Genomic DNA, 72,089 nt, shown 5'->3' with positions numbered 1-72,089 from the left:
AAAGAACTTGAACTTTGATTGGGATGTAGCCGCAAACTTGAAGGTTGCACATTTGAATGAATTGGATGAGTTCCGATACCATGCTTATGCAAGTTCGTCCTTGTAAAAAGAAAAGATGAAATATCCTCATGACAAATACATTTGGAACAAAGAATTCAAGGTGGGTGATCTTGTATTGTTGTTCAACTCAAGGTTGAGGATGTTTCCCGGGAAGCTAAAATCCAAGTGGAGTGGTCCTTTTGAAATTGTTGGTGTGACACCTTTTGGTGCATTAGACTTAAAGAACAAAAACAATGAAGTATTCTGAGTCAATGGTCACCGGGTCAAGAATTATTTGGGTAAGGTTAGAGATTGCCACGTGGTGGTAGTCATTCATATCACTTGAGGGTATTTTGCATCGTGCCGCGACGTTAAATCAGGCGCTTCTGGGGAGGCAACCCATGTTCTTTTCCTTTTTCTTTTGTAGTTAGGTGTTATTTGTGTTCTAACTTGATTTGAAGTGTGCTATAGGAATGAGTGTGACTTACAATAAAGGTGGACAAAAGTATGGCTAAGTGTTCAAGATAGTGCGGACCACACTTTATTTGTGCGGATCGCACATTTCTATGTGCCATAGCAGAAGAGCATTGCGGCCGCACATTTATTTTGCGGACCGCAGATTTGAAATGTCAAAATACCAACTCTCTGAAGTTTGAGCTTGTCAATGTGGAGGTCGATCTGCGACCGCACGTGTAATCTGCTGCTGCACCTGAAAATGTGCGGACCACATATTGAGTTTTGAGACGAGGCCACCCAGGTGAAAGAGTGCGACCGCACTCGCCTTTTTTCCCCCTTCTCAAATAGTTGGTATAAATAGAACAGTAGACCTCATTTTACACGTTTCCTTCTCTGAAAAAAATATTGTTGCTCTGTTGATTTTCTTGGAAGATTTTAACTAGCCTCACCCATAACCACCTTGATCATCCACTCATTGTACTCACTCTATCTGGTATGCTTCAATTTCATGTTAAATTTTTGTGTTAGTATAATTTTTTTTATTTTTAGTTCTATTTAGGCCATCTGTACCCTAAGTAGAAAAGATTGGTCTATTCACAACTTTTGAAATCTGTGTCCGCACTTGAATTTGTGTGGTCCGCAGATGTTGAATTTTGGCAGCTCAGTGAAGAAGGAATCTGCGGTCGCAAGTTAAAATGTCTGGATCGCAGATTTCCCTCTATGGCCGAAGATTAGCCACTTCTCTGTCATCAGAGAGTCAACATATTTTAGAGTCAAAAGTGCGGCCGCAAGGTAAAATATGCGAACCGCACTTCCTTTTTGTGGCCGCACAATAGAATTATGCGGACCGCGACTCTCTTCTGCGGTCGCACATCAAAAATGTGGTACTGCAGATCCATTTACCTGCAGACATGTATTGCATGCATAACCCCACTGTGTCTAATTGTCGCTCCCTTGCCTACAATAGTCTTGAATGTGTTGAACAATGGATTGCAACTAACAATCTTCTTTTCTTTGATACAAATAATGGTTCGATCAAGAGGTCGAGACGACACTTCAAAAGGAAGAGGTGAATCTTAACGGGGTCGAGGTAGAAATACCTTACCCCTTGGCCAGCCTAAGATAATCAGGAAGAAAACCACAGCCGATACAGGGAGAGGTGCAGACCTCTCCGAGTCTAGCTCTTATGTCCCGTCTAGGGAGGTGTCAGAGGGCAACTCGGCCTCTGTTCAGGAGGAGCACACAGCCACATAGTCGAGGCAACATGGGAGATACCAGTTCAGGGGTGAGCCTTCTTCATCTCACAACACCTCCGAGGGCTCAGAGAGTGCTAGCCAGGCTTCTGAACCATAAGCTATACCAGTCCCAGAGGCACAGCCTATACATGAGATTCCTGATGATGGTAGATATGGAGATGGTAAAGCTACAGGTCTGGAGAGATCAAAGAAGAAGGAGGTCTGAGAGGATAGATTTGTTAGCTTGGCCGCCTTCACTAGTTTTCGTATGTGGTGGCCAGTGAGATCGTTGACCCTTGAGAGACAGTTTTTTTTGATAGATTTGGAGACATACAACCTGGCGATCTTAAGGCAATTCAGAGCACAAAAGGGTTGGATGTGTTCCACTGAGAGAGTGGAGGATGCCAAAGAATACTTCATCTGAGAGTTCTATGCCAATGTTGCCCATATAAATAAAGGGACGAAGGTGACCAAAGTGAGCAACCTCAAGGTGAGGTTTGATCAGCATACGCTAAACGCATATTTGGGCTTCGAGGATGTTGAGCCAAAGGAGTATTTGGAGAAAATGCACAATAAAGGAAGAAGTCTGACCATGGCTGGCTGAGATCTTAGCAACACCAGAGCCACCACCACCATGGATTATCGATAGGGTTCCCATTCAGCGGAGCACTTTGAGTTTTGAGGCAAATGGGTGACAGACTTTTGTTTATAGCAGATTGGATCCATGTCAGGGCGAGACTCACCTTCCTATTCCTCAGGAAGTTCTTGTGGCTTCCATCATGGCCGGGTACCCAATCAATTTGGGTGCTGTGATGTCGGCCAACATTTTCGTGATTGCACGGCAGGATAGCTCGGCATACCCTTATCCCAACACTATCATAGAGTACCTCACTAATGCAAAGGTAGAGCTAAGAGATTTTGACACCAAGGTGAAGTCGAAGAAGCCATCCGACTGGTATTCACTGATGGATGCGAGCAACCTAAAGAAGAAAGTCCAGCCTTCGACCACTACATGCCAGTCTGATGAGCCAACAGTGGTAGCCTTTGAGACAGCTGATCTTCCATCCACCTCTGTTGAGCCTTCTACCAATCTCACTTCTATGCCTCCGCCATCATCCTCAGCTCCTACCACAGCCCTTAGAGCAGCTCTAAAGCCAGTGCCCGTGCCCACAGTTCCACTATCTGCTCTGCGAGTCTACTAGACATTGGCGAATCTCAACAACTGGATGCAGATAGCTACTTCTAAGCTATCCGACTTGTCTAGTACTGTTGTAGAGTAGTCCACTACTCAGGAACCACATGCTCCTTCTGACATTGATGAGATGCTGAAGAAGATTCTAGAGAACCAGAAGACGATCATGGACATCTTAGTACAGCATAGGTCAGTTATTGAGGAGCTGGGAAAGGAAGTGAAGATTATGAGAAAGTCCCAAGCAAGCAATAAATCAGTGGACAAGCTCCGAAAGGAGGTGACTAGACTTGCCACAGCTGGAGACCTGCCTTTTGATATGTTGCTTGACCCGCACCAGTCCACCCCAGATCCTTCAGTACCATCTGTACCGGTAACACCAGCTGGCTAGTCTGAGGAGCCAGACCTTGCTGATGACACTAATGAGGTAGTACGTGCGATGTTTGACAACCCAGCCACGCCTAGATTTGATGATGATGAGATACATTTGGCTGATCCTGAGGGAGATGATATTGCTGGGGACACTGAGATGTCCAAGGATCCTTAGGGAGTTTTCTTCACCCTCTCTTCTTTTACTCTTATTTTGCTAAGCATTAGGGACAATGGTTACTTTTATTTGGGGTGGGGGGGGAGGGGGGAGGGGTGGAGTCACGTTGGATACATTGACACACTTGGGATACATTTGATCTGTAATAATTTGATGATTCTCTCTCTTTTCTTATTTATATTTATCTATCTTCTCTCTCTTTTCTTATGTATATTTATCTATCTTTAGTAGTTATTGCTCATTAGCTTCTTTATTTTTTCCATATTAGTTCTTGTTTTGTTAAGTAGCTTCTTTTTATGCTTTAGTAGATAATAAGCCTTTGGTTTTCTTAACGCCACGGTTCTTTCCAAAGGTAGTTGTTGTGTGAACCGGGTGACTCGTCCCAACTATGGATGGCATGACAACCTTCTTAAGGGAATGAGTCAGTTTTTTGTATTTAGGTAATAAATGCAGTAGAAGTAGTAGTAGCAGCAGTAGCAGCAGCAGCAGCAGCAGTAGTAGTAGTAGTAGTAGTAGTAGTAGTAGTAGTAGTAGTAGTAGTAGTAGTAGTAGTAGTAATGAATAAAAAGGCCTAATCAAGTCATTCTCGAAGAGTTAATCATGCTTTATTTGGTACCAACACACTTAACTACGTGCTTATGGTTGGAGACAAGGTTTCTGAAAGAAATAACTCTAGTTAGTGATTTTGTGACTCTTGAGTTGACTTTGGTGATCATCGAGTGATTTATTGGACCACAGTCATCTTTAAACTTGAATGTGGTTGTTGTAGGCTCTTGACTCTGTCTTCCTTTACAATCTAGTTGTGTGAGGGGTGACATAAATTTTTGCTAGTCCAAGTATCCATACGAATGGTCTAGAACTTGCCCCGAATGTGCTTCAAGGCGAACTCCTAAGTTTTGCTTGGTTTGAGAAGTGATTGTAGGCTTTCCTTGGCCCGTTTAAGCTTTTTATTGCCAACCAATGTCGTTATCCCTAGTCATCCCATTTGAGCCTCTAAATTTTCTCATTTGATAACCATGTTATAAGCCTTTACCTATTTTGTTGTGTCCCTCTCTTAGCACCCGGATTTTCCTTAACACTCTTGTGAAAGAAATGGCTTAAAGCATGAATTTGGGGGAGAGATGAGGAATTTGAAAAAGGTATCAAGGAACAAAAAGAGAAAATAAATGATCTTTGTAAAAAGAGAAGGCAAGAAAAGAAAAGAACAAAAAGAAAAATGCAAAAAGAGAATAAGTGGAAGGGTTGATGGATTAAAAAAGAGGTAATGATCCCTAACATGTGCATCAAAAGGGAGAAAAAGAATGAAATGAACAAGAAAGAGTGATGTCAAGTTTCTCTAGCCCTCAATGAAAAGAAAATGCCTCTAAGAGTTGGTAATTATGAGCTGAGAAATGAAATTGTAGAGTACTTAAGGAAAGGGGTAACCACTTACTCATATGGTATCCTACCCTAATCCAAAAGCCTTCATTACAACCCGAAAGAAGTCCTACATGATTTCGAACCGAGTGAGCTTACATTAGTGGTGATCTACGTGAGGGGAAAGCTTATGGTACTTGAAGCGGTACTTGTGACATTTTCTTGTGAGAGAAGAGTGAACCTTTCATGAATCCTAAGATTGAGTGCTTATTTTTTAAGTGAGATTGGAAAATGGAAGGTTGAGGAGGAAGAGTTTGGCGTCCACCATGACCTATACGATAGAACAAGAGTCCATGACGAGTAAAGACAATTCTTGAAGCTCAAATGTCACATTAGAACTATATGTGCATGAATATTTGACTTATCACCTTGTTGATAATGCATCAGTAGTGTGGGTAATTATTGGTCCCCAACTGATGTATAAATGGCTCACCATTCACTTGCTTAAATGACCTTTAGCTTTGAGGAGGTGGGAACTAATTTATTTGCTTGAGGACAAGAAAAATCTTAAGTTTGGGGGAGTTGATAAGTATGGATTTTGACCACTTATTAGCACGTTTTTGCTTCTATTTTAGTCCAAAAGTATTGATTTGCGTTCCCAACACTAATGAAAGTGTGCAAATTGCAGGAATGTTGGAAATTTGGGCTCCCGTGATGAAATTTGACTCAAAAAGGAGTGTTCCGACTCACAAGGCAAGAAGGAGCACAGGACATAAGAAGTGTGGTCCGTAGAGGTATTTCTGCGGCCGCAGAAGAAAGTGCAGACCGCAGAATTCCCTCTACAGCCGTAAAACAAGTGAAAAAGCCAGCAAACTTTAAGCTGATGTGGGGACGGCACATGAATTGTACGGCTACAAAACAAGGTCTGCACTGACAAATAATTCAAAGTTCAGAGAGTATGCAATTGACCAAGACTTGAAGCCTTGCCTGAAGAGCGGACTGCACAAGAATTGTGCGGCCATAGAGGATGCATTGCAGCCGCAAATCAAATTATGCAGCTGTAGAATCCTAGTCCCTGCAAGCTGAAGCAATCTGCGGACCGCACATGAAATTGTGTAGCCGCAGAACCTCCCGAGGAGCATTTTTGTCAGCGAATTTGGGCCACTATAAATAGATGAGAATCACATTTTTAGGTCAAGTTTCGAAGTTTGAGTTGTTGTAGCCGTTGTATTTTGCTATTTTAGGAAGTTTTTGACTATTTTGGGATTTAAACATCATATTTTATCATTTTAATCTTAGATTATGAGTTTAATTCGTATTTCTTCATTGTTTTCTTCATTTTTCACTATGAGTAGCTAGACTCTTACTAGGGTTGCAACCCAACCCTAGTGTGTAAACCTTATGGGCATTTAATTTAATACTTTTTTATGATTGGGTGTTGATTATTTAGCCTTGTTTATGCTTTAATTTTAGAATTAATGGTTTCAAACGTTGATTCATGCCTTTTTGACTTGGTCTTTACTTGAGAAAGAGGGACCTAGTCTAGAATAACTTGACTAACAAGAAATTGGGCTAATTAAGGGGTTTGATTAGCCTAATTAAAGGGTTTGAACTAGAGATAGTAAGAACCCGAGTTGATCTCATATAAACTCATATCAACTATTTAGCTTGATACCCATTTGGGCTCGAGAAAGCCAAATTGGGCAAAATCACTCTATGATCAAGAGGTATTTAGTGGGTAACTTAGAGTTGAGAGCTATAATACACCCCGATCAATAAAATAAGTATTAAAGTACTTAACTCATTAGGCAAACACCTAGGTTAAGGTCACATCCCTAGGCTTTTTAATCAATTAGAAAAACAACAAAAACAATCATTAGCTTTCTAGTTTCTTCTCGTTAGCATATAATTGTTAGAGTTAATTTAGAAGTAGAAATCAAAACCCTTTGTTTGGAAGTGCAATCTAGTTGTTCCATTTTATCTCGTCAAGTGTATACCCCAAACACCCATATTAAACTCCGTGTGGAAATCGACCCCGACTCTTGTTGGGTATTATTCTTCTAACGACCGTTTCCACTCATTATTGAGTACGGATTGGACGTGGATCAGTGAGATGTCTGCATATTTGAGACTTGAGCGTATTGATGATTGATGTGGGTCATAGAGCCACATTGACATGGATACTTATATCGGATTGCACGTCGCAACATTTATATTGATATTAAGGTGACGTGTATGCCAGGCCCCACATTGGGCTAAGCTGCACTGATTTGAGGTTACGCATGCACTAGGCCCCACTATTTGGGCTATGTGATTATGATTAGAGCTTGAGTAGGATCCGCCCCTACGGGGTCTGACATGCCAGCTTTGGGTGCAGACGCAGTGTTATATACATGTGCTCTATGATAGGTAGTTATGTCAGGCACCCGTACAGTGCTAAGTGTATTTTTTTTATGGAACCATGGTGATGAAGCGAGGAATTTGAGCCAGGCACCTGGAGTGTGCTAAGATTGTGTGTACTTGATGATTTTTTTGTGAAACTGAGTTCTTGACATGTAGTCATAGATATGTACCTCCCTCATGCTAGACAGTGGCATGACAATTGATTACTTGACATGCATATCTGACATGTAGGCATATAGACTTGCCTTCCTCATGCTAGACAGTGACATGACATCTGATCACTTGACATGTATATTTGACATGTAGGCATAGAGATGCATTTTTCTCATGCTAACTGGTAAATAAAAAGTCTTATCTGATATTGTAAATTGGGAAAAACATAGTTCTTTTGATAAACTCATATTTAATTGACTTCAGCGATAAGATTTAGACTTGGACTGTTATACTTGAAAAGCATGTCTACTTTCCCGTATCTGTGAACGAGCTAAGCATTGCATCTCCTAAGTTATATATACCTTTATTGTCTTCAGTATACTCTTATAAACTGTTATTGGCTATTGATATTGGTCACTGGCCTTCTTTCGTTCTCGTCACTACTTTCAACCTAAGGTTAGGTTTATTACTTATTGAGTACATTGGGTCGGTTGTACTCATACTACACTTCTGCACCTTGCGTGCAGATGCTGGAGCTGATGTTGCTGTGTATGGCAGGAGATGGCATTAAAGATGTACCTGCGTTCCGGATATAGCTGTCACTTGTCCTTGGTAGCTTTAGATTTGCAAATATGTTTATGTATATTTTGAATAGATGATGTATTTATTTCGTACCAACTTTGTAAATTCTAAGTCTAAGAAGCTCACGACTTGTACTACCACTCCTTGGGAGTTGTATAGAAATTCAGTTATTTTACTCATTTAATCTTACTATTCTCATATGAGTTGTGTTTAATATTACTTGGCTTACCTAGCGGGTTGGATTAGGTGTCATCGCGACTAGTTGGATTTTGGGTCGTGACAAAGAATAAATACGAAATCATGAAATACTAATTACTACCTCAAATAGAATATATGTGACCAATATCAGGTGTGAATGTCAAAGTTCAAATCACGAAATGCATATATGCATTGACTCCCTAATGAATATTAAGCACGATTCTACCAAGGCGAATGACCCGATCCCATAAGAATAGTGCTATATAATACTGCCGAGGTTTTACGGTCCGATCCATAAGTGTATCTCATAATGCTTCCGAGGGGAACGACCCGCTCCCATAAGAATATTTCATAATACTTCTAAGGTGAACGACCTGATCCTATAAGAATAATGAGACTTTTAACGGGTTACTAGCCCAACTCGCAAAGCTATGTACGAGTTTAATTAATCACAAAACTACCAATCAAATAAACACAACACGAGAATATGGCAGCAAGAGAAAGCATAACTATACCGATAATCAAGTATCCCGCCAGAACTTCGAGTAATAAGGCTCGATCGACTACGTAAGTTCTAGTCTCAAGCTCAATCATGAATTCAATTATTTAAACAGGCAAGATTTAATTCAAGTAGTATAGTTAAGTCATGATGTAAGTCTAAGTCTACCTGGACATAATCAATAATCTAGCTTACGCACAGACGCTTGTCATCTCGTATGTACTTAGATCCCATAGCTAGCAACACATAGTGAATAGAGTACCTACGGGGATAAATTCCCTCTTACAAGATTAGGAAAGAGACTTATGTTACTTTTAAGTCCAATAATCGGCCCCAACACCTCATTAACACTTCAAATCGATACCGAACAACTCAAAACTAGCCAAAAGAACGTTCAAACTAATTAAAATATACTCCAGAACTGATAATTTAACTATTAGAATCAATTCTCAACCCCACTCGGAAGGCCAACAAAATTCAACCCCGGGCCCACACACTCGGATTCCGAAAATTTTTGAAGATAAATATTACACATAGCATCATGAACTCAAATATATAATTTATTTTTAATTTCATGCCCAATTTTGTGGCCAATTCGCATTTTTACCAATTCTAGATTTTCCAACCAAAAACCTACAATTTTTATTAATTTTCATATTAACATCTACATATAGTCTATATATTTAGCTCACAATAAGTATGAATCACTTACCTTGTGATACTTGGTGAAAGGCTCTTCAAGAAGCCCCCAAATCGCCCAAACCAAGAGAGAATGAGATAAAATGAGCCTAAGTTCCGAAATGAAACCTATAATCTGCCCAGGCCACCTTCATCGTGATCGCGGAAGCACCATCGCAATCGCGAAGGCCACACTGCCACTGCCATGTCCTGCCTCTTCGCGTTCGCGGACACCGAGCCGCGTTCGCGAAGTCCACTACCCCCAAACCCTTCGTGTTCGCGGTCCTACCTACCGCGTTCGCAAAGGCCAAGTCCTGTTAACCTTCCTCCTTTCCTCCTTCGCGATTGCGTAGGCTCCCTCGCATTCGCAAAGAGGAATCATGTCCTCCATCGCTTTTGCATGGACTCCTTCGTATTTGCGAAGAGCAACAGTTGCCATTCTAAAATGTCTTCTTCGGAATCACGGGACCTCCTATGCGATCGTGAAGCATACCAGCACCCGCAAAATCTGCCAATTTCGAACATGCTTCGGGTGATCTGAAACTCACCCGAGCCACCCGGTACCCTGTCCGAATATACCAACAATTCCATAGACATAATCTGTACCTACTTGTGGCCTCGAAATGCATATAATAACATTATAACCAAGAATCGCACCCCAAACCAAACTAATCAATCTTTCTAACTTTTGTGTTCTTTCAAGTAACTCCGAACGAGATGAATCATACTTAGACAACTCGGAATGGAACTAAATTTCACTTACACGTCCAATATGACAATACAACCCTATACTCTAGCTCGAAATACCCAGCGGGATCCGATATCACCATATTTCACTCCTAGTCAAACTTAGCAAAAATTAAAACCTTCAAAATGCCAACTTCCAACAATAAGCATTGAATCGCTCCCAGATTACCCGAAATTTGATCTGAACAAACGCCCTAGTCCAAAATCATCATACGAACCTATTGGAACCTTCAAATTCTGATTCTAAGATTGCTTACTCAAAGTGTTGACTTAAGTCAAACTTGGTTGAGTTAAGTCAAACTTGGCCACCTTAGGCCGCTTCTATGGAACTAAGTGTTCCGAATGCAACCCGAACTCTTCTAAAATCGAACCAACCGACCCTGCAAGTCATAAAATAGAAAAGCACATAAGGAATGTCTTAAATAGGGGGATGGAGTTCTAGAAAATAAAACAACCGATCGGATCGTAACATTCTCCACCTTTTAAATAAATGTTCGTCCTCAAACGGGTTTAGAATCATACATGAAATGCTGAATAAGTGTGGATATCTGCTCTGCATGTCTTCCTCGGTCTCCCAAGTTGTCTCCTCGACTGGCTAACCTCTCCACTTAACCTTCAATGCTAAAATCTCTATAGACCTCAACTTGTGAACCTGACTCTCAACAATGGTAAATGCTCTTCCTCATAACTCAAGCTCTCATCTATCTGAACTGTGCTATAATCCAACAATTGGGACCTGACAATATGGTACTTTCGGAGCATAGACATGTGGAATACTACATGAACTCCCGATAGTCTAGGAGGCAAAGCAAGCCTATATGCAACCTCACCAACTTGCTCCAAAACCTCAAAAGGACTGAGGAACCTAGGACTCAACTTGATTCTCTTCCCGAATCTCATGATACTTTTCATCGGCGGGACCTTCAAAAGTACCTTATCGCCCACCATTAATGACAAATCACGTGTTTTTTAATCCGTGTAACTCCTCTGTTTGGATTCTGTTGTGCAATGACACTCCTGAATCAGCTTTACCTTATCCAAGGTATCTTTTACCATATCAGTACCATACAACCTAGCCTCAACGGGATCAAACCAACCAATGAGGGAACGATATCGTTGGTCGTACAAGGCCTCAAATAGAGCCATCTCAATACTAGACTGATAGTTGTTGTTATATACAAACTCGGCCAACGACAAGAATTGGTCCCACTACCCTCCGAAGTTAATCATACATGCCCTGAGCATATCCTTCAGAATTTGAACTGTCCGCTCCAACTGTCCTTCGGTCTGCGGATGAAAGGTTGTACTAAGCTCTACCCAGGTACCCAACTCACTATGTACTACTCTCCAAAAATGCGAAGTGAGCTGAGTGCATCGATATGAAATAACAAAAATAGGCATGATGTGCAACCAGACGATCTCCTGAATATAAATCTGGGCCAACCTCTCCAAAGTTTATGCAGTCATTACCGGAATAAAGTGTGCAGACTCGGTTAGTCTATCAGCAATGACCCAAATAACATCAAATTTCCTCAACGTCCGCGGCAAACCAACCACGAAATCCATAGTGTCGCGCTCACATTTTCACTCTGGTATAACCATCTGCTGAAGTAAATCACCTGTCCTCTGGTGCTCATACTTAACCTGCTGGCAATTCATACACCTCGATACATACTCAACTATGCCCTTCTTCATCTGTCGCTACTAGTAATGCAGCCCCAGCTTACAATACATCTTCATGGCACCTGGATGAATGGAATAATGTGAAATGTATTCCTCCTCTAGAATCAACTCCCTCAAGACATCAGCATTAGGAAAACATAAGCAACCCCAGAGTCGCATCATACTGATGTGCCTTAATCCACTCTAATAAAGAATATTGAGCCATAACATATGCTAGAACGAGGCTGGGCTCTAAAACATCCAACCTCACAAGTCGGTTAGCTAAGGATTGAATGTCCAAAGTCAATGGCCTCTCCTTTACTAGAATAAATGCCAAACTACCCATACTTTCAGCCTTTCTACTCAAGGAATCCGCGACCATATTCACCTTACCCGGATGATAAAGAATAATGATATCATAGTCCTTCAGTAAATCAAGCCACATGCGCTGCCTTAGATTAAGATCCTTATGCTATAACAGATATTGCAAACTGCGGTGATCGGTGTAGACCTCACACGACACTACATAAAGATAATGCCTCCAAATCTTAAGAGCATAAACTATCGCAGCCAACTCCAAGTTGTGCACAGGGTAATTCTTCCTGTGGGGCTTTAATCGATGAGAAGCATAAGCAATCACTTACCCCTCCTTCATTAATACACAACCCAACCCAATGCATGAAGTGTCATAATACACAGTGTACATCGCTGAACCAAAAGGCAAAACCAATACTGGTGTTTTAGTTAATGCAGTCTTGAGCTTCTAAAAGCTCGCCTCGCAAACATCGGATCACTTGAAATGAATACCTTTCTGATCAATCTAGTCAAATGAGCTGAAATAGATGAGAAGCCCTCAACAAACTGTCGATAATAACTTGTTAGCCCCAAGAAACTCCTGATCTCAGTAGTTGTGGTAGGACGAGGCCAACTCTGGACTGCCTCAATCTTCCTAGGATCCACCTTAATGCCCTCACCTGATACAATATGCCCCAAGAAAGCCACATAATCTAATCAGAACTCGCACTACCCTCAAATGTTGCTTGTGCTACTCCACGCTACGCGAGTAGATAATATGTCATCAATGAAGATAATAACAAATAATCCTATTTATGTCCTGAACACCCAATTCATCAAATCCATAAATGTTGCCAGGGTATTAGTCAAGCCGAATGACATCACTAGAAACTCATAGTGCTCATACCTAGTTCGAAAAGCCATCTTTTGAACATCTGAAGCATAAACCCTCAACTGATGATATCCAGATCTCAAGTCAATCTTCCAGAACACTCTAGCACCCCCAAGATGAACAAATAAGTCATCAATATATGGCAATGGATACTTGTTCTTGATGGTGACCTTGTTCAGCTGGCGGTAATAAATGCACACCCTCATACTTCATCATTCTTCTTCTTAAATAACACTGGTGCGCCCCAAGGCAACACACTTTGCCTGATAAATCCCTTCTCGAGAAACTCTTGAAGCTGCTCCTTCAACTCTCTTAACTCCACATGAGCCGTATGATAAGGCGGAATAGATATAAGCTGGGTGTCTGCGCAAAATCAATGCCAAAATTAATATCACGATCCGGTTGCATACCTGGTTAGTCAGCAGAAAATACATCCAAAAACTCCCACACCACAGGCACTGAATCAATCATGGGAGTCTCCACACCACTATCTCGAACAAAGGACAATAGGCCAAAAAACCCTTCTCAATCATATGTTGAGCCTTCAAAAAAGAAATAACATGACTGGATGCACTACTAGATGAACTTCTCCACTCCAACCTAGACAACTTTGGCATCGCCAAGGTAATAGTCTTGGCATGGCATGATGTGGATACAACTAATCCATGCCAAGGATAACCTCGAAGTAAATCATATAGAGCAATAGAATATTAACTCTAGTCTCATACACATAGAAAGTCACCACACAAGACCGGTAAACCTGATCCACAATAACATAATCAACTATCGGCATGGACACATACACAGGAACACCCAAAGACTCATTGAGATACATCCAGATAAGGATAAAAAATAGAAGATACATAGGAATAGTTAGACCCTAGATCAAATATCACTAATGCATCTCTACGACAGACGAAAATAATACATACGATCACGGCATCAGAGGCTACTGCCTCTAGCCTAGATGGAAAGGCATAGAATCTAACTGGAGCGCCACCTGACCGACCTCCACCTCTAGGGAAACCCATACCCACCTTCCCTCTGCCTTTGATCGGCCAGATAGGCGGTGCAGCACCTGGTGCGGTAATCATGGGATCATGGCCCTACTGCATTGCTTTGCCCTGAAGTCTGGGACAAAACCTCTTCACGTGACCAAGCTCCCCACACTCGAAATAACCTCTAGGTATGGTAAAGTGGTGACTCTGTATCTAGTCTTGATAGCCTGAGTGCCCACTAGAGGAACCCTTAATGACAGGTCAACGATAGGTACTCTCTGAAAGGGCGTTAAAGTAAGGTCGTGTTGGAGCACCCCGAACAGATTGTGGTGCTGAATACATGGGCCTGCTAGGATGGCCCCTCCCGAATTGATCTCTACCCCCATAATGGGTGCCACTGAACCCTCCAAAATCCCGAGTTCGTTTGTCCCTCGATGTGGCCTCTCTAATCTGACCTCGAATATGCTCGATCCTCCGAGCTATCTCCACAACCTGATGGAAATATGTCCCCGACTCTGCCACTCGGGACATAGTAACATATATCCCATAGTATAGGCCCGCAATAAACCTATGCACCCTCGTTGCCTCTGTAAGAAGTAATATGACTACATGACAAGATAGTTCAGTGAACCTAGCCTCATAATCGATCACAGACATTTGACCCTGCTGGAGTCGCTCGAACTGATCCCATAATGCCATTCTTTGGGGTAATGGAATATACTTCTCCAAGAAGCGGTGCGTGAACTGATCCCAAGTCAAGGGAGGTGAACCTACTGGCCTACCCAGAAGATAAGACCGCCACCATCTACGGGATTTCCCCTCTAGCTGAAAAGTGGTGAAGTCTATCCCATTGGACTCTACTAGTTCCAAATTATGCACCCTTTGCTTGCAATGGTCAATAAAATCATGTGGGTCCTCTGACGAATCACCACTAAAGTAGGGAGGACGAAGCCTAGTAAACATGTCCAGTCGCTTCTGCTCCTCGATGGTTGCAGTCGGTCTGGTCTCTGCTCTAGCCACTACAATCGGCTGAACTCCGCCTGCAGGTAGTACCTTTGGGGTCTGATAAGTAGCAGCAGCATGCCTTGGTGCATGAGCAGTATGGGTCTGATTTCCCCATCCATACTGAGATATGGTCAGGTCTACTGGAAATAGTCTGGTCCAAGTCATAGATTCCATAAGGTGCAACATGCAGCCCATGACCTCCTAGAACCCTGACGTGGTCATGAACTCTGTCGGGGCCTGCTCAACTATAGGTATCTCATACTGCTCCTCAATAATAGGATCCACCACCGGATCCATTGGTGGTGATTCTGGGGCTACTTTGGGATGCCCTCGTCCCCCAACTTGGGCTCTAGCCCTCCCTCGGCCTCTTCCTCTACCTCTGACGACCGGGGGTGCATCCCCTTTGCCACTGGCTGACGCCATCACATGCATTCTCACCATCTGTGAGAGAATAAGAGAAAGATTTAGACTTATAACAACATCGACAACACAATAGAAAATGAAGAAAGAGAAGTTTCCTAATATCCTATAGCTTCTCAAAGATAAGTACAGACGTCTCCGCAATGATCTGCAAGGCTCTATTAGGTCTGCTCATGACTCGTGAAATCTATGTGAACCTAGTGCTCTGATACCAAGCTGTCACGGCTTAATTTCCACCTTAGGCCGTGATGGCGTCCAATGTTGTTATTAGGCAAGCCAACAACAAATCATCATCATAATCGATTGTTCATAACACTTTTTAAATCAAGTAATGGAAATAAATAAGCGGAAAAAGATTTAGAAACCATGGTAAAATACCATCATCTTCACCGAGTTACGAAATATGAACAAAACATAAAGCTGAATGATATAACAGCAAATACAACTATGAAAATCTGCTAAAAATTCTTAAAACCCGGGGTCACAAGTGCACGAACATATAATGAAAAATACAAAACTACTACAACTACTGTCTGGAATGAAAGTAGACAGAATACAATAAATATAGGGGAATGAGACTACGGGTGTTGGGGGTCGAACCATAGAAAGCATCTTACCACCAAGTCTCCGAGCTAGTACGCCTACGCATCTGAGTGACCACCAGATGTACCTGTCTTAGTACCTACACCATTAGTGAAAAAGTGTAGTATGTGTACATAAATCAATGCGTACCTAGTAAGTATCTAGTCTAACCTCGAAGAAGTAGTGACGAGGGATCGACATCGACACTTACTAGTGGTCCAAATAATAGTGTACATAAAAGTATACAGGTATGAATCATAGCAAGTAGCAACAAAACAGATAAATACGAATAAAAATAGTGCCTCAAATGGAATATGTGTTTCTCAACAAAATAATAAATATGAAATCATCAAATACCAATCAGTGCCTCAAATGGAATATGTGTGACCAATATCAGGTGCGAATGTCAAAGCTCAAGTCAGGAAATTCATATATGTACTGACTCCCTAACGAATAATATGCATGATTCTGTCGAGGCGAACAACCCAATCCCATAAGAATAGTACTACATGATATTGTCGAGGTCATATTGGCCCGATCCATAAGTGTATCTCATAATACTACAGAGGTGAATGACCCGTTCCCATAAGAATATTTCATAATACTACCGAGGCGAACGACCCAATCCCATAAGAATATAATAAGTTTCAACGGGTCACTAGCCCAACTCGCGAAGATACGTGTGAGTTTAAGTAATCACGAAACTACCAATCAAATAAGCACAACACGAGGATATGGAGGCAAGAGAAAGCATAACTCTACCATAATCAAGTATCCCGCCAGAACTTAGAGAAATAAGGCTCGGTCAACTACGTAAGTTCCAGTCTCAATCATGAAGCCACGTATTTAAACAGGCAAGATTTAATTCAAGTAGTACAGTTGAGGCATGATGTAAGTCTAAGTCTACCGGGACATCATCAAGAATCTAGCTTACGCACGGAAGCACACAGAGAATGGAGTATCTACGGGGATAAATTTGCTCTTGCAAGATTAGACAAGAGACTAACATTGCTTTCAGGTTCAATAATCGGCCCCAACACCTCACTAACACCTCAAATCGATGTCGAGCAACACAAAACTATCCAAAAGAATGTGCAAACTAATCAAAATATACTCAAAAACTCACAATTTAACTATTAGAATCAATTCTCAACCCCACTAGGAAAATCAACAAAACTCAACCCTAGGCCCACACGCCTGGATTTCGGAAATTTTCTAAGATAAATATTACCCAATAGCATTATGAACTCAAATATATAATTTATTTTCAATTTCATGCCTAATTTCATGGTCAAATCCCATTTTTACTAATTCTAGGTTTCCAACCAATACCCCACGATTTGTACTAATTTCCATGTTGAAATCCACATATAATTTATGTACTTAGCTCACAATAAGTAGGAATCACTTACCTAGTGATATTCGATGAAAATGTCTCTTCAAGAAGTCCCCATATCGCCCAAATCAAGAGAGAATGAGATAAAATGAGCCTAAGTCCCGAAATAAAACTTATAATCTGCTCAGTCCTCCTTCATCGCGATCGCGGAAGCACCCTCACGATCGCGAAGGCCACACTGCCCCTGCCTAGTCCTGCCTCTTCGCGCTCGCGGACACAAGCCACGTTTTTGAAGTCCACTGCTACCCAACCCTTTGCGTTCTCGGTCCCACCTGCCACGTTCGTGAAGGCCAAGTCTTGCCAACATCCCTCCTTTCCTCTTTCGCGTTTGCGTAGGCTCGCTCGCGTTCGCGAAGAGGAGCCAAGTCCCCAATCGCGTTCGTGGGGCCTCCTTCGCGTTCGTGAAGAGCAACAGTTGCCCTTACAAAATTCCTTCTTCGCTATCGCGGGACCTCCTTCGCGAAACACACCAGCACCAGCAAAATCTGCCAATTTCGAACATGCTTCGGGTGGTCCGAAACTCACCCGAGTCACCCGGGACCCCGTCCGAACATACCAACAAGTCCATAAACATAATCCTGACCTACTCGAGGCCTCGAAATACATAAAATAACATCACAACCAAGAATTGCACCCCAAACCAAACTAATCAATCTTCCGAACTTCTGTCTTCTTTCAACTAACTCTGAATGCGGCGAATCATAGTTAGACAACGAGGAATGGAACCAAATTTCACATACAAGTCCAATATGACAATATGAACCTCGGAATAGAATACCCAACGGGATCCAATATCACCAAAGTCCACTTCCAGTCAAACTTAGCAAACTATAAAATCTTCAAAATGCCAACTTCCAACAATAAGCACTTAATCGCTTCCGGATCACTCGAAACTTGATCCGAACATACGCTCAAGTCCAAAATTACCATACGAACCTATTGGAACCTTCAAATTCTGATTCCGAGGTCATTTACTCAAAGTGTTGACTTAAGTTAAACTTTGCCACCTAAGGCTACTTTTATGGAATTAAGTGTTCTGAATGCAACTCGAACCCTTCTAATACCGAACCAACCATCCCGCAAGTCATAAAATAGAAAAACACATACAAAAAGTCTTAAATAGGAGAATGGGATTCTAAAAAATAAAACGACCGATCGGATTGTTACAATGTATGTGGCAAAATATGATTTTTGGTAAGATACTTTTAAAATCGTATAAATTACATAGTTTACGAAATTATTCCTATAATGGATGATTTAAGTTCAAATTGTCAAATGATAAAGTTACCCCGCCACATCTTCTTTTTGACAATTAAATTTTATAAACAAATCACTTTAATTTTTAGAGAAATAAAACCAAAAAAAACCAACAATGATTTAGCACCTTATCTTACCACTCCAACAAAGTCTTATGTCCAAAACTTCCGTTCTTGTTATTTCTGTCTCCTTTTCCCTTATTTTTTTTGGTTTATCTTTTTCTTTTCGAAATTTATTTTACTGCTTTTAGGTATCATGCGTTTAATTAAAACTAGAGAAAAAGTAAACCACGCAGAATTCTTAGACGTTTCATTTACCTTCATAACCTTTCTTTTATTTATTGACTGTGAATGTCAATTTTTCCAAAATTTTAGATATAATTCATGCCCAAATACAATTTTGCGCTGAAGTTCAACATAGTACCAGAAGATATTCACCATCTGGTGTTTACATTAAACCAATAAATAAAGACATATGTGCTTTAGCTTGTAACTCTCAAGGTTAAATTATTTGGTTTGATTTAAAAATAATGTTCAGGTTTTCCCAAAGTTGCGGCAAAAGAAGTCATCAAGCTTATGTATGTTTGGACTTTGGACAAAGCTTGGGTTCAGAAACTTGGCTCTCTTCAAAATCAAATTGTCTTAAATCAAGCCCTTGGACATTTGCATGATTACACGAAGCAATGTTTTGCCAACAAAAGCAAGTCTTTATGCAAATTATAGAAAAATCCACTCTGAGAATCTATAAGTAGGAAAGAATTAAACAGAAGTATCACACAACCCGAGTAAAGAACTATTACAAAGAAAGAAGGGGCAGGGGAGAGGGCATGTATACATAGTTATGCTGGATTCTTAAGATTTCAAGCTTCTGTGAATCTAGGAGTTGCATCTCATCTTACAAATATCACTCTATTTACTATAGAGTTTTACTTTTGTACACGGACAGTATATACTGCACACTGCGATAACTTGTCGTGGATTCACGCCTTAAATCGGACAACAATGCATGAGATATCATCTTTACTTTCTCTGGTCAACGCTTCGATGACTAATTGCTTGGCCGCTTTCTGTGGATCCTTAACCTTCTTCGCGATGTCAACTGCCTCTTGATTAGACATTACCTGGAGAATCATCAATTAAAGGAAGGAAAAAGGCGAAGTGCACTGTACAGAGTGCAAGAAGGAAAAGGGACCAAACTGAATGTTGGAGCAAAATGACACCTTCCATAAACCATCGCTTGCAAGGATGAGAAGATCTGTATTTCCATCAACATCGATGTTTTTTACATCAGGATCAGAACGCAGGTGTGATTTCAGGTTCTTGTCTCCAAAAGCACGAGAAACAGCCAGTTGACCATTCACTCTAGCAACATCTCCTGAGATAATATGCATTTTAATGAGCATGTCTCCAACATACGGTAATGGTAAGACACACTCCACGTCTACATCACATCTGCATAATCTAGCACCCCAAGGACAGGTATGTAACTTCTAAATCTAGATAATAGGTTTTTTGGAATGAAAATAGTTCACTGTTTCTGGAAGTAAAATTTGCAACAAGACCCTCAACTTCTTGCATGGAAAAAGATTTTTCTATATAAATTTTTCCCCACCAAATATAAAATTCTTGCCGAGATAAATGAAGGTTAATTTCATGGTAAGGTACTAATAGTCAACAACACATTCAGACACCTTATATATTAAATGTCGAATTGCCGGTCAACAACTATCTAAAAATGGTGTGTATAATTAGCTTAATGTATGGTAGACCACAGTAGCAATGGAGGTAAAACTATATATCAAGAAGAAGCACATCTTTGCAGCATGCTGTTAGTAAGACTGACAACTCTTATTAAATGAAAAATGACATGAAAACATGTGCTTGTGAGGATTTGACGCATAAAATTAAATTTACCTTGGTTAAACTCATCAATCATTTCTATAATTAACACAACTGTTTTCCAAATTCCCCAATAAACTAGTACTTCCTACTGCTGAGGACTGCTTCAAGATACCACAAGTGGAGTCCTTGCCAACAGGATATCTTGACCTAACTAGAGATATCATTAATGGGCTCGTAACTGTAGTATCAGTTGTAAGCCAACCAAGCTGGTTATAAACAAACCTCCAACTTGTTCATGCCCAAAATCAATCTCATCGTTAATGGAAAAGATGGTCGCAACACATGGATCCTAGCTTTTCAAACAGAAATGTTGAACTCTTCTCTGTTAAGCTTTTCCGGTGTTTGTGATCATAAAAAGCTTTACTTACAACAATAATACTACTATGCCTCAATCTCAAGCAAGTTGGGGTAGGCTATATGAATCCTCATTGACTATGTTGCTCCATTTAAACTCATCTCAAACTAATAGTATACAAGACAAAAAGTAATAGAAGTTCTCTATATTTTCTACTAACATATAAATCTCTGACATGACTAAAAGACTTCTAAAAGATATAGGATCTAAGTAAATGACTAAAGCACCATCCCAACTAAAAAGCTTTACAAGTTCTACAAAGTTAAAAAAAAAATATTTTCCATAAGATACAATTACACAAAATAAATACAACAATGAAGACACGTTGGACTCCTCGTTGCCCCCAAGAGACATGGGACAAATCTATCGCATAATTTAGCCAGGTGAGAGAAGTTAAAGTAATTCTCACAAGATTTAATTAGAATCAGAGCACATAATATCCCTAACAAAGGGTCTTGTCAACAGACAATATTAAGAATGATTGAAGAGGGGACATACAGGCCTGTGATGTTAGATGAGACGAGATGGGAAAATGATGGAATGAACCAAATATAGGACTTGAAGAAACTATTCATGTCTTCCATTCACAATTCGGTTACAAAACGAACTAAAAAGAGAAGTACTACATTAATAGTAATAAGTCATTAAATGTGGGATAAGCACCTGGCATTTTTGTGACAAAGCCACCTTTGTTTTCGATGCTGCTCCGCTCAGTGTGTGGTTCATGATCAACACTCATCTGCATCGCCTGCCCCCTCCTCGAAAGCACTGCTCTGGAATCTCCAACATTTGCTATCCATAGCTTTCGTCCATTTATAAGCATTGCAGTCACTGCAGTTGACCCTCCTTGTCCAAGATCAGGATTATGTGAAAGAATAGCCTCATCTGTTCTCTCATAAGCTTTTAAGATTGAGCTATGAGGGTCGGTCCAAAATTCCTCCTGGAAAATTCAAAAATATGTGGTAAGAGTAACTAAAAGCAACAAATAAAGGTTCGATGGAAGAAACAGAAAACACGAGCATCTGTCATAAGCAGTTAAATATGCTGAGAAAGCTTTTCTGAATCCACAAATCACCTCATTTATGATATTGGAAAACAAATGCTTCTGTAAATAGGAAGCCACATTATCTCCAGAATGCCCATCATAAATAGCAAAAAGTCCAAGTTCCCCTCCGCGCAACTGAGTGAATTTAGCAACATGATAATCCTCCATCGGATGATTTGCTTTCCCCTTAAGGAGGCTGAACCCATACTTTGCAGGCCCGTGATGGCTTCTTCCTTTGCCACATGATGACCGTCCTCCTGCAAGCTAAAGGCAAAAGGAAACTTCAATCTCCTATTGATATGAAGTCAACAATTGTAGAAATCGTGCATTCAAATTCCTAGAAAGAACCGACAGAATCTTATACTATAAAATACGCCAGTATAGAAACATCAGCAGTAATCCCTACAAGGGAGGGGAGGTAATAGCAAAAAATATTCACCATCTTGACTAAAAATGATTTCCTCCCCTCTACCAAAATTGACCTTTTGATGTTAAAATTGCTGACTTTTTGATTGAAACTAATTTCAGTTAACTCAATATTTGAAAAATAATTTGAACTAAAGATTATATTAATAATTTTAGTTATAATGGTTATTTTATTAATTGTTTATTAAACAATGTTAACCAGCATGATCAAAATCATATAATTTACCTCAAAAAATCAAATGGTGTCCAACAAATTTAGAAAATCCAGCCGCTTACAATTCAAATGTTTAAAGGAAGTATATGTCAAAAGTTGGGCGAACCTATAACATCCCTTTGATATTTGAATCATTTTTAAGCCGAATCCCCACACCTGTATTCGTAATCGAATCTTAAAATTTAGATCACGAAGGATCCAACCTCTAGATCCGCACCCGTGTCGGACACACGCACCCGAGTCCAAGCAACATAGTTGAATAAAACTATAGAAACCAAAGGAAAGCAGTGGCTTTCTCCGAGTATGTGACATAATCATCACTTCTACTGTCCCCCCATCCTAGGAATACACATATATAACCTTTGACAAATCTTCTTATTCGTCAACGACAACATTCAACCCACATAATTCAGCTAAAACCATAAAACAATATCATAGAAATGCACAAGCCCCAAAATTTAGTACTAAAACTATTATTATTTTGCACATAAAGAGAAGTCAATCTAAAAAAAACTACAGGATCATCAGCCTAACCTGAAATATAGCTGAAAAGTAAGCATGAAAGTCAATAGGAGAAAAGATAAGTATATAAAAAACAAAAGGTAAAAGAAGCTGCTTTTAAAGCCTGACCTGAGAGTTTCCAGAATTGAAGCAGCATAAACTATCCATATAAAAGTTATCCCTCTTCAGAGGCCTCCTATAGTAATAAACATCTACTTTTAAATTCTTGAAATTGACAACCTACAGCATCAGAGACAGAATCTTGATCATCAAAGAGGCAAACCCAATAATCAAAACATACCAAAGAATCAGTCTTTTTTCAAAGAATCATAAAAAAATTAGGAGAAACTTCGACTTATGGTACTTACCAAGAGCCCAAGGATTATGATAATAAATGTTGGTATGCCTACCAGTTGACTTTTGCGTTGACCAACTTTTATGATTATACAGAGAAAGAAATGAATTGTTGTGGGGATTTATGGAGTTTGTAAGGTTGTGTTTTTATGTCTGGATTGGATTCCCCGTGCAGGCAAGAATGGCTGACGACAGGCTTTGTGTTTGGGTTTGGGTTTGGGTTTGGCTTTCCCAAATTTGACTTTGTCTTGTGGATTATGTTTCTTTATTAATGTTTGTCCTATATACTTTTTTTTGGTCGTACATCATTGTTTCTCTAATTCACATAGGTATAATCAATTTCTTTTTAAATTTCAGAACCAAAAAACCCGACTAATCCCTAGCATCCTTTTCTTTTTTATAATTAAAAATTTTATTTACCTTGAAAAAATATTTACATGAAAAAAAAAAAACCCTTACAATTGGACATACCCTAACTGTACCTTCTAGTCTCCTACCTCTCCCACCACCCCTTTACAGAATATAAGCAAATGCGCTTTATTAAAAAAAATTTACCTATGGTCAATAATGAAACAATCTCATCCAACCCTACATCCACTATAAAAGTTTGGTGATTAGTGACTGTTTAAAAAGAGTTTAGTGATAATTAAAATCGCTATAAAAAAGGTAATTTGACAATTAGAATCGTTGAGAGATCATTTGGGAGAGATTATTTGGGCGAGGATTCCAACTGATCGCCGGATTAACCACCGCAAGCAATTTATACATCGAAGTCGCGGCAATTACCAACTGCTGCTAAAATATATTACATTTGTTTACAGCGAACATAGCTTATAGTATTAAAGTAGAGATTCAGTTAAATATACAAAGCAACTTAGAGGCCTCGAATGTGTCAAACCATGAGACAGCATTCACACAAATATACAGCGCTCTTCTAACAATCTCAGCTTCACTCAACATAGAAGAATTAAAGACAATCATTTCAACTAACCCCTCCAGCCACGAGCTTTTAAAGAGTTATTACAAGGCACCCATTGATCATGCCAACGCCGCAATATATTCAGTTTTTTCTATTATTTTGCTTGTATTTGTTTCAAACCGCTGAAAAAATCTAATTATTACTATTTCTTAATTATTTTTAATATTTTATAATTACGACTAGTTTATACCTGATTGAAATAGCATATATAATTTTTTTTAATCCATCAACACATTCACAAACATTAATAATAATTAATAACAAAGTCAGATCAATTTGCTTTAGGTTCGTTTTGTTTGACTATCGCTTTTACTTTTGTTTCCTTCCCCCATAACCTTTTTATTTTTCATATATTGCTTTTGGTTACCGATGATTATTGTGCTTACCTGAGCCAGGGTCTTTCCGAAACAGCCTCTCTATCTGTACAAGGTAGGGGTAAGGTCTGCCTACATACTACCCTCCCCGGACCCCACTTGTGAGAATATACTAGGTATATTGTTGTTGTTGAAAGTCAGATCAATCAATACTCTAAATTTTAAAATGTAAATCTTGTTCAAACATAAATTCATTATCGAATATCATTACAGAAAGTGTAATTCTAATCCTGCCAGAAAGTACTAAGGTATCAATTCACTTGTTCCTGAACAGAGAACTAGGCCGCAGCTGAAGTGCCTCGACCTTGTGGTTCGTGACTAGCAGATGATGAATGTTGTATTTCTACTGGTGACCTTAAGTCAGCAACCTGAAATTAAACAATAATAAAGCTAGTAAATTCACAGCAAGAACTAATCATGATTAGCAACACATTGTACCTTAATCTTAGGCAAGTTAGACCCTACAAAAAGATGATGGGAAGGAATTGGATTTTTGTTCAAAAAAATCTGTCACTGTGACATGCCAAATTTGCTCTGCAGAGAAATTAAGCAGAGAAGGTGTCTAGCAAATTAAACCATGTACGGTACAGTGTTTTAAGACTAGTGATTTAACTTTACACAAAGCAATGATGGAGACCAATGGTTATAAATATATGCGCTTACCAAATGAAGAAAGATGAGCACATATACTATCCAATTAGCTAATATAATGAATCATTTGGCATACCCTGCTCCGCACTCAAGCGACATTCTCCTCAAGAGAGTCCTCTATGCACAAGCAAAGCAAGATGCAAAACTATGAAGGCGGCGTTCAAAAGAATTGATGTATAGAATAACTAAATATTCACGTAGAATAATGTCATTCCCATCATCCTGAATAACTTTCATAATAGTTTAGCAAGTATGTTTTGACTTTTGTAAAAAGAAAACCTTGCGTAAACCGAGATTGCATAACCTGCCAGAAGAAACGGGAAAGAACAAACCATGAAAGGGAGACAATCAAATAAAATTGGGCTACCCGCAAACCTGGAAGCTTTCCCCTTTGTTCATTCGAGTTACATTTACAAGAGGCACTGATAATATTTCAGGCAGCTAGCCTCGATCAGTTTACACAAAGGAACTTTAATAGATCAAATGAAGTCTCTATTAACGTAAACACTGTGCGCTTTGGTGCCTAGACCTTTTCTCCCAGAGGCGGATCTAGGATTTTCGGAGGATGGGTGCACCGTAACTTTTTTTTTTTAAAATTAAACAAAAAGGTTTGTAGGGGATTTGATCCCGACCTTAGGCTATTGGAAATAAGAGACCAAAACCAGTGCACCACTTTGTCTCTTTTGACCATGGGTTCCAATATATATATATATATATATATATATATATATATATATATATATATATATATATTTTTGCCAAATTATGTACATCATATCTATACTTTAACCCGAGGACCACGGGTTCACGTGAACCATATTTTACACTGTGGATCCACCTCTGATATTACAGTAATTCTTCCACAGATCAAAACATGTATTTTATCATGTAAGCACCAGATATTGAACATGCCCTTAAATCTTAATGCACTCTCACAAAAAAACGAATAGATCTCAAAATAACACAAATGCAAACTGAAACTGAAAAAGCAAGTGCATCAAATCTCTATAGCTACCAATAATATCAAAAGTAAGCTCAGTCTGTAGACTGTCAACAAGAATAAAAGTATTTAGTACATAATCCAAGATGCCAACAAACAACCATGCACAACCTTATTTCTCTTCTCAGCAATGTCAAGAGAAATAAGGATCAGACTAATTTCTACAATTCTTCCAGAGATGCCTTGAAAACACTAAGCAAAAATTTATTCCCGTATTGCTCTATTCAAGTTATTTTACCTCTATGCTATTTTGACGGCCACCTTTGGAGTTTCATGTGATTGAAAATGGTAGAAGACAATTCAGTTGACAGGAACTTCAGGTTGACGTTTAAAAGAGGAAGAAAATTGTACTCAAGACCTAAAGAACATCATTCTGCTGGATATTCAATCTAGTTTGGTAATCCTCCCCCGCTATGAAAAGATAAAACAGAAGAGTTTGAAAGAAAAAAGGTTCAGATTAAATTTAAACTTTAGCAAGAATCCTGTTCGTCAGAGACCAATTTGGTATCTATCAGCAAAAATCACTGCTACAGTACGCATAGGGCTGGAAACTCCATATCTCATCAACCCATGACAGAACAAATATACAAGGAGTTTCGGCAGAAAGTTAATAGCATCCAGTAAATCACGAATGCAGCCAGACTGATCAATTGTTCATTACTCAAGAAGAACAGCCGAGAACTAAGCAGCCAAGGGTATGGCCTAGTGGTCAATGAAGTGATTGCAAACTTTGGAGATCGTAATTCAAATCCCAACAAAGGAAAAAAAATACGTTAGGTGATTTTTTTCCCCATCTACCTAACTCTTAGTGGGCAGACCTACCTAGTACTTGTGCTGGTTGGGAGGTACAATGTGCCCGGTGGAATAGTCGAAGTGTGCAACAAGTTTGCCGGACACCATTGTTGTGTGCCCCCCCCCCCCCCCCACAAAAAGAAAAAAGAAAAAAAAGAAAAGAGAGAATAGCCAATAACTAATCTGCTCTAGTAACTTCTTTTATACTGAAGTAAATCTTCTTAGTCTTACTCTGTAAGATGATGAAATTAAGTTAGTAGTTTCACTGGAGCTGATAATTTCTCAAGATCAATTAATTGAGAGTCTTCTTCCAATGGGTTCATTGTAATACAAACTTCAACACAGCATAAGTTCACATAACTCAAAAGTCTAAAGCAAAACTAGTGAACATTTACAAGGAATAACTTAAAGAGTTTAATCATCCAACAAGTCAAAACATGAGTTTACCTGATTGGCAATAGAGTTAGGAAAACCAAACGGCCTTTGACCCACAAAGTTTTGATAAAGATAAGACATCTGATCCTCCAAAACTTTAAATCTTGATTTACTCTTTTGCAATTCTGACTCCAACGCTTTAACCTTTGATTTACTCTCTTGTAACTCTAATTTCATTGCTTGCCATTCAGTATTTGATGGGACACCACTGGATGGAGACACTGGCGATCCTCCAGAACTACAAGTGGATCTGAAGAGCTGAGATGGGCATACACCAAATCCCATACCTCGAGCCCGTCCTGGGTGTTCTTTCCCCCAGACATTTATATAGGTATCTGCTTCAGAAGAAGTCCCATCTGCCTGCATATTTAATTGTTCCTGCATATATCATTAATAATGTAATCGTCCTTGCAAATTAACTAATATTATTCCAATGACTATAGAAACCCATAAATAAGATGTTGTACTTACACTCCTTTGCCTAGCCTCATCATTAACAAAAGACCCATCTTTTTTCTTGTGGGCAATAGAATACATTTGCCCTCTAGTATAAGGTCTCCCGGCTTTAATTTCCTAGCATTTTGTATCGAATTAGTAACATCATGAAATAACTTTTTTTATAAAATTATCAAAGGTCAACGAATAGATTAACTATACCAGTTCATGCATCGTTCTAGCTATTGACCTCGACCCAAGAATATGAGGAACAGTTTGTTTTTGTCGATTTACACGATTTTTACAAGAAATCTCCTGCATTATTAACAAAAACAAGAAAGTTTAAAAAAGTTGTACCTATTACTAGAACATTTTCAATGTATGCTTATTACCATAGTTTTCTCATTCAATCTATAGTTCAAGAAAAGTGCCCATTGGTCTTTACTGATCCCAGCCGGTGGCAAGTCAATATTGGCATCCTTACCAAGTGATGGGTCATAATTTTCATCAAATAACTTAATCCGCTTGTCCCTCCATTTCCTCCCAATATTTCCGAGTATATACTTCTTGTTCATCTCATCATTTACTTGAAATTTTGGCTTCAAGACAAACATAATAAAATAAAGGTTAGTAAATAAAACAAATAATAAATCATATCTAGTTAGTTAACTATATCTCATACTACCTTTATAGTGTTAGTCCAAACGTGTTCCTTGTATGGTTTTGGAATCTTAGGCCATTTCTCAAAACCAATGGGAAAATATTCAAAGTTGCTTGCAATTGAACCTAGAAATCCTCCCAAAAGGCCAGCTGACTCTCCAACTGGTTGGTTGCGATTATTCCACTCCAAGACAACCTTCTTTCCCATAGGAAGTACAAACATGTCTTGCACCCGCAAATTTGTTTCCTTTACAACTCCCTCCTCATCTAACATGCAAAGTCAATCAATCTATTATTAGTATCCAATATATTAGTCAATGAAACCAATTACACCAAAACTTTAAAATTTAAAACTATATACCAATCACATCAACTATCCAATACTTATTGGACTTTCTCTTGTAAGTGGACAGAGGATTTTCGGCTTCATCCTGAGTTTGTGAAAGACTTTGTCCTTCAGATTGATTTTGAGTATCACGTTGAATTTGAGTTGGCCTAGATCGACTCTTAGGAGGATACCTCTTTCTCTTAGGCATACCTGTAAAACCACAAGTTTAGTAATGCTGTTACAAACAAATGTCTTATTTCTCTAAGTACATGTTTTCGATGTTTTCTGTATGTCCAGTAAAAGGATTTCAGCCTAAACTTTTTTGAGACTGTAGAGAGAAAATAAAATTTTAGGTAGGAAGAATTCGGCATTTCCGTTAAAATTTTCCTTTTACAAATTTTCTTCGCATGTAACAAACAAATGGAAGTTCGCTGAAGAGAAAATAACTTGAAAATCACTAACCCAAAGGAAAATCTGTCAATAAACACATAAGAAACTGCTGCAATTTTTTAAATCCCCAATTTCAATACCTAGGTCAAAATCTTACTCATCACAAATTCTACAAATTATCTATGATTTGAGGCATGAAATTACCTTGAATGGAACAATAAATTGGAGAGTTTCGGTGGACTTGGTGCCTTTTCACAGCTTCAGCTTTTGCATCGGTGGGAGTTCCTCTCTTTCTCTCCTTTTTTTTTTTTTTTTTTTTAGTTGAGAGACATAAATGGAGAAGAAAAAATATTATTTTTAAATAAAAACATTATCAAAGGTCCTAAAAATGAATGTATTTATCAATCAAAGTTTTTCTTATGCGTTTTATTTTGAACTTACCCTGCCCCAATTTATGTGTCATATTCTTTTTAGTCGATATTAGAAAAATATCATACTTTCACATTTAGAAATAATTTAATATTAAATTTTTTATTTTTTAATGAGATCATTTATAACATACAAATATATATTGCTTATTTTAGACCGTAAGTTTCAAAAATTTTTTTTTTCTTATACTCTATGGCGAATCAAACACATTTACATAAATTTTATATAAATTAGGACGGAGGGAGTAATATTTAAAACTTCGACTCGGTTTTTTTAAGCGAATGGCTTAATAAAAATTTTAAAAAAATAATAATAATATCATATATTGATTTCACTTTCCAACTATTTGATCCCCAATTGATATCTATAACGGCTAAAAGATTTTATCACTTTTTTCTTGTATTTTATCTTTCTCACTTAGATTTCTTTTTGTATCTCACCTAATTTTGACTTTTAAATATCGATCACAAGAGACATTCATGAAAAGCCGTTTTATTTTAGGCAAGAAGATCCAATGTCTTCCTTTTTATTTGCACTAGCCATGGAGTATTTAGGTAAACTTTTGAATGAACTTGAGTCAGATAAAGAGTTAAAGTTTCATCCTAGATTTGCAACATTTGAGATCACTCATTTGAGCTTTGAAGATGATTTGTTACTCTTTGCCAAATGAGATTTAGCTGCAGTAATTGTCTCACACAACTGTTTCATCCAATTTTCAGATGCTTCAATTGTGCATACTATTTTAGGCAAGAGTTCAGTATTTTGGTGGGATGCTACAATGTGAAAGACAGAAGATCTTACAACACTTGGATTTTTCTTGTGGTGAACTTTCTTTCAAATAATACATATTCCATCAGCCAAGAACTTTCCACCTGACCCCATCCAGGAGAAGATCACTATGCGCAACACAACCCTCATTCCTGTAGAAAGCATCTACCCCAAGCCGTGGTCAAAATCATCGAGAACTCTTCGAAATCCATTAGCACAACACCAAGCCATCAGAACTCATACCTCTAACTCAACCAAGTCATGTAGGTCACCAAACCCAAGAGTATTGCCATAAAATACCGGTAAGGTCTCATCACATCATAAGATCCAAAAGAACCGATCATATCCGTTACCATGCTGATCCAATCTACCACCAAGCTGTCCTATTTCTCTGAGTTCCTTCCGAATTGACTTCAAGTTAACACTTCTCCTTGCAGTACAATACAATCCTTAACCCAAAGCTCGCTACAAGAGATCCTAGCATGAAACCTCATCGTCCTAAAGCCCATAAGCCACTGTATACCCTCTTAGGTACCCAAAAATACTACATTCGAGATACCCACTCTGAAGAGACCTTATGTGAATCTGACATTGTTTCCTTAACCTCTCTAATACTGAAATATAGAATCCATAATGACACAGAAATATCGCGAGTCTCGACACCATCCAATGTAAACTCAGATCTTAGCCATTTACAAATTCAGAAATTCCTCAAATGCCACATATGAAATTTGAACCCATTAATCCTTCTCGAGAGTCATCCACCATATTCTAATCTCAAATGTACGGTCCGAATGGGCCGAACGACCTGTGCTACATTAGCACATAAACACCCCAAAGAAGTAACCCCAACTTAACATAACTGAGCGACTCCCTTTTCTTTGCATATTACATCCATCACGAATAGAAAACCCAAATCATTTCAAGATTTCTATATATCCATAAAGTGTAATACATCATGCATCCAAAATATTTCTTACTCAAGTCATCCTCAAAACCAACCTATTCAAGTCATAACTGATCCACAACATGCCTCAGGCCGAAACTAATGTAGCACATAATCACGCAACTTGATCGTCGATAGTAGACTCCCTCACTTGGCTCAAAATCATAAAACACATCATCCGATAACCCACAATACCTTTATTCCCTAACTGTCATAATCCCACATTGTAATTCAGCCAAATCCTTAATGAATTCATGTAGCACTAATCATAAAATACCTCAAATCATCTGCTAAACCCATATTCATCCTTATGACAGTCAAGCCAACTTCCTCAAGCGATCTAAACTCAAATTGCAACACATATAACCCACTGATAGAAAGAAACTCTAAACAAAACATCATAAGAACCACATATCTGTAGACTACCCTTCAGGTGATAACCCACCTGCTTAGCCTCAAACTAGCATCCCTCCATGACCCCCATCACTGTCGCAACCACTATGCAATCGCTAAATCCTCCCGAACCTAAACCTGTCAACAAGACATAAGAATCTACTTCACTCCACAAATGAGCAACTGATAGATCCCTCAACACACTCATAACTTGAGACTGTACAACACATCAAGACAGAAATCAAACACCCATAATCCTTTTCACCTCTAAAGCAAACTCTTCTCGTCCCATCCAAATCATCTAAGCATAGTCCTCAATCACATAATATTCATCATATAGCCATCCAACCGCTCACCGAGTCATAAACCTCACTCCTAGGGATACTACAGTACATATAAGTGACTGGCCCAAAAACAAAATACAGATAACACATCTCACACCTCATCCATAAAAAACACAACTCGTCGAAGCGTAGCTGATACCGAGCAATCACATAACATACGAGTGAGTGGAAGGAATTCAAGAGATACGCTTTAAGCTGAATCAATGCCGCACGATAAGGAAAGAAAAATGGGAAATATTTCTATATGCCCTGTAGCCCCTCGAACTACAAAAGAACTCATCTTGTTGCAGTCTGAGCACCTAATAAACAAAAAATATAGCTAGAATCTCATTATGGACTGCAAAAACGTTGTCATATGGTGTAGGATACAATTAGTACAAATTATACTCTAGCATACAAGCATGCTGGGCTCAATCGTGTTGGGTTTAAGCTTGTTATAGCTTAAAATAGACCGAATGGGAAATGGAAGGAAAAATAAATTTTTTTTTAATTTTTCTTTTTGACAAAGGGACATTGTCCCATATTGGAGGAGGAAAAGAGTTTTGATGAGTATATATAGAATTGCACTTCTTCTAGTTCTTAAAGAGTTGAGAAGAAGGCAAGCCTTGCGCCGTTGTTGTCGCTTGGCTTCGGGTTCGGTCAATTGATTGATTAATTTTTTGGACTAAATTCATTTGTTAATATCAAGATATTAACACAATATTACTTTATCCAAATTAACTGTTTCTGTAATGTTAATTTTGAGTTGCAGCCTTACATGAAAAGTTGCAACTCTTCGGTATTACCCAATGTTTTGGCTATAAATACACGAACTTTTCCTCAGATTTTCCTTATGAAAATTCTTATTTCTCCTTCTTCCTTCTGCATAATTTTTTTTAACATAAAAGAAAACAGTAAGTATGATTTGCTACTGTTCTTTGAGTTCGTTAGCCACTGGGGTTTGAAGTACCACTACACCAGTGAGGGTAATCTATTCTATCCTGGGAGAAAATAATCCTAAACCTCGGGTACTAGGAGGTAATTAAGTTCCTTAAGAAAACACTATGAATTCATTTATGTTTTTGAATATAGAATACTAACAAGCTTAAGGAACTTAATATTTTTTTTTCTGTATTCATCTTATACTCTGTTTGTGAGAGACTAAATCCTAGTGATTTCTACTCTCATTTTGGAGAATAAAATCTTCGAAATTTCTACTCCTTGGTTGAGATTAAAGTTCTTGGGACTTTCTACTCAATTACGAGATTAAAATCTTTGTGATTTTCTACTTGTTGTGTATTCGGTTTGAAGATATAAAATCTTCACTGTAGTATTTAATCTGTTTCTGTTAAAGTTTATTCGGTTCGAAGATTTTAAATACTTCGTCGTTAATTAATTTTGTTTATGTTGTATGACTAACAGAAATGACAGAAACAGAACCCCTCCCCCCATCCCCCCGTGGTTGGTTCTACGAGTAATGTTGTTACTTCCAGTTGTTCTGTGTCACCACCGACTCCGGCGGAAAAGCTAGAAAAAATTTCCTGGATTGATTTCAAACTTTGGAAACAAAAGATGCTCTTCTATTTGCCTACTTTGAGTCTATAGAAGTTCTTCAAGGAGGACGTTCCGGTACCGCCGGAATCAACTCCTGGAAATGAATGTTTTATTGTGACTGAGGCATGGAAGCACTCAAATTTCTTATGCAAGAATTACATTCTTAGCGGACTGGAGGATGATCTTTACAACGTCTATAGTAATGTGAAAATTTCGAAAGAACTATGGGATGCGTTAGAAAAGAAGTATAAAACTGAGGATGCCAATTTGAAGAAGTTTGTTGCAGCCAAATTTTTGGACTATAAGATGGTAGACAGCAAGCATGTCATTACCCAAGTTCAAGAGTTGCAAGTTATAATTCATGATCTTCTTGCTAAAGGTATAATCTGAATTAATGCTTCTGTTGAAAGTATTAATTTTGTTACTAATTATGAATTTTTTATTGAAGGTTAGGTTATCAATAAGGCATTTCAAGTTACAGCAATGATTGAGAAGTTGCCTCCTTTATGGAGGGACTTTAAGAACTACTTGAAACACAAGCGCATAGAGATGAAACTCGAAAATCTCATCGTTCAATTGAGGATCGAAGAGGACAATAAAGCTGCAGAAAAGAAGACACGTGGAAACTCAACAATTATGGGAGCAAATATTGTTGAGACTGATCCAACTAATTCGAAAAAGAGGAAGAAGTCTTCTGGACCAAAGAACTATCCTAGGAAGAAGTAATTCAAGAAAAACTGCCACAACTGTGGCAAGCTTGGACACAAAGTTGTAGAATGTCGTGCTCCAAAGAAAGAGAAAAAAAAGGGTCAAGCAAATATGGTTGAAACAAATGATGATATTGATGGCTTGTGCGTTATGTTGTCTGAATGCAACTTAATGGAAAATCCTAAGGAGTGGTGAATTGATTCTGGAGCCACCCGCCATGTTTGTGCTGTTAAAGAAGCATTTGCTTCATATGCTCCCGCTAGACCCGACGAGACCATTTTTATGAAAAATTCTGCAACGACCAAAATTGAAAGTTATGGAAAGATATTCCTAAAGATGACCTCTGGCAAGGTGGTGACTCTGAACAACGTTTGCCATGTTCCTGAAATAAGGAAAAACTTAGTTTCTATTTCACTTCTCGTTAAGAACGGGTTTAAGTGTGTGTTTGTTTCAAATAAAGTTGTAATAAGTAAGAACGAGATGTACGTAGGAAAATGTTACCTTACTGAGGGCCTTTTCAAACTTAATATAATGGTTGTTGACAATAATAAAATCTCAGCTTCTTCTTACTTACTTGAGTCAAATGATTTATGGCATATATGTTTGGGACATGTCAATTATAAAACCTTGCGAATAATGATTAATTTAAAAGTATTGCCTAAGTTTGAATGCGACAATCAAAATGTCAAATATGTGTGGAATCTAAGAGCCTGTTTGGCCAAGCTACCAAAAACTACTTCTTTTGAAAAACGCTTTTGCTCAAAAGTGCTTTTTGCAAAATAGCATTTTGTGTTTGGCCAATTCATTTGAGTAGTATTTTTTGCAAGCTCATTGTGTTTGGTCAATTTTCAAAAAGTACTTTTAAGTATCAAATTATGAAAAGGACAGTAAATGTTCGGTTTGCAATTAGTATTATTTTTTTTAAAATGATTTAAATATTTTTTATAAAATAATTAATTAAAATATAAAACGTAAATTAAAATTTTAAATTAGAAACTCTAATCAATATAAAATATAGTTATTTCAAAGTAATAACGTTGAGTATCTAGTATTAATTATTATTTATATGATAATTTAAATATATCAAAATATATTATTTAATATAAATTAAAAATTTACTCTTAGGAATAGGATAAAGAGAATAAAAATATGATTGAAATAAAAAAGAGAAGAAATGTATGGTAGAAATAAAAAGGAAAAGGAATAAAAATGTTAAATTAATGAGGAATAATTTAAAAAATATCAATTTATTGTAAAGTTATTTTTGTCTATGACAAATTAATTTTCTACTTCTGCTTCTGCTTTTTGGAAGAAGCTAAAATTTGTAGCTTCTCTCCAAAAGCAGAAAAATTGCTTCTACTGTTGCTCAAAAGTATTTTTTTCGTCTTCGCCAAACACCTCAAATTTTTCGAAAAGTACTTTTTAAACCAAAAAGTACTTTTGGCCTCCCAGAAACTTGGCCAAACAGGCTCTAAGTATGTTAAACATCCTTATAAGTCAGTTGAAAGAAATTCAAATCCTTTAAACTTAATTCACACAGATATTTGCGACATGAAGTCAATACCATTTCGCGGTGGAAAGAAGTATTTCATAACTTTTATTGATGACAATACTCGATATTACTATGTTTACTTACTTAATAGTAAAGATGAAGCAATAGATGCATTCAAGCAATACAAAAATGAAGTTGAAACGTAACTTAACAAGAAAATCAAAATTATAAGAAGTGATAGGGGTAGTGAATACGAATCTCCTTTTGAAGAAATATATTTAGAATATGGAATTATTCATCAAACAACGGCCCCCTTACACACCCAATCCAATGGGATTGCGGAAAGAAAGAACTGTTCATTAAAGGAGATGATGAACGCTTTATTGATAAGTTCTGGGTTGCCACAAAACTTATGGGGGGAAAGGGGGAGCCATTCTTACGACTAATCGGATACTAAATAGAGTACCCCATAGCAAAACGTAATCCATTCTATATGAAAAATAGAAAGTAAGGAAGCCCAACTTAAATTATTTTAAAGTGTGGGGGTGTTTGGTAAAAGTGTAAGTTCCTAAACCCAAAAAGGTAAAGATAGGATTGAAAACTGTTGATTGTATTTTCATAGGATATGCGACCAATAGTAAAGCATATCGATTTCTGGTTCATAAATCAGAAAATTCGGACATTCATAATAATACGGTTATAGAATCAGATAATGCTGAATTCTTCGAAAATATATATCCGTATAAAAGGAATGCGAGTCGATTGGTGAAGGATCTAAACGACCTCGGGAAGAAATAAAAGAAAGTACGTTTAATCAGGAGGATCCAAAACGTAGTAAACGTCAAAGAACGTCTACTTCATTTGGACCAAAGTTTGTGAATTTTTTATTGGAAAATGAGCCTCGGATATTTAAAGAAACTATGTCTTCTTCGGAATTATTATTTTGGAAAGAGGCAGTCAATAGTGAAATAGAATCCATATTGAACAACCATACATGAGAATTGGTTGATCTTCCTCCTGAAAATAAATCGTTGGGTTCTAAATGGATTTTTAAGAGGAAAATGAAAGATGATGGCACTATTGATAAATATAAGGCAAGACTTGTGGTCAAAGGGTATAGACAACGAGAAGGTCTTGTCTATTTTGATACATATACTCCAGTTACAAGAATTACGTCCATATAAACTTTAGTAGCATTAGATACGGTATATGGTCTTGAAATTCATCAAATGGACGTTAAGACGGCCTTCTTAAATGGAGATTTGAGGAAGAAATCTACATGGAACAGCCCGAAGGGTTTGTTGTTCCAAGTAAAGAAAAGAAGGTATGTAGACTTATTAAGTCCCTTTACGGACTAAACACAAGCACCCAAATAATGACATGCGAAATTTGACCAAATAATGTTGTCAAATAGTTTTAAGATAAATGAATGTGATAAATGTGTGTACAATAAAAATGTTCTAAATCACATAGTCATTGTTTGCTTATATGTGGATGATATGCTGAAAATGAGTAATGACATTGCCAACATAAATGCGACTAAGCGTATGCTAACCACCAAGTTTGATATGAAAGACTTGGAGTTGCCGATTTAATTCTGGGTATTAAGATCCATAAGACTCCTCAAGGTCTGGCATTGTCGCCATCTCATTACATTAAAACAATACTTGAAAAATTCAAGCACTTAGATTTTAATGTTGCAAAGACTCCAATTGACGTGAATCTTGCACTTGCAAAGAACAAAGTCCAAAGCATATCACAATTGGATTATGCTCATGTGTTGGGATATTTAATGTATATCATGAATTGTACTCGACCAGATATATCGTGTGTTATAAGTAAATTGAGTCGATACACGAGTAATCCAGGTCAATCTCATTGGATGGCGATGAAATAAGTTTTGGGATATTTAAAACATACCCAAGACTTTGATTTGCACTACAGTAATTACCCTACGGTGATTGAGGGGTACTGTGATGCAAATTGGATTACCGGTTCAACTGATTCTAAATCCAAAAGTGGATATGTATTCACTATTGGTAGAGGAGCGGTATCTTGGAAGTCGTCCAAATAAACTTGTATTGCCCGCTCTACAATGGAGGCTGAGTTTATAGCCTTAGATAAAGCTCGTGAAGAAGTTAAATTGCTCCGAAATTTCTTGGAAGATATTCCATTTTGGCCCAAACTATTGGCCCCAATATGTATACATTGCGATAGTCAAGCGACAATTAGAAAGGCTGGGAACGTTATGTATAACGGTAAATCTCCTCATATACGACGAAGACATAAAACCGTTAGGCAATTACTCTCTAAAGGAATTATTACGATTGACTACGTAAAGTCAAGCGATAATATGTCGGATCCACTTACGAAAGGCCTAACTAGAGAGGTAGTTGAGAAATCATCGAAGGGAATGGAACTATGGCCGTGAACAAGTCATTGTGGCGGTAACTCTACCTAGAAGACTGGAGATCCCAACATCTAGGTTCAAGGAGATCAAACAAAGTCATTAATAACGGTTCAACATTGTCAACTACAATATTTTGGTCCATTCTCGTGATGAGACAATGTTCAATACCAAGGATAAAGCATTAAAGCTTTTAAATGGTTTCTAAATTTGATACGGGGTATATCAAATTGTGTATCTACGGGATGACACGTTTAGGAATCACCTATGTAAGTGTGAAGTGTTAGCCGCTTCAAGGAGAATTTTGTAAGGCCAGTTCTCTACGCACTTATGAAATCAAGTGGTGTTCATGGCTGAAACGAACACAATAATAGAACCAAAGATGGTTAAGGGTTGATTGTATAATGTATGGTTGTCTAGGTATACACCAAAGTTCGACAGTTCAAAGAAATCAAATCTACCGATTGACCGAGTATATATTTTCGTGATATAAACATTCCCCATTCATATGGGAGATTGTTGGGGTTTTAAGCTTGGTTTAGCTTAAAAGAGGGTGAATGAGAAATGGAGGAAAAAATAATAATTTGATTTTCCCTCATCTACAAAGAAACATTGTCCCATATTGGAGGAGGAAAGCTCATTTATTGAGTATATATATGATTACACTTCTTCTAACTCTTAAAGAGTTGAGAAGAAGGCAAGCCTCGCGCCGTCGCCGTCGTCGTTCGCTTGGCTTCGTCTTTGGCTACGACGAATTCAGATTCGGTCAAATGATCTGATTGATTGATTAAAAAATTTATTTTTCCTTCTTCCTTCTGCATTGTTTTAAGAGAAAGAAAGCAGTATGTGTGATTTGCTACTGTTCTTTGAGTTCGTTGGTCACTGGGGTTTGAAGTACCGCTACACCAGTGAGGGTAATTCGTTCTATCCTAGGAGAAAATAATCCTAAACCTCGGGTACTAGGAGAGGATTAAATTTCTTAAGGAAACACTGTGAATTTAGTGGGCTCGGATTAATTTCTAATCTTCTATATTTCTAATTTTATTTTAATTTTATATTTGAATATATTTTCGAATACAGATACTAACAACCATATCTAACAAAACTCACATATAAGGAATCTGTTATCTAGAAAACTTATTCCTACATGATTTTGGTTGTGAATCCTAATTAGACATAAATAAAATAAACTAGTAAATATCAAATTCTAGACGACGTAGGAATACTAATTAATCTTGATTTAATTTCCAACAGCCTCCAATATGAAGGAAAATATTTTATTGTTAATCTCTAAAAGCTCTCTACACCTATCACAAAATCTCCACACAATAAAATAAGTTATTAATATCCATATTTATAATAGTACGAAATATATTTCAACTAGAAACAGGAAAGTCTATTCCTATATTAATTCTAACTACAAATCCTATTTAGACATGAAATAAACTAGCAAATACCAAATCCTAAATAATTTTGGTATCATACTACAACTTTGAATTAGTTTTCTAACATTCTCCCATAATTCAAAGTTGTATCCGTCTCTCTTGTTTGTTGTGTTGTTTTGTTGGGGCACTTCTCTCCAACTTCCACTTTTATTGAAGCGCATGTCTCCAACTCCCTTGTTGATGTGCCACCAACAACCAATTTTGTTGAAGCACTTGTCTTTAACTCTCGTTGATGCACTTTGTCACCAATACTCAATTTTGTTGAAGTACATGTCTTCAACTCTCGTTGATGTACTTTGTCACCAACACCCTATTTTTGTTGAAGCACCTGTCTTCAACTCCCGTTGATGCACTTTGTCACCAATATCCAATTTTGTTGAAACACATAATCAACTTCCAACTTTTTTAAACCTCTCTCCAACTTTTAGAGAAGAGTTTCTTCATCTTGTGCTATATTTGTTCGTACCTCTTTAAACTTATTTTTTTCTTGAATCTGTCTTGAAACTTTTCATCGAATAATATAATTTTGTTGACAACTACTATGATTTTGACAACATATTTTTTGGCCTGACAGGTGGCACACATTGGCTAGCGCCGTCCGTCGGCAGCGGAAGCTATTTGATCCTCTCCCAAGATCGTAGAAGCTCTGATACCAATATGAAGGAAAATATTTTATTATTAATCTCTAAAAGCTCTCTACAACTATCACAAATCTCCACACAATAAAATAAGCTATTAATATCCCTATATAATAGTACGAAATATATTTCAACTAAAAATAGGAAAGCCTATTCCTATATTAATTCTAACTACAAATCCTATTTAGACATGAAATAAACTAGCAAATACCAATTCCTAAATAATTTTGGTATCATACTACAACTTAATTAGTATTCCAACATTCAATAATAACCTTTAAAGATGAAATAGTATGTCGTCTTCTTTGATGAGCTTGACAACAAGTAAGCAGTCTGTTTCCACTTCTAACTTGTTAGTTTACAGTTATGTATATAGTGTAGTCTTGTCCCACAATGGAATAGGAGTAGTATGTCCTTGTATAGTATAGCTATAAATAAAGACCTCTTGTATTGTATTGAACATCCAATATCAATAACATATTTTCTCCCGCGCCTTCTCATATGGTATCAGAGCAATTGTGAGAGATTTATCGCTGTGCATAAATTTCAGCAATTCCGGGAAGAGAAATCAGTCAGCAAAAGTCTTTTTTCGGTGACTCTTTTTTAAGGTTGTTTTGCGTTTGCTTCGTCTCCGTCAGTGTTGTGCAAAATCCAACACTACCACAAGAATCGTCATTGTCCGGCGACCAAACCCCAGTGAAAATCTCTGGCAGCAGCCTCCTCACGCGCCTCCACGCGCCTGCGCGTATGACCACTTCCGGCCATTTTTTGAAAAACTTCCTTCAGAACAGTTGGGTCGTCTGGTAATTCCGATCCTACCCCTACTGTTTTTATTTAATTTCGACCACTTTGAGTTTTTTCCGGCAACTACAGTATTTCATTATTCTATTTCTGTGTTTCCTTACTCTATTTAAGTGGATAATAGTTGATTCTTTCTCTTATTTGGTAATAATTTGCAATAATGTCTTTGGGATTTGATGCTTTTGGGTCTAGAAACAAGAGTTCTGGAAGCTCTAGTGCTATTATTACCTCAGAACCTTTAATGGGAGGTTCAAACTACTTAGCTTGGGCTTCATCTGTCGAGTTGTGGTGTAGAGGCCAAGGTGTTCAAGATCATCTAATCAAACAGCCTAGCGAAGGAGATGAAAAGTCAATAGCACTTTGGGCAAAAATCGATGCTCAGTTATGTAGCATCTTGTGGCAATCTATTGATTCCAAGTTGATGCCCTTGTTTCGTCCATTCCAGACATATTATTTGGTTTGGGCAAAGGCACGCACCTTATACACTAATGACATATCTCGCTTCTATGATGTGATATCGCGGATGACAAACTTAAAGAAGCAGGAATTAGATATGTCTACTTACTTGGGTCAAGTACAGGCAGTCATGGAGGAATTTGAGAAGTTGATGCCAGTTTCTGCTAGTGTTGAAAAACAACAAGAGCAGTGACAGAAGATGTTTCTCGTTCTTACCCTCGCTGGACTTCCTAATGATCTTGATTCAGTACGCGACCAGATTTTGGCTAGTCCGACTGTCCCGACAGTTGATGAATTATTCTCTCGATTACTCCGCCTTGCTGCAGCACCAAGTCACCCAGTGATCTCATCACAGATACTTGATTCCTTTGTTCTTGCATCCCATACAGTGGATGTTCGGGAATCTCAAACTATGGAGCATAGACGAGGAGGAGGTCGTTTTGGAAGATCTAGACCCAAGTGTTCTTATTGTCACAAACTTGGACACACTCATAAAATGTGCTATTCCTTACATGATCGTCTACCCAAAAATGCTTACATTTCTCAGACCGAGACTACAGGTAACCAGGGATTTTCTTTATCTAAAGAAGAATATAATGAGCTCCTTCAGTATCGAGCAAGTAAGCAGACATCTCCACAAGTAGCCTCAGTTGCTCAGACTGATACTTTTGTTACTGGTAATTCTTTTGCTTGTGTTTCCCAGTCTAGCATTCTTGGCCCATGGGTCATGGACTCAGGCGCTTCTGATTACATCTCCGATAATATATCACTTTTGTTAAATATTGTATATTCACAGTCTCTTACCACTGTTACTTTAGCTAATGGATGTCAAACTAAGGCAAAATAAGCTGGACAAGCTAATCTCTTATTTTCTATCACCCTAGATTCTGTTCTTTATGTCCCTGGCTGTCCTTTTAGTTTTGTATCTGTTAGTCGTTTGACCCGTGGCCTCCATTATGGTATATATTTTATTGATGATTCTTTTATTATGCAGGACCGCAGTACGGGACAAATAATTGGTACATGACGTGAATCAGAAGGCCTTTACTATCTTAACTCACTCAATCCTTCCACAACATGTCTAGTTACAGATCCTCCAGATCTAATCCACAGACGTTTAGGACATCCGAGTTTATCCAAACTTCAGAAGATGGTGCCTAGTTTATCTAGTTTGTCTACATTAGATTGTGAGTCGTGTCAACTTGGGAAACATACCCGAGCCTCCTTTTCGCGTAGTGTTGAGAGTCATGCAGAGTCTGTCTTCTCCTTAGTTCATTCTGATATATGGGGTCCTAGTAGAGTCAGTTCATCCTTGGGATTTCGTTACTTTGTCAGTTTCATTGATGATTATTCAAGATGTACTTGGCTTTTCTTAATGAAAGATCGTTCTAAGTTATTTTCTATATTCCAGAGTTTCTGTGCTGAAATCAAAAACCAATTTGGTGTTTCTATTCACATTTTTCGCAGTGATAATGCCTTAGAATATTTATCTTCTCAGTTTCAGCAGTTTATGACTTCTCAAGAAATTATTCATCAGACATTTTATCCTTATACTCCTCAGCAAAATGGGGTTGCTGAGAGAAAGAATGGGCACCTTATTGAGACTGCTCGCACACTTCTAATTGAATCTCGTGTTCCGTTGTATTTTTGGGGTGATGCAGTTCTCACAGCTTGTTATTTGATTAATCAGATGCCTTCTTCTCCCATCAAGGATCAGATTTCGTATTCAGTATTATTTCCCCAGTAACCCTTATACTCTCTTCCACCCTGTATTTTTGGGAGCACGTGTTTTGTTCACAACTTAACCCCTGGGAAAGATAAGTTAGCTCCCCGTGCTCTCAAGTGCGTCTTCTTTGGTTATTCTCGTGTTCAGAAGGGATATCGTTGTTATTCTCCAAATCTTCGTAGGTACCTTATGTCAGCTGACGCCACATCTTCTAACACTAAACCTTTCTTTACTTCTGCTGACCACCATGATATATCTGAGGTCTTACCTATGCCGACCTTTGATGAGTTTACTATAGCTCCTCCTCTGCCTTCGACCACAGAGGTTTCATCCATACCAACCGTTGAGGAGTCTAGTGTTGTTCCTCCTAGTTCCCCAACCACATGAACACCACTCTTGACTTATCATCGTCATTCGCGCCCTACATCAGGCCCAACTGGTTCTCGTCCTGCACCTGACCCTGCTCCTGCTGCGGACCCTGCTCCTAGTACACATATTGCACTTTGGAAAGGTATACGGACCACACTTAACCCTAATTCTCATTATGTCAGTTTGAGTTATCATCGTCTGTCATCTCCCCATTATGCTTTTATATGTTCTTTGTCCTCGGTTTCCATCCCTAAGTCTACAGGTAAAGCGTTGTCTCATCCAGGATGGCGACAGGATATGAGTGACGAGATGTCTGCTTTACATACAAGTGGTACTTGGGAGCTTGTTTCTCTTCCCTCGGGTTACTGTTGGTTATCATTGGATTTATGTAGTCAAAGTTGGTCCCGATGGCCATATTGATCGACTTAAGGCCCGTCTTGTTGCCAAAGGATATACTTAGATATTTGGGCTCGATTACAGTGATACCTTCTCTCCCATGGCTAAAGTGGCTTCAGTCTACCTTTTTCTATCCATGGTTGTGGTTCGTCATTGGCCCCTCTATCAACTGGACATTAAGAATGCCTTTCTTCACGGTGATCTTAAGGATGAAGTTTATATGGAGCAACCACCTGGTTTTGTTGCTTAGGGGGAGTCTCGTGGCCTTGTATGTCGCTTGCGTCGGTCACTTTATAGTCTAAAGTAGTCTCTTCGAGCCTAGTTTGGTAAGTTCAGCACGGTTATCCAGGAGTTTGGCATGACTCGTAGTGAAGCTGATCACTCTGTGTTTTATAGGCACTCTGCTTCAAGTCTCTATATTTATCTGGTAGTCTATGTTGGTGATATTGTTATTACTGGTAATGATCAGGATGGTATTACCAATCTGAAGCAGCAATTTTTCCAGCACTTCCAAACTAAGGATCTAGGCAGATTGAAGTACTTTCTAGGCATTGAGGTTGCCCAGTCTAGCTCGGGTATTATTATTTCTCAAAGAAAATATGCTTTAGACATTCTTGAGGAGACATGGATGATAGGTTGCAGACCTGTTGACACTCCAATGGATCCGAATTCTAAAGTTCTGCCAGGACAGGGGGAGCCGCTAGCGATCCTACAAGCTATAAGCGACTGGTTGGAAAATTAAATTATCTCACAGTGACTAGACCCGACATTTCTTATCCTGTGAGTGTTGTAAGTCAGTTTATGAATTCTCCATGTGATAGTCATTGGGATGCAGTTGTCCGCATTATTCGGTATATGAAATCGGCTCCAAGCAAAGGGTTACTGTTTGAGGATCGAGGTCATGAGCAGATCGTTGGATACTCAGATGCTGATTGGGCAGGATCACCTTCTGATAGACGTTCTACGTCTGGATATTGTATTTTAGTAGGAGGCAATTTGGTGTCCTGGAAGAGCAAGAAACAAAATGTAGTTGCTCGGTCTAGTGTAGAAGCAGAATATCGAGCAATGGCTATGGCAACATGTGAGCTAGTCTAGACCAAACAATTGCTCAAGGAGTTGAAATTTGGTGAAATCAGTCGGATGGAACTTGTGTGCGATAATCAAGCTGCCCTTCATATTGCATCAAATCCGGAGTTCCATGAGAGAACTAAACACATTGAGATTGATTGTCACTTCGTCAAAGAAAAGATACTTTCAGGAGAGATTGCTACAAAGTTTGTGAGGTCGAATGATCAACTTGTAGATATTTTTACCAAGTCTCTCACTGGTCCTCGTATTGGTTATATATGTAACAAGCTCGGTACATATGATTTGTATGCACCGACTTGAGGGGGAGCGTTAGTTTACAGCTATGTATATAGTGTAGTCTTGTCCCACATTGGAATAGGAGTAGTATGTCCTTGTATAGTATAGCAATAAATAGGGACCTCTTGTATTGTATTGAACATCCAATATCAATAACATATTTTTTTCCGTGCCTTCTCACATATCTCTTTACAATTTCTTTTTTGGGTGCTAATTATAGTCCTTGTTAGATGCCCTACAGTTACGTGGTGAGGATTGAGGTGGGTCTCAACTTAGCTAAATATCACAATAACCACTTTTCTTGATCATCTCAAAAAATCCTCCAAAAGTAGCATCTTCGGTTAGGGTCTTTACACTGCCATCACTATTCAATTTAATCTTTCCTTGCACAATCTCTAATATGTTTGCTTATAAGTTCCGTAGGTAGACATTTCTTTTCAATCAAAATTCGATTTTCTTCTTTTCGTATATACATACCACATAATTGAAAATACAAGTGTAACACTACAAGGAGTTGGGGGGCATCATTAATAATATCATCAATCCATTCAAGCATAGGCTTAGCGTTCATGGCATCAATCTCATTTTGTGAGGAAATAATTCCAGATTTGTTTAGACTTTGAACATGTCCTAATAATATGTGAAGAGGCCTCCACATCATCATCACATCGTTTGCATTTGGGTGAGTCAATTATCTTCCTAGTTAATCTAAGCTTATTTGACATTTTTTTTTGTGTGGTGGTAATAAAAACAATTTTATATACCAACTGGGAGTTATGCATATATAGGTGAAAAAAACTGGATACTAGTCTTCATGCTTCCTTTACACACAGCTTGTTGGATTATCAACCTAGTATTCCTTTGCTTTCCCTAAAACGAATATGCGTGTGCATTACCATTCTGTAACTTAAGAATCATGCCCTATGCTATGCGTATGCATTACCATTCTGCATCGTAGAATCACAGATAATATTGTAACGTACTTTTTTTTATAAGCATAATATTGTAACGTGCTTGCAATCTCAACAAGGATATTTGAAAACGAAGTATATATACAAAGTATCATTTGGCACAAATATTTCAACCATTTGTGGCTGATTGTTCAAATCTAACTTCCAGTCCCACATGTCCATCCAGGACAATACAGACACATTAGTTGCATGATCAAAAACGCTAACATTCCATCCATACAGATAAAAGAACAAAACAAAACAAAACAAAAGAGAGCAATAAAGAGCAAGGCAACAATTCCACAAGATGAATTAACTTATCAATGTAGTGAAAACTTCATCAATATTTAAAAGGTGTTTCGACATGAAAATTACAAGAATGACAATGTCAGAATGAAACCCAAACGACTATGGGGATAGTTACTATAAAGGCAAGGGGTAACTGAAAAGAATGAGTACAATATTATGAGTTTGTATCTATCTTGGCGATCACTGCCTGTCCATTCTTCCCTTATTCCCTGCTCTTCTAGCTTCAATTGATGGAGAAGCACTGAATAAGGCAAGGGGTCGAGACAGTGTTAGAATGAAACCCAAACGACTATGGAGAGAAATTCGTTACTATAACTGGATCAGCGCAAAGACTTCCAAGCTATAAGACGAGGGACTTCAAATTCAGCTGTGGTGTGTGCAAGGAAGACATATGGACACTTGTCTGCACTCATCAAGTTGATATGGGGGACATCATAACAGCAATTTGACACTAAAACTGCCTTTTTCTGCCAAAATATATCAGTATGGCTTTTTCCAGAAAGCTAATTCTCACACCATATATGTCATGCCAACCTGCATTAAATGCGAGTGCGGTACACTCAGACTGGCAATTTCCCTCCTGCAATTCTTTCTAAGGAAAGCATAGAAGTAATTTATGAATAGCTTCTTGATGAACCAGGAACTTTTCCTTGCCCTAATATTTCCATGACCGAGGAGGTAAACCACACCGGATTCTTTGGCCTTGCGTAAGAACGAGAGCTCCTTCTCAAAGGACTGATCAGCATTGGACAAGAGCGACTCAGAGGAAGGGCCAGCCTTCAGCTCTTCTGAAGTGCTTTCCTCCATAACTGCCTTTCCAGTGTCCCTAAAATCAGCTAAGAGAGGAACACCAAGTGAGTAAACACTCCCATTGGGAGCAACAAGGACTCTTGAAAAGGCATGCTCTTCTTCAGAATCTGATTCACCATTGCCATCACTTTCAAGTGACCGCTCCTGAGCATCTCTGCGAATGAACTTCTCGAGACTTTCAATCAGTAGCTGCTCGAACATCTGGTGGTTTTCTTTGCGAACATCCTTGTAACCATATCTGTCAGTTCAAAGAGTTCGGGCTGAAATATTAGTAGCCAGGTTCCACATAAAAAGACATAGCAAATGCAGAAAAGAAAAAGCATCTATCCAAGAAAAACTGTCGAAATTCATCTGTATCCAAAGCATGGGTCCAACAGAATCATGACTGAAGAACTACCCATAGAGTTAGGCAATTTAGCAAATTTTGTTTGCAAACAAGAATTAGGAATCACAATGTAGGTGTTCACTTGAAGACATAACTGTTCCCGGTTTATCACAGAAATTACTGTCCAAATGCCACAACTATTTACAGATATCACCTGTCATTCAGCAGTCATTCTTTTACAAGTTCAACTGTCATGCAGCAGTCTTTATTAGGTCATTCAAAAGCTATGCAAGTGTAAAATTTATAGTAGGTTCTCCTTGGCCACAGAAATCACACCAGATAGTCTAGAGAATGTACCAACAGAAAATGAAAGAAGCTAGCATGATCACCTGGCAACACAACGAAATATGTGGTAGCTTCTCGGGCAGACTCGCCGAAACAGGAACCTTTCATTCTGAGGTACTACAGGAACAGGAATGTATTTTATACAAACAAAAATTATCATTGAATGAACAGCAGGAAGAGTGGTGAGGAAATGTCCAAATATAGCCGGTATGCCCTTTGCCAGTTCATTATAAAGCAAGCCAATTCCAGGAGCTCTGATTGTTCCAAGGTTGGGGCCAAGTTCACGTAGCAAGTCCATAGACATCTTTTGCTTGACTTCAGTTTCATACTTCAGCTTGCTTCCATAATTCCATATGTACATAACAAAAAACAAGACTACTGCAAAAACCAGAATAATCCAACTTCCATCTCCCACACTCCATAAAACTGATGAGAAAAACATTAATTCCAACCCCAAGAAGATAACGACAAAACTAAGCACAACAATGATGTTGATCTGCCATATCAGAAGCATAACAATAGTGACTAGTATTGTTGTCATCATCATCACACCAAGCTCCGCTATTCCTGTCAGACAGGATATGCATCAGACATGAACAAGCCACTGTTATCAACGGCGAAAAGCGCAAAAAAGCTCTAAGGTAAATTGGGGCTTTAAGCGCAAAACGCAAGTAAAGCGTGGGCTTTAATGAATAAAAGCGCAAATGGAGAAAAAATACAAATATGTATGTGTAGTCCAAGACTAATAATTATAAGCATTAATAACAAATATATGGATAAAGAAATTGGATTTTTTCTTATGTAAAATATCAATTGTTTAGGTTTAACTCTTGAGGATTACGCTCATTAACAAGAAAAAGTATGGCATAGAGCCTTGATGACAACACTGAAGCGCCTGCTAAGCGAGGTAAAACGCTCAACATGTTTTGAGCCTCACTTTAGGGCTTAAGCGCGCCTTTGACAACACAGGAACAAGCCAGTATAAGCCTTCATTTAATAATGCAGCCTAGAAATCAGTTAATTAAAATTGGAAGCACCCCACTGTTTTCCTAGTCAAACTGATCAGGACCTCTAAATTGAAATCCAACTATCCAAGCAACATATGAATATTCTTCTGCTATCTTGCCTAACAGGCCAAAAGCCTAATATCTTAAATATATTCAGTTTCATCACGAACAAATCAGTGTCATTACATGTGCTACATCCTGTGGAACTGATTAGTACAATACACTTTGCTATATTTAGATGCCTGTCAAAAATGTGCTACATCCTGTGGAACTGATTAGTACAATACACTTTGCTATATTTAGATGCCTGTCAAAAAATGGAAAGTATAGAGTCACGAACTACAAAATTGAATACTAATTCATCCCATTTTACATAACAACATTTGACTGAACATGGATCATAAACTGATCAAGATCAAATGCATACTTTTATCATTTCAAGACTCAAACTACAAAAAATAATGAAGGACAAGAAATTGGATGTTAAGTTATGTTTCTTTTTCTAAGATACACCTATTCATCTGGTCTTTCTGTCCTGGTAAATGCACTCTACAAAATTCTATTTCTTGAAAAGATGCAGTAGCTTTAATCTTTCAATTAGTTACTTGGATTTGGAATGATCCCCAATGATTTATCTACGTGGCAGCTTCTAGTTACGTAACACTGATATCCTAACTAATTGAAACTTGGTGATGATAAAAATTAATAACTGAAAAAAATAAAATAAAATAACCACTAAAGGGATCAAACTGTAGCATTCATGAATAATTAGAAAACATGCTGCAATTTTGAGGGTTTATATTTTCAAACACCAGACCAATCAATAATATAATTTCTAAGTTTTAATCAAAAGTCAAAAAAGATTATAAATAAGCAAGCCCAAGTGCATGCAGACGGCCCCCTGGATCAATGCAAATTCAAAACCCGTCGAAAACCTCTCCTACATGAAAGGATCTGAGTCAATCCAAATGATATGAGCAAAATCCTACTCTGAGAAGAACAAAAAGTAAGGGAACTAAGCTTTCCAAGAGATTTGACATATCTCACATTAGTTTGGTCAAATCAAAGGTCGAACAAGATCTTAGATGAACAGGGAATTTAAATTTTGTATTGGACGACCTTGAACACTTGCTGAAAAAGGCAGGGGAAGTTTTCTATTAGATCTGCTTAAAGGAATTCAACTTGTCAAATAATCGGGTTGGTTGTTGGCCATAGAAGATGATATGGAAAGTAAAAATTCCATACAAGGTTGCTTGCTTTACATGGTTATTGGCAAAAGAAGCAGTACTAACACAAGACAACTTAATCAAAAGAGGATTCCACCTGTGCTCTAGATGTTACTTATGTGGAGAGAAGGCAGAGACAATTAGTCATCTCTTTTTGCATTGCAGCTTCACTATACATATATGGAGGATTTTTATCGGTCTAAGGGGAATTCCATGGGCAATGCCGGGAAGAATCCTTGATATTCTAGCTAGCTGGAATAAAGAGGGTGCACTTTCGAGAGACAAAGAGAGATGGAGAATTGTCCCAGCTTGTATATGGTGGACAGTCTGGGAAGAGAGAAACCAAAGATGCTTTGAAGAAAAGTTCAGCAACATCCATAAGATAAAGATGAAATGTTTAGCTCTTTTTTATTTTTGGTGTAAAGGAAAACTTTTGGAGTATCATGAATCCATTTTAGATGCCCTAGATTCATTGTAAGAAGAACAAGGGTGAATAGTGTCCTTTTTGTTTAGTTTTGTATGGGCACTTACATTGTAATTATGGGTGACTTCACAAATTCAGTGAAGTCTTTATATTAATAATACAAAATTGTTACCTTCTCAAAAAAAAAGACCTTCCCTATTCGCCATATGCACCAGAGAGCATACATCCAGCAGTAATAGGAAGAAACAAAAGAAAAGAACCAAATGAAGTAGCAAAGACATAAATAAGTTCTAAAAGAACAAGGAACCAGGCATTACCATAAGCATTTCCAATCTCATATATGCTTGAGATAGAACAGACCATCACCAAGGACAATGCGAGAAGAAACCAGTTCATCACTGGGATATATATCTGACCCATGAACTTTCGAGACGTGTGAATAATTTTAAGGCGAGGGAAGCAGCCTAGGGCTGTGGATTGTTTAATGCAAGAGAAAGTTGCTGTAGTCATTGCCCTACTGGCAATCAATGCAGCTACATTAGCAATCAAGAAGACGGGCCAGAAAGCTCCACCTGCAACATGATTGGAAATTTTTAACTAAAAGACTTGGTTTTTTGCTCCTTTTGGATTCATAAACTTTTATCATCAAAAGCATAGAAGATTATAGATCAGTTCCAAGTAGAAAGTATATTGAAATGTCTCATCCTTATTTTCATACTAAGTAAACAAGGATTATCAGGGAAAGAACAGATGCAGAAATTTACTTGGCACTGAAGAGAAGAAAGCCTGTGTTGTGTCAGCATGGTTCTCCATAAGATAAGCTGCTTGACCAAGGTAACCCAAGAGAAGGCATGGCAGCACAAGGAACACAAAGGTAAGCTGTAAACAAGAAGGCTGATACTCAATAATTGTCTATGAAATCGGAAAAAAGAATTATCAAAAATACAAAAGGGGTAGGTATAATTATATCTATACACCTTCCCCCACCCCACTCCCCCCTAGCCACAAATCCTATGATCAGATCTGCTGCTGCATACCTGGACTGATCTCACAGAAAAATAGCAAAGATCAGCAAACATTGCCTCGGAACCTGGGTTTTAGAAATGATGATGATGATCAGCTCTACATCCCAGAAAATAGAGACAAAAAAATATAAAACAACAAACTTTACCAAAAAAAGAGGAAGAAGATTGAAGAGTTATAAGTTTCTTAAATGAATTAATGGAGAAAAAAGAATAAGAAAATAGAGAAAACTGCTTACAGACACAGTCACACACTGAAGTATATTTCTTTAGAAGGCCAAGAAAACGTCAACAGTGGAGAAAAACAGGTGCCCCCTTGGGGACATCCGGTTAAAAAAAGAAAAAAAAAAGGTGACATAGAAGGTGAGGATAAGATGTCTTCATTCAAGTGGGAAAAAAACATCAAGAAATTACCATGGGCTGATATCTATACCAAATGGAAATGTTTAAGCCATTGATATTTCTCTCTCAAAAGAGAGGAGAAGCGTCAAACCTATTGTACATATATTTCATCTGAGTACTTGTCCTAAAAAATTCAAGTGCATGTTTTAACCAAGAAAATGGAAGAGCTGCACCTAACTTTGTTAGACCAAACCCCAAAACTAAGTTCTTGAAACATAAAAATCCTAAAACATAAACAAGTTTACCAGGACACAATCACTAACAGATAATGCAAGAACAAACGCAGAGTAGCATTCAGTTGTGGTGTAACCCATGACAACACACTGATTCAGAGACAAGCTTAATCCCCTTCTGTTGCATATAATGAATCAAAACTACTCAAGACTTTTAATGGAATTTAACCTTCCAAAAGATAGAGGACAAATAAAAGGCGCACTTGAAACTTGGGTTAGGACAAGAACGAAGAAAATAAGTATATGCGAAAAGCCCTGATTGCTCAAGATCAGAACTCAGAAAGGCTGGAAAAGTGAGGATCCAAAAGGACTATTTAGTTCAAATGATGTTTCCATACATTCATGCTTCAAAGGTATATTTTCAAGAATAGTTTTAATTTATGGTACATAACGTAATTTTCCTCTACAATTCTTTGACAAAAATCAATTCCCATATTGCCTTATGATTGGCAACTCAAAGACCGCAATTACTTCCTTTTTATTGAAATGTGCAACAGATGTACAGCCCACAGACCGTTGGTAGTCGAACTCAAAAGGGGGTTTGCAATGAAGCTTGTCTTAGATAAATCCCACATCGAAATGGGAGGAAAAAGTTAGGGGCCATAAAAGGGCGAGTTCAAGATTCAACTGTTGAGGCACCTTTACTATCAAAGCCCAAGGGGACAAACTGTGACAGTTGGACCTGGGCCGTTACAACTGAGAACCATCTTTCTTAGAGGAAGCAACTTAGGCGGTATCCAGGGTAAGTTCAAGTCCTTTGTTCACTTTTTAAAGCTGAAACAAGTTCATCTCACAGCCCTATTTTCAAGGGATAAATAGCAACTCAATGATTATCCGATGATGCCACAATAGGTATGATTCAGTTCTATAACTTAATTTTTTTTTCGGCAGAAGAGAATAAATTTGTAGAAAGAAGTTAGTGAAGTGAGGTTGAAAAAGCATCTGACGTTGTAACAGTACATGCACATAAATAGAGAAGTCCAAACATAAAAGTCAGGTTTCCTGTGTTTCAAAATCTGCTTACTAAAGGAAAAAAAACACCTGGTTTCACGCAAGTAACCAAAAAGGGCAGCCCGGTGCACTCAAGTAACCAAGAACAAACAAAAGAAAAAAGGAAACATATAACAGTGCATTTTTTTGTGTGATTCCAATTAAAAGCTCAGTGTCAACTATCAAAAACATCCATGGTCAACAGTTTACCTGTTGCACAAAGAAGACAGCCCCCAAGCGAGTACCACGCTTTCGTTGGATTGCGCTTAAAGTAATAGTATATATGAACTGGATTAAATGCCCTCCAAACCCTGGAATCATAATTAATGAGGTTGTAGATGCCAATTCCACCCAGGGAACAGAACCATATAAACAAAGCAGGACCCACGAAAAGCCCCACTTTGCTTGTCCCATATTTCTGTACACTGAACAGAATTACAAGAAATGCCACTGAGATCATCACAACTTGATCTGCAAAAGACATTAGAGTATAAGAATCTTACAACTAAATGGACTTCGAGTGCATAATGATATCACATATGGTAGAAAGGGCATATCATATCCATCCTATCATCTGATTCTCATAGGTTAAACCTAACACCTCATACAAGGTGCATCAACAAATCAGTCTTGTCAGGCTAAAACTATCAGGTCACACGACTGAGCTTCCTTAGCAATTTTGAGCAGCAGAACTATTAAATGGTACGAATTCTCAATGACCAAAATGATACAGAATGTAATATAACCAGAAATTCCTTTCATTACTGAGCTAGGCAATGTAATGAGGTTTATACCTCATATGCACATAAGCAAACTGCATTTAAGAAAAACGGAAAAGGTCCAAAAATGCCATTATACTATGGGAAATAGAGCAATAATACCCCTCGTTAATAGTAGGGCTCAAAAATGTCATTGCCGTGATTGAGTTGGCCCAAAAATGCCACTCGGCACTAACAGACTCAGATTTGACTTATTAAGCCTTTGAAATCTGATTTAAATGTAAAACATTTACACCTATCATAATTAAATCCCCCAACCCTCTGTTTTCACATATCCCCCTCCCCACCCCACCCCTTTTTTACCAAACCCCACGTAATTAAGGACCCAAAGTCTCTATTTTTAATCACCCGCTCAAATCTCTTTCCCTTACCCCAATCTCAAAGACTCAAAGCTTATTTTCTGATCATCTTTCTCAATTTCTTCTCTGAATTAAACAAGAAAATATCTGATTGTTTCAATTATTTTTCGATCAACTTTCTCAATTTCTCCATTTCTTCTCTGAATTAAAAAAGTAAACGATGCTCTTCAGATTGGAAGGAATATTTCGAGGAAGACTGTACGTTGCTATTGTTAATGCTGGAAGAGTAGCAAAGTTGAGGACAAAATTTTTCCTTTAGTTGGTCATCATTTTTCTGTTGTTGGGTTGCTTTGGTGTGTTCATGGTAGCATTTATGATGAAATGAACCAAATTGTAGACTATTGTTTAGTTATCTTAGGACTTACCGTTGGTTCATGTTGGATATGTAATGCAATGTAAAGGCATTTTCTTGGTTGAATGAAAATTATCTTGTTTGCTGAAAAATTTCCTCTTGCTTTTCTTGTACGTGGTAGAGTAACTTTTCAATTGGCCTTAATTTGTTGAAGGCAAGCGAATCAACAAATGTAAATACAAAACAACTAGTAGATACATTGGAAAAACAGACAAGTACAAGAAGGAGTGAAAAGTTAATTGGGCAAATAGTTTCATTCCATTTTTGTGGTTCCAATCTGCACCAGCAATAATTCAGAGAAGAAATTGAGAAAGATGATCAGAAAATAAACTCTAACACTAAATCAGAATTGAAGAAGCCAAAAAAGTTTTTAGGGTCACCGGAAACCTAGCCGACACAATTGGGATAAGGGAAAGAGATTTGAGCGGGTGATTAAAAGTAGAGACTTTGGGTCCTTAATTACGTGGGGGTTTGGTAAAAAAGGGGTGGGGTGGGGTGGGGAGGGGATATGTGAAAACAGAGGGTAGGGGAATTTAATTATGATAGGTGTAAAATTTTTACATTTAAATCAGATTTCAAAGGCTTAATTAAGTCAAATCTGAGTCCGTTAGCCCCGAGTGGCATTTTTGGGCCAACTCAATCAGGGCAATGGCATTTTTTAACCCTACTATTAACGAGGGGTATTATTGCTCTATTTCCCATAGTATAATGCCATTTTTGGACCTTTTACGTAAGAAAAACACGGACCATTTCCTCAGTTTGTGCATGTCATCCGTGAACATATCACACTAATCATCCTTGTGTCATTCCAATTGTAATGGATGTCCCAAACGAATGGTATAACAGAAATTAAGAGTTACCAGAATACTGTTTTCAGTTTACAGAGAGGCATGTTGAAGAGAATTAAGTGATCAACACACTTGCAGATGACAGATACTCCAAGAAGTGAACAATTCTGTAAAGGTTCCCCAGCCAATAAGTAAGATTACATTACTACAACAACAAGAACAACAACAGACCCAGTCTAATCCCACAAGTGGGGTCTGGGGAGGGTAGTGTGTATGCAGACCTTACCCCTATCTAGTAAGGTAGAAAGGCTGTTTCCGGTAGACCCTCGGCTCAATAGAAGGTGAAGAAGAGAAAGAAATAAGAAGGGGGAGAATAAAAAGAAGAAGGAGAACAAGGAAACGAAAGGAGAAGAAAAAGAAAAAGGAAATGAAAAGGAAGAAGTAAGATTACATTACCTTGCTTAATCCCAGAAACTCCAACTCTTAAACCACCAACAGCAGACATTACTGCATCAGCATAGTTGAAAGAACTTAAGACTTTAAATAGGAAAGAATAGCTTATTCATTAAAAAAAGAAAGGACCTTAGAGGGCCAAAAGGCAGTACTGACTTGTTTCTCTCAACCAACAGATTTAACAGGTAAAGAAAGGCTATAGATACCTGACATAGCAGGTGTAACGACTCCATCAGCTATCACCATAGCAGTACCAGCAAGAACTAACATCAGAAGAAGCTTTTTCAATGTCAGTGATGCTTCAAGTCTTTCTTTTATTCTCAAAGACCTCTCAAGTTCTGGAGATGGCACCTTCAGTCTGAAGCCTGATATTCGAGCATCTGATGGAAGTTGGTTTGGAAGAAGATTAACCTTTGCATGCCTACAAAGCAATGAGTACAAAGCAAATGTACCACCTGCAGTTATTAACCAAACTCATTGAAGGAATCAGAAAATACAAAGTATAGAACATAATGATGTAAAACAGCTCGCCAAATTTCAAACGTCAGCTCACCTTCGCCATCATCATTGGCCCAGAGAACAATAAGAACATATTTAACCAAAGGAATGAGGATTAAGGTATACAAAACCAAGGATAATGCACCAAGAACATCTTCGTTGCCATTGACAGGGGCCTTGCTGAACATCACACTGAAGGTATATAAGGGACTCGTCCCCACATCACCAAACACAACTCCAAGAGTCTGAAAGGCCAATAGGATTTTCCTACCTGCTGAGACATCCTGCAAATACACTTGAAAATTAGTCAATAATTCACTCTGTATTCTAAAAAGAATGCCTACTAAAACAAATCAAAACAAAAGTCTAAGGATAGCTTATGAACACAGGTTCATTTAGTATTCACCCTCAGGAAAGGACCTCCACCAAATGAGGTCAAAGAAAAGAGAAACCATAAAATGAAGGTTGGCAAAACAAGAAAGCTAAAACCACATTGTAGCCAGAGTTTTCTTAAGTTGGCTATACATCTGATTAGCACATGCATACCTTGTGTAACAAGTATGGACTCAAGGCACATTTCTGATTTGTGTAAACTCTAGCTCAATGAATATCGTGTGGATATCCTTCTTCCTATCCCTAAAAGATTTTCTATCCCTGTAGATTCTCCTGATAGTTTTTTAACTTTGTTAGCTCCCTAGTCTTAAGCTAATCATCTGTACTGGAGCCAACAGCCACGACTATATTTGCTTCTATTTTGTAACCTTTAGCATCTTCTTGATGCCATTGATGAAACATCAAAAAAAAGTCTTCAATCTTCTTAACAAAATCTGCAGTGGATCTGTCAAGAATAAGCCCAAGCTAGCTCAAGTCTATTGTTTATTACTCTTTCCAAAAGTTTTATTATATGACTTATAAGTTCAATACTATGACAATTCATATAAACTTTGCAATATCTGCTTTGTTCTTGTATATCAGAACTAAGAATCTAAGATACCCTTTCTTCAATCATTTTGTATTTATTCATACATTAATATGATATGGATTAACTTGACCATCTATATTGCTCAACCTCTAGAAGACACTTCCAAACCTTTTTAGGGATACTACGGACCACAGACATTTCTATTGACCCCAACGTTTTTTGGATTGAGGCATAGTAGTTATTTTTAGCTAAGTTTTCTTGTCGTGGATGTATGGAAATCTGAAATGTTATCCTCGTAAATTGTGTTGAGCAATTGATCGAAATAGCATTTCCATCTACTATTACTTATTTCAAGTCTTTATCCATGTTTTCTTGTAGACCTGCTACCTTATGCATTTTTTCCCTCCCTTTCTGCATCCCTAACTTTTGGTACACCATACAAGTCGTCTAAGGCTTTATCCCCAACTTTGCTAATTGCCTTCTTAGCTTCTCTCTTTGCCCTCTTATACTCTTCAAAGGTTTCTCCATCTTCTGTTATTGGTAACTTTCCATGAAAAAATCTTTTAATTTTAATAGCTCTTTACACCTCTTCATTCCACCACCAAGCAATTGCATCCAAGTCCTAGGCCTTGTGTATGCCCAAACGTCAATTGAGATTGCCTCCAAAAGGGTGGATCTAATCCTAGCATTGGCAACACCAGGTGAATACTTTTCCATTCCAATGTTTATAGCCTGCTTGGCCAAGCTTCTAAAATCATCTTATTTTGAAAAGTGCTTTTGAAAAAACTACTTTTTGTGAGAAGCAATTTGTGTTTGGCTAATTAATTTGAAAAGCACTTTTAAGCAACAATTAGTGCTTGACCAAGCTTTTAAAAAGTGCTTCTAACTACATTTTTCTCCAAAGTGCTTTTCAAAAAGTGTTTTTGGAAGAAATTGGTTTTTCTGCTTCTTCTTCTAGTCAAAAGCACTTTTTGTTCCTTCTAAAAGCTTGGCCTAACATGTTAACTTTGGAAAAAAGCATTTTACACCAAAAAAAGAACTCGTTTGGCTAAGCTGATTTAAAGTAGTTAATGAGCATTAAGTGTTGAAGTTGATTTAATAAATAAACAGTTACGTGTTTGGATAAGAGTGCTGACACTAATAATAAGCAGCTGAAGTTTTAGGTAAAAAATGCTGTAAAACTCTTTTTTCTGTTAAAATGACTCAAATGTCCTTAAAGCAATCTACCCTAATTAGAAATTGATTATTGCAAGATTTAAATTCATTGTTTCAAATAGAAATTATTTTATGTCTCATTTTATTTTTTAGTTTAAATTTTATTAGATAAGATTATTTTATATAAATATAAATTATTTGATAATAAACTAACATAAATAATTGTAACTTGACTAAAGTTTGCTAGATAAAATATACTTAAATAGTGCACAAAATATTCATATAGAAAATAGAAGTGTTCAAATTTTCTTTATTTCTACTAGGAAACAAATATTCATTATATGAGAATATGCAAACTTGCTCACTCCAGATAATGCCAAGAAAAATTTGATTATTGTTAATGGTAAGAAGGTGACGGAACAATTGATGGGTTAGGAATTTTCTTTTAAAGATAAAAGTATTTTAGGGATATAATAGTAAAAATTTTGGTCAAACTAAAAGTGCTTATATGTTGAAAAATCATACGTTGGGGGCGACCAACTTATGGCTTTTAGCTTATTTTTGGCTTATAAGCACTTAACTTATAAGCACTTTTAATTTTACCAAACACGTAAATAAGCCAAAAAGTGCTTATAAGCTGGTTTGACCAACTTATAAACTTAGCCAAACACCCTCAAAAGCACTTTTGGCCAAAAAGAAGCTTGGCCAAACAAGCTATTAGAAGTGAAGATCACAAAAAAAATGACAAGTTTCATGGGACTTGAAGCTAACCAACATTTGAAGTGAAGCGCGAAATTATGAAAATTATAAAAAAAACAAATATTGAATTTAGTACTATAATAATATAAAAAAATAGTCATTAAAAAGGAATAATTAAAATAAAAAAATTTATAATCCAAACTTCAATATTAATTTCACTCCTCAAAGTTGAGATTTAAAGAACTGATCAATTTGCGCATCATTGTTTGAATTGCACGCTTTTGTAAAGTGCACGGCCTCGTCCATAAAGTGACAGCACTTCGCTTCTTATCGCATTAAGTAACGAATCAACAACTTTAGATATCACCGCATCTGTTTGAGCACTGTCGTGCAGCATTACTTGGTACATGTACTGGCAAGAGATAGCAAGCACCTGGTGGACTACTCGAGGTGCCTGCAACCGCCCTGGAAACAACAGTTATAAAAAGGAAAACTTCAATTGCCATTTTTTAATACAACTTGTCATTTCCTTCCCTTGGATACCTAAATAGCTTCTAACTCTCATGTTCCTCTTGCAATTATTTATCCTTAAACGTTGTTAGGTGCCTTTCTAGTGTCCACCATCGAATCCTTGACTATATATAACTCTTCTCCTTTTTAGCTTCTCTCTCACTTCATGTCCAAGACAACCAGACTATGTTAGGTAGTTAGAGCTCATTCTAGTATAAGATGCAACTCTTACATGTGACCTTGTCACTTCTCCAAAACAAAATATCGTTTCTCCACTCATTTGGCATTTTCCAGTCCTAAATACAACATTGAATAGCTTGGTTAGTCATACTACCCCAACTTCTACATGGATACGAACTGAACCAGAGGCTTTTCTAGCCCTCCTACTTTTTATGACATCCTCTACTTTAGTAGATTTGATTGTACAAGTGTAGTTAAGGCTATTTGTCACAAATGTATGAAGATATCGAAATAGCATGCCATCTCTCTTTGATCTCAATATCCTGATCAAACCTGGTTGAGAATCATTTTAATACACTTAATTTGGTTCAAGTCCTCTCTTCACTTATAAAGAAGAGTCTTTACCCCTTTCTCTCTTAGTCGTGCTAGCTTCTGCATTTCTTTCTCCATCCTGGCGTCCCTACATTATAGTACAAGTCATCAGAGTCTTTACCTCGAGCTCTACTAAGTAACTTTTTACCTTCTCACTACACTCCTTATAGTTTATACACTTTACTGAGAAAAGGTAAGGGTATTTCACTGATGACGATAGCACCAAAAAGGTGTGTGATCACAATATATACAAATTGTTCATGATAGTATCATGATGATACTATTCTACCAGCAACTCATAAAGTTAAGTAAATCTATCATTTGACCTATGATACTCCCTTCATTTCATTTTCTTAGGTAGTGCTTGACTCGACACAAAGCTTAAGAAAGAGAGACTGCTGACAAAGTACCCTTTGAACTTTTAGGTCCTAAACATATCATTACATTTCTATAGCTATAAGAGCATGTCATTAAGGGTAACTAAAATTCAAATTTAAAGAGTTTTCAAGTATAGAAAAGCGTCATTCTTTTTTGGAACACACTACAATCGGAAGAGTTTCATATAAAATAGAAAAGGATGGAGTATTTATAGATTAGTACTTTGATCAATACGAGAAAAGAGGTACACAAATATTTCAATTGATGTACAGGATAACCAATTCCTTCAAAGCATCCACTATTCCTCTCCTTCCATATGACCCAAAATATGTATAATGAGATTGTTTGCCATTGTTTTTTGGGAGTCTCCTGTAGCTTCATTCCAGTGCAACTCTTGAAACAACTTCCCAGAGATGGCCCGGCTGATCTTAAAAATTTAAAGGAACATATTCCATAACGTCCATGTTATTTTCCCGTGCAAGAACATAATGGGACTGTGCTCATACACTCTTAAAAGGCTTCTCTATTTTCTGTTATGAGCAAATTTCCGTACCACTCTTTTTTGCTTTAACAACTTTTTGCACCTCCTCATTTCAACAATAGAACACTTGTGGTCAAGGTCCTAAGTCATAGACACACGAACTTCACTTACAACTTTCTAAATGCACTTGTCATTTCCTTCAATTGGATATCTGTATTAGCTTCTAAATCTCGGATCCTCCTTCATTAAATTGTCCTTAAGTGCTATTTGCTTTATGCCATTTAGTGTTCACCATAGAATCTCAGTTGCATGATAGTTTTCTCTCTTTTCGCTCCTCTCTTTGCTTCATATCTGCTTACCAGTCCATCTTGAATGGTTAGTGTTTCTCCACCTATAACCTTGCAGTCTTTACATGTGACCCTGTCACTTTTTTAAGGATGAAGTCTATTTGGCTATAGTTCTCTTCCAATTTTAAGTTTTATCAAGTGCAATTCCCTCTTAGTAAAATGTTAGCTAAAACTAAATTATTAACTATTGATCAGGAAAAACAAATATTGGCTAAGGCAAACTATAGAAGAGCATTCATTCTTCATTCTTGGTACAACAACCACATGCGAAGACAAAACAAGAAAATGAACACATTTTCTTTAAGATGGTTAGAGTTACAAGTATCAAAGATGAGGCAATAAGCAATAATTGGAGATGCATAAGCATTCAAGGATGAACTATTGATCAGGAAAAAAAAATATTGGCTAAGGCAAACTATAGAAGAGCATTCATTCTTCATTCTTGGTACAACAACCACATGCGAAGACAAAACAAGAAAATGAACACATTTTCTTTAAGATGGTTAGAGTTACAAGCATCAAAGATAAGGCAATTAGCAATAATTGGAGATGCATAAGCATTCAAGGATGACCTAAAACATCAAAAAGTGATGCAATAACTACTATTGGGAGGATAACAGAAATTCAAAAGCTAAGGAAAATGTTAGCTTACAAACTGGGCAGAGGACATGGTACTAAATAGAACTGAGGAAAAGAGATAACATACGTCCTATATTAGATATTGTATAGAGTTTAATGTAACTTTTACTTGTCAAAAAAAAAAAGTAAAAACCTGGTTGAGTATTTTGCTTCTATCATTACCTACAGAAAACTTAAATTCACACTAATTTGGCACCTGTTCAAACAACTTCGTTTGTACCCTCCTTCTTTGCTTCAAAAATACTTCAGTTTCTTGTTCCTTTCTTCTAACCTTGACTACCCTCTCTCCTCTTTGTTTTTTCTCCCTTTCTGTCCATCAGTGTTACCATTCTTGGGGTCGAATAAGCTTCACAACCCTCTGCATTTCAATTCTTTCCTTACAGTGCAGATATTATCTAACAGTAGACATATTCTATAACATGTTGATTACGTAACCAAGTGAAATTAATGCACAAATTTCGTCAAGAAAGTTCAACCAAAAAAAATTGTTTATATGGGAGGTTTGAAACAGGCGAAGAGGTTCTAGAATGTAAATATAATAATTTACCAAATTAAATTATGCATAATTAAGAAAATAAAAGTTGGGTCACACAATTCAGCAAATTCATAACTAGAGAAACTCACATCAAAGTCGTTCTTCTGAGCACCAGGGACTTCAAGAGCTTCAACATCAAAGGAATCAATCCGAGGTCCAGTGCGGATCAGCTTACGCACGGCATTATCATCCTCATCCTCAGAGTCCAAATCCAAGACATTGCGCGGCGTCGAACCATCATCTCCATTGACAGTATGATGGTCAACACTATTAATATCCGAATCATACTCATCCTGAAACACCCACCGAGATTCAATCGAATCCATAGAGGCTAATCCGCCATTATTCTCCCTATCCTTCTCCAATCCCACATTCACCATGTTATAAATGTTCAAGAGATTTACATGTAGATTTGATACTATAGTCAAATCCTCTTCACAGGTCCTCGTACGATTCAAAATCAATCAACTGAATAATTCTTACTATGCGTCTTCTTATAGGTATAGGTATACGTATACGTATAGGTATGCATTTATGTATATCAAAATGCGTAAAAACTGAGAGAGTGGATTGAAATCGAAACCCTATAAATTTGTGAAGGATTTGGATGAGATTTAACAGAGATTTGGGTTTAATTATAAGCTGCTTTGAACGGATCAAGCAGTTTGTTGGGGGTTCGGGGTAAAGGGGTGGAGGTAGCAACGACCTTTCTTACATTCGAACGCTGCGTTTTCTGGAGTGAAAATGAACCTTTCTTATAGCCTGTTTGGCGAGAAGCACATCTTTTTAAAAAAAAAATTAAAGTTGAAATGTTTGGCCAAATTTTTAGGGAAAAAAAAAAGTATTGTTGAGTAGAAGTAAAAGTAAGTTTTGAAAATCTTATTACAAAAGTACTTTTTTTAAAAAGTATTTTTTTAAAAAGTACTTTTAAAAAAATATACTTAAAAATATTTTTTAAAAGGTTGGACAAACATTAATTGTTGCTCAGAAGTACTTTTTCAATTAATTAGTCAAACACAAACTATTTCTCATCAAAAGTAATTTTTCAAAAGCACTTTTAAGAAAAAATAATTCTCAAAAAAATTGAATTTTAGAAGCTTAACCAAAGAGGTTATTAATTTGGTACTATATTCGCCAATGCACAGGGGGTGAAACATGTGTACCTCAAACAATATTAATTTAGTAAGTGAGTAAATTTAATTATGACAAATTAAGGTGTAAATATATATTAATTAACTATTCCCTTTCAGAAAGAATGAACGTATTTCTATTTGGGGAGTCACACAAAATTCTCTTTTATCATATTTTTTACAAATAATTTTTAAATATTTTGAATAATTACTATTATATCTTATAGTACACCTTTTATAAATTTTAAATATGTAATTTTTTTAATTAAGAATCTTGAAATATCTACATTTGATTCATACCGAAAATTAGTCTATTTAACCTTCGTACTCCGAAAAGGTCCAAAATAATTAAAATAGAGAGAGTATAATATAGTAATAACATATGTCATACACTCATCAAATGGGTGTTAGCACAAAAATGTGCGTACGTTTTAATTAAAATATTTTTGTTATTTTAAGATGCACGGCAACGATCCGACTGGTCGTTTTGAGCTCTAGCGCATCGTTCGGCGGTTTGAGGCCTTGAGTAGCTTCATTTCAGGTATTATGACTTGTACTTGTGGTTGAAATTTAATTTCGGAAAGTTCGGGATTGATTTGGAAAGAAAATTCTAATTTCGGAAGCTTTAAGTTGGAAGAATTAGCTAAGATGTGACTTTTGAGTAAACGGCCTCGGAATCGGGATTTGAAAGTTCAATAGGTTTGTATGATGATTTCGGACTTAGGCGTATGTTCGGGTTGAGTATCGGATCACCCTGAGAGCATTTCGACACTTATTATGGAAGGTTGGCATTTTGAAGGTTTAAGAATTTCCTAAGTTTGGTTTGAAGTGGGCTTTGGGGTTATCAATGTCCGTTCAGGGTTCCGAGCCTTGGAATAGCTTTGTTATGTCATCTGTGACTCGTGTGCGAAGTTTGAATTCATTCCGGATTAATTTAATACGTCTCGGCACGGGATATAGAATTTGAAAATTTATAAGTTTGATTCGAGGCGCGATTCATGATTTTGATGTTGTTTGACGTGGTTTAAGACTTCGAATAAGTTCGTATTGTATTTTGGGACGTGTTGGTATAACTAGTTAAGGTTCCGAGGGCCTCGGGTGGATTCCAGATGCTTAACAGATTGAATTTGGCCTTATGAATTTGCTTGTGGAAGCACATCTGGTGTAACCGCACCTACGAGGTTTTGGCTGCAGGTGCGGAGTCGCAGAAGCGGCCAAGAGGGTCGCAGAAGCGGTTCTGGGCGAGCAGGGCAGTGGCGCAGGTGTGAGACCATTTTCGCATCTACGATTGCGCAGATGCGGCATCCTTGAACGCAGAAGCAGAATGTGTAGGGAAGGTTAGGACCGCAGATGCGGTCGAGTTCCGTAGAAGCAGAACTGCACCTGTGCATGAGAAGTCGCAGAAGCGAAGACGCAGAAGCGCGGGAGGGGCCACAGATGCGGAGAATGAGGGGCCTGAAGGGAGCCGCAGAAGCGGACTCGGAGCCATAGAAGCGGCTAAGGTTCCGCAGATGCGAGATGTCACTGGGCATTGAGGTTTTATAAAAACGGGGTTTGGCCCCTTTTCTTCAATTTTCACTTAGTTGGGGCGATTTTGGAGAGCTTCAAGGGGAGATTTTCATCAAGCAACACAAGATAAGTGATTCCCATCTATTACAAGTTAAATACATGTTTTGTATATGGATTTAAACATGAAAATTAGTAGAAATTTGGAATTTTTAGTAGAAAACATAGAATTTGATATTTTTGAATTTTGACTACGAAAGTGGACATGGAATTTGGAATAAGTTATATATATTAGTTCGTGGTGTTATGGGTTAAGTTTATATTTGAAAGTTTTTGGAATCCGGGCACGTGGCCCGAGGGTTTATTTTATCGACTTTTCGAGTGGAGTTGGGAGTTGTTTAAAATGATTAATTATGGGTATTAGAATATATTTTGATTGGTTTGCACCATTGTTTGAATAGTTTTGGATCTATGGGCATTGATTTGAGGTGTTAGAGAGGTTTTGGAGCTAGGTAAGTCTCATGTCTTACTTTGAGGTGTTTGAGTGGCGTTGGAGCCGGTTATGGAACTTCAGAGCGAGGTAAGTTTCCTGTTTAACTCTGTTAGGGGGAAACCACCCCTAGGTGATGTATTTGTTATGTGCTACTTGTTGCGGGGGCTACATACGCACGAGGTGATGAGAGTCCGTACGTAGCTAGATTCATGTTATGTCCGGGTAGACTTAGGTTCCCGCCATGCTATAACGGTATATTTGAGTTTTATCTAGCCTATTAAATTCATTTATTTTTCATTAAGTTTTGAGACTAGGCTTTTGTAAAGTGATAGACTTGCTATTGTAGAGATTTGACGGCTTCATGATAAGCCGCGGATTAACTGTACTCTCCTTACGAAATTCTCCTGCGTTGTGCGTTCTTATTGAAAAGTTCCTTAAAAAATTTATAACTCACCCGACTATTCGTGAGTGGGGTTGAGGGCCCGTCAAAGCTTCTTATTCTAATGGGATCGGGGCGTTCGTCTCAGCAATAAAATAGATGTATATATGGTTCGACAATGCTATGATGGATCAGGTCGTACGCCTCGGCATTTTTATAAAATACTGTTATGAAATCGTGCGTAATAATTGGCAAGAAGCCATCATATCCATGAGCTTTTCCTGATTGAACTGTGACGATCTATCTGGTAATGTCCATTATACATATATACTCCAATAGAGGTGGTAGCTACTAGCTGAGAGTTTGAGTTTATTGCCGAGAGGAGGATTGTACCACGTATTATACTTGTTATTTCGCTTATTTACTCTAACTCACACCTGTTTACTTCTACTATATCTGTCTTATTGGACCACTAGTAAGTGTTGATGTCGACCCCTCATTACTACTTCTATGGGGGTTAGGCTAGATACTTACAAGGTACGCGATGACTTACGTACTCATGCTACACTTGCTACACTTTTTGTGTAGGTACATATATGTCTGGTGGTCTTTTGGGCGCAGAGGCACGGCTACTGCAAGGACTTTACTGTGAGCTGCATTTCATGTTATGATCTGCAGCCTATAAAGTTTCCATCAGAGTTATTTATATTCTCCAGTCTAATTTATATTCCAAATAGATGATGCATTTTATTACATTTCCTAGTTGATGCTCATGCACTTGTGACACCAGGTTTGGGGGGTTCCTTCATGTTATTCATTACTGTGGTTTGTATAAATATTTTCATTTACTCTGTAAATCATATTTTATACTGTTCAATTAAGGAAAATTATGATTTCAAAATACTAAAATGAGTAATTAAATTGGTAAATCACTGTTGGCTTCCTAGATGGCGGTGTTAGGCGTCATCATGACCTTTAGCGGATTTTGGGTTCAACATTTAATTCCAGCGGAGGAAAGGCAATCGGACTATAGGTGCCCACGTTTGGTTGATGAAGTAACCAGACTTGATATTTTCGCGCGTGGTGGGATTTTTATTGTGATGCGGTGTCACCGTCCTTGTTTGAATGCATTACAGTTCACCAATGTTACGGTCTTCTTGGATTTTTCCTTCGGGACAGGGTGTTGTGAAATGGTGCCTTCTGGGCAGTTGTCAGAGATAGCGGTGTGCAGCGGTTCAGAATCGAATTGGTATTTCTAATGTTGATTACTCGAGGAAGATGATCTTCTATGAGGTTTAGAGTTGGTAGCAATTCCTTAGTTCGGGTGCTACATGTATGGATTTGATTTGAGGCAACATTTCGGCGGCGAAGTATGAGGAAGAACATGGCGAGAGGTGTATCGTGGCAGATGAATTACTAACAAGTCGAGCATGAGAAGCGGAGGTCGAGAAGATGCTTAAAAGAGATGGTTTGACCGAAGTTGGAGTGGCAGAGTAGCACATGGATTCTGTGGTAGGATAGTCACGTACCTTGAGGAAGATTAGAGCGATTTGGGAGGCATGGTGGATTGTGACTAGGCCCACAGATTATAATTGGAATGGTGGTTACTGTACGAAGAAAGATTGAATATGGTAGAAAGGAGTTTGCTTGAAATGAAGAAGGGTGTAAAAATTTGATTATCGTTTCAGATGCAATATGACTTGAGTTCGGAAGGTGTTGTTGAACTTTCAATCGATGTCAATAGGGAAGGAGTCATTGGAAGATATGGGTAAGGAATTCCACAAGTGGGTTATCTCCTGTGAGTAGTTAAGTGGTTGCGTGATGTTGATAAAGCTTATGTGAAGAATGTTACCTACTAGCCACTAAGAGGCCGAATATGTGATTGTGACTGATGATTCAGAAGGTTCATGAAAGGTTTAACAAGAGATTTTGTTAAATTTGACGGGTTAGAGGTGCGATATCATGGTAACTGAGAAGGAGGAATCCTCGTGGGTTCCAGGTTTATGTAATGTAGCTTAAAGCTAAGTGGGAGAGCCGCACCGTCTACGATTGGATAGCGTGGTTGTCTGCTTGTGCGGTTTTTGGTTATCAATGGGCTAGTAGATTATTTACGACTAAGAAAAGAAAACATCAGGGGTAATTCGAGCAAGGAACTTGATGAATGTGTGCTATACCTCGCCTTATCGATTGAGGTGCAGAATTTTGAAGACTCCGAGTTTATGCTTTGTGGATGTGATGTACAAGGAAAGGAATTCAACCGATTGCTTCTTTGATAGGGTGTTTATGTGATAGCAGAGTGTTGAAGCTTGGTTATATTCGGAATCAAGTCAGAGTGGGTGACTCTCAACAACTGACCTAGTGGGTTCAAGAATTTAAAGTGCAATGCCTAAAGGTTTCGGGTCCGTGTTGTGGTTAAGGATCGAGTTTTCACAGTGGATTATGAGTGGGATTTGAATGTTCTATGTTATCATCGGGTATGCGGTACAATATTAGGGGAAAGGAAGAAATAATATCGGATTCGCGGAAGGTCTTGCAGAATGGGTGTACCAGTTGGAGATGCTATTGTGCGCATAAAGAGGGTATGAGATGGTTCATGAGTATTGAGACGATGTGGTCTCATGACGAGGGTCACTCGGGACTAGTGCTGATTGAGTTGATTATGTTATGAATGGAGCTATTATTTCTAAGACAGGTTAAGAGTAAATTGAAAGAAGTTGGGTCAGTTAGTAATGGCTGAATCAACATGATTGTGGCAAAGTGTTACACCCTATATTTTCGTACGTAAACTGCGTCGTGAGCATACTAATGTAGATCAAAAATGAGATCATATTTGAAAATATATAAAGTAAGTTAATCATGTTACCTTAGAGGTTACAAATATTTAAGATAATGAACAACAAGTACAAAGAGGGTTGGAAGGTTCAGAAGCTAAAGGAATTGAAGAAAATAATATTTCGTCGAAAGTCGACAAGTTGGGAATGTTATAGCATGTACTTTTGGGGTGAGATCAGGGTGTTTAACATGATAATGAGGTTATTTTATGAGTTATGTTAGTCTTATAGTAGTCGTGTGTTATGTTTTGAAGTCAAGCGAGTGGTGGAACAAAAGTCGATGAAAGTCATCACAAGTTACGTTCATAAAATTTACTGAAACATTGGGTCAAATGTAACCGGAATTTTCTCCCAATATACTTAGAAGTATGGGGTGTTCAACCCATAAAATTAAATATCTATGAGTCTACTTTCTAACGCATTAAACCGTTTATCAATACGACATTGGAGTAGAGAGATATGAGCATTTTTGCAAAAATGCGCAGGCTGCTAGGTGACAAGTAGGTGTGTCACCTACTTGCTTAAATGAGAGCCCAAAAATGGGCCATTTCGGGTCGTCCAAAGAGGCATTTTAAAGTCCTATTTTCTTCATATATTAGACTGAAATAGGGAATAATAACCAGACATAACCTCTGCAAAACTCCTCCCAAAAGTTTCCCACAAACCCTAATTGATTTTCTCTCCCTTTCAAGTTCTAATTGGAGGTAAAACCTAGAGTTTGAAGAACCAAGATAGGAGCTGAGTTATCCAACAAATAAGGTGAGTTTACTGCTATCTTTCATCCATTTTTTCTACTGTAAATTCATGGTAAGTCATTTTATACTTGTAAGAACTCACGGGACGGTGATCGGAAGTCGTGAGTTCGAGTTATTCACTTGTAACAGACTGTTTTGTGTTGCTGTTGGGCTGCATGTTTTACCACTGTTTTGTGGGATTTTGGAGGAGGAAGGGGGTGGAGAAACACCATATAAATGTAGGGTGGTGGGCTCCTCGTTCGTCATAATATTTCCGGGTCGTTTGACACTACTACGGTGGTCATTTTGTGTATGAAGAGATTGGGATGTGTTGGGCTGTTTAGTAGTATTTGATGGTGTATATAAGGTTGGAAAATAATGTATACATGTTATTGTTGTGTTATTGTGTTGTTGGTGTTATCTTGAATTTGGAGGAAGTAAGGATTATAGGGGAGATGCTGCCCATTTTAATACAAAATAAGCTTGTCGTTCATTATGCGATAGTTGTACCTTTTGTAACTTAATGATAGTATTATTATTGTTATTATAGATTAAGGTGTGAAGAGGCGAGTTAGACTTGGTGATTGGAAAGATTGTGATAAGGTATGTTAAGGCTAAGCCTTTCCTCCATTTTGGCATAATCTCGTAATTACATGTGTTTGATAATGAGGCATAAAGAGAAGTTCATACTCCAGAATTTATATACACTATCCTACTCTCATAAGTTACAGTATTCTCCCTTATCGGGACTTTATATTCAGTTTAGTATTGTCTTTATTCAGTCAAGAGAGCAGAGGGTTTATATATATATATATATACAGTATTACAGTATTTTCACCACCATCGAGCTATAATCGGTGGGCAGGCCCTATTAGGCAACCTCTGATTAGATGGTAAGTTGTATACCGAGCCTACTGTGGCCGAGTGCCTATGAGCGAGCCCAGGATGGCCGAGATACAGAGCCTAGTATGGCCGAGCGCCTATGAGCGAGCCTACTATGGCCGAGCAGTTACACGTACCGAGCCTTATAGGGCCGGACATTTATTTTACTTACTATATTGAAGGAGTTGAGTCAGTATCAGCAGGTAAATATATCTCCAGATCATCTTTGACTCCCAGTTACTTTTAGTTATTATATTATCATTTCAGTTTCAGTTTTCAGTTATGTTATTTCCTTACATACTCGGTACATTATTTCGTACTGGCGTCCCTTTAACCGCGGATGCTGCATTTTATGCGTGCAGGTTCAGATAGACAGACGGGTAGACCTCCTCAGTAGGTGTTTCCCGAGTTCAGCTGATCGGTAAGCTCTACGTCCTTCGGAGTTATCAGGTCTAGGGTTTCATGTACATCTTTTGTATGTATGTATATATGTTATGGGTAGGTCGGGGCCCTGTATATATATATATATATATATATGTTATGGAAAGGTCGGGGCCCTGTTCCAATCATAATACATCCATCAGTAGAGGCTTGTAGACATATCCTGTCAGTTAGTTCAGTATGTTGGGCTTGTAGGCCTTGTATGTATATTTTGTTGGTTTGTCGGTTGTAGTTGTTATGACGACCTTCTCGCCCTAGCATTATATTGATGTTTAGTCAGCGTTAGTTTCCGTTCAGTTTTATATTTTTGCTTCGCAAATTGTCTTGCAATATGGCCCCATGGCCAAAGTATGACATTATATGTTCAGAGTCCCTTAGTCGCAAGTGGGTACGCAAGGTTAGGTGAGGCACCGGGTGCCGGTCTCGCCCTCCAGGTTCGGGGCGTGACAAACTTGGTATTAGAGCAGTTCTGTCCTAGGGAGTCTACAAGCCGTGTCTGGTAGGGTCTTGTTTATAGATGTGTTGTGCACCACATTATATAAGCAGGGAGCTACAAGGC

The 72,089-nt window shown here is 37.9% G+C and overlaps 3 protein-coding genes across 7 annotated transcripts; all 3 read right to left on the bottom strand.

The window, feature by feature from the left end:
* Nucleotides 1-19,304: 19,304 nt before the first annotated feature.
* On the bottom strand, nt 19,305-23,642 carry LOC107828986 (putative protein phosphatase 2C 10). 2 transcript variants are annotated; one of them, XM_016656393.2, is made up of 6 exons: nt 23,399-23,642; nt 23,160-23,270; nt 21,920-22,153; nt 21,508-21,784; nt 19,808-19,962; nt 19,305-19,708 (listed from the first exon to the last, which is right to left on the bottom strand). In XM_016656393.2, exons 2-6 carry the CDS (start codon nt 23,196-23,198, stop codon nt 19,568-19,570), a joined length of 846 nt encoding a protein of 281 aa, XP_016511879.2. In that variant the 5' UTR covers nt 23,199-23,270; nt 23,399-23,642; the 3' UTR covers nt 19,305-19,567. The 2 variants fall into 2 exon arrangements, with proteins under 2 accessions (XP_016511879.2, XP_016511880.2); XM_016656394.2 differs by having other exon boundaries at nt 19,644-19,708; nt 19,785-19,962.
* Nucleotides 23,643-24,861: 1,219 nt separating this feature from the next.
* LOC107815048 (uncharacterized) lies at nt 24,862-29,761 on the bottom strand. Of its 2 annotated transcripts, XM_075224387.1 has the most exons (8): nt 29,633-29,761; nt 29,072-29,248; nt 28,736-28,977; nt 28,443-28,649; nt 28,273-28,365; nt 28,087-28,188; nt 27,628-27,993; nt 24,862-25,105 (listed from the first exon to the last, which is right to left on the bottom strand). In XM_075224387.1, exons 2-8 carry the CDS (start codon nt 29,244-29,246, stop codon nt 25,016-25,018), a joined length of 1,275 nt encoding a protein of 424 aa, XP_075080488.1. In that variant the 5' UTR covers nt 29,247-29,248; nt 29,633-29,761; the 3' UTR covers nt 24,862-25,015.
* A 17,116-nt stretch (nt 29,762-46,877) lies between these two features.
* On the bottom strand, nt 46,878-63,894 carry LOC107815049 (potassium transporter 7). 3 transcript variants are annotated; one of them, XM_016640561.2, is made up of 10 exons: nt 63,224-63,894; nt 56,972-57,200; nt 56,625-56,873; nt 56,422-56,472; nt 53,898-54,158; nt 52,078-52,130; nt 51,805-51,919; nt 51,358-51,612; nt 48,428-48,950; nt 46,878-47,951 (listed from the first exon to the last, which is right to left on the bottom strand). In XM_016640561.2, exons 1-10 carry the CDS (start codon nt 63,512-63,514, stop codon nt 47,414-47,416), a joined length of 2,565 nt encoding a protein of 854 aa, XP_016496047.1. In that variant the 5' UTR covers nt 63,515-63,894; the 3' UTR covers nt 46,878-47,413. The 3 variants fall into 3 exon arrangements, with proteins under 3 accessions (XP_016496047.1, XP_016496049.1, XP_016496048.1); XM_016640563.2 differs by lacking the exon at nt 63,224-63,894 and adding an exon at nt 62,796-62,957; XM_016640562.2 differs by lacking the exon at nt 53,898-54,158 and having other exon boundaries at nt 63,224-63,877.
* Between the last annotated feature and the right edge of the window lie 8,195 nt (nt 63,895-72,089).

Source organism: Nicotiana tabacum, chromosome 2 (assembly GCF_000715075.1).
Source record: "Nicotiana tabacum cultivar K326 chromosome 2, ASM71507v2, whole genome shotgun sequence".
Classification (NCBI taxonomy): domain Eukaryota; kingdom Viridiplantae; phylum Streptophyta; class Magnoliopsida; order Solanales; family Solanaceae; genus Nicotiana; species Nicotiana tabacum.
This window is presented reverse-complemented; position numbering and strand designations above follow the sequence as displayed.

What these genes read in the sequence shown, in the direction of transcription:
- LOC107828986 (XM_016656393.2), bottom strand. Translation starts at nt 23,198, where the DNA reads ATGGATAGTTTATGCTGCTTCAATTCTGGAAACTCTCAG. An exon ending in TTTCCAATATCATAAATGAG is followed by an intron (nt 21,785 to 21,919) that starts GTGATTTGTGGA and finishes TGAATTTTCCAG; the next exon opens with GAGGAATTTTGGACCGACCC. An exon ending in CAAGCGATGGTTTATGGAAG is followed by an intron (nt 19,709 to 19,807) that starts GTGTCATTTTGC and finishes ATGATTCTCCAG; the next exon opens with GTAATGTCTAATCAAGAGGC.
- LOC107815048 (XM_075224387.1), bottom strand. Translation starts at nt 29,246, where the DNA reads ATGCCTAAGAGAAAGAGGTATCCTCCTAAGAGTCGATCTAGGCCAACT. An exon ending in GATTGAATGAGAAAACTATG is followed by an intron (nt 28,366 to 28,442) that starts GTAATAAGCATA and finishes TTAATAATGCAG; the next exon opens with GAGATTTCTTGTAAAAATCG. An exon ending in ATGAGGCTAGGCAAAGGAGT is followed by an intron (nt 27,994 to 28,086) that starts GTAAGTACAACA and finishes TGATATATGCAG; the next exon opens with GAACAATTAAATATGCAGGC.
- LOC107815049 (XM_016640561.2), bottom strand. Translation starts at nt 63,514, where the DNA reads ATGGTGAATGTGGGATTGGAGAAGGATAGGGAGAATAATGGCGGATTA. An exon ending in AGTTTCTGGGATTAAGCAAG is followed by an intron (nt 54,159 to 56,421) that starts GTAATGTAATCT and finishes TGTCTTTTGCAG; the next exon opens with ATCAAGTTGTGATGATCTCA. An exon ending in TTTCTGTGAGATCAGTCCAG is followed by an intron (nt 51,920 to 52,077) that starts GTATGCAGCAGC and finishes TCTTGTTTACAG; the next exon opens with CTTACCTTTGTGTTCCTTGT.